At 33.9% G+C, this 58,191-nt stretch overlaps 1 protein-coding gene across 2 annotated transcripts; it reads right to left on the bottom strand.

Moving 5' to 3' along the window:
• Positions 1 to 8,008: 8,008 nt before the first annotated feature.
• Positions 8,009 to 53,360, bottom strand: slc24a4b (solute carrier family 24 member 4b). Of its 2 annotated transcripts, none has more exons than XM_051138521.1 (17): positions 52,631 to 53,360; positions 47,446 to 47,559; positions 27,752 to 27,828; positions 23,714 to 23,788; positions 23,429 to 23,513; positions 23,251 to 23,354; positions 20,777 to 20,851; positions 20,567 to 20,592; positions 20,418 to 20,471; positions 20,128 to 20,276; positions 18,501 to 18,670; positions 17,469 to 17,610; positions 16,759 to 16,925; positions 15,846 to 15,960; positions 14,729 to 14,841; positions 14,481 to 14,546; positions 8,009 to 12,929 (listed from the first exon to the last, which is right to left on the bottom strand). In XM_051138521.1, exons 1-17 carry the CDS (start codon positions 52,815 to 52,817, stop codon positions 12,780 to 12,782), a joined length of 1,869 nt encoding a protein of 622 aa, XP_050994478.1. In that variant the 5' UTR covers positions 52,818 to 53,360; the 3' UTR covers positions 8,009 to 12,779. The 2 variants fall into 2 exon arrangements, with proteins under 2 accessions (XP_050994478.1, XP_050994479.1); XM_051138522.1 differs by having other exon boundaries at positions 20,185 to 20,276; positions 52,631 to 53,353.
• Positions 53,361 to 58,191: the final 4,831 nt, after the last annotated feature.

The raw sequence follows: 58,191 nt of genomic DNA, 5'->3' as shown, positions 1-58,191 counted from the left end.
ATTCAATTGTTTTTGTTTTTATTTTTGTTTACATTTTTAAATTGTAGTTTTAGAGTAGTTTTTATTTTTTAAGTGTCATCTGAATTAAGTATAATAACCCTGATATGCATAAAACCATTTAAAAGCCATAAGTACAAAGGAAATTTCTTTAGTAAATGTACCTTTTTATATATAAATTGAATAAACAGAAAAAAAAAAATCACAGAAATTCATTTTAATTTTATTATATTTTTGTTAACATTTTGAATTTTTTATTTTTATTTTTTTGTTTGGTTAAAAGTTTTAGTAATTGTGTTGTTTTGTAATTTCTTGTATTTTTTTAATGACTGAATAGTTCATATTTTTATTTTAATTTGTAGTTTTAATTATAATAACGCTGATATGCATAAAATTGATTTAAAATGACAATTAAAAAAGCTTATTTATATAAAAGCTGATTGCAAATTATTTTATTTTTAATCCTGTAATCCAGACTAACCAAGTAATCATAAATGACATTTTTAAAATTGTGATTTCCAAGCCATATTAAATAATGTGAATAATGATTAAAAAGGACATTTCTATAGCTATTACATCTTTTTATATAATAAAAGTTAAAATCGCTTGCAAAATATAATTTTTAATCAAAAAAAAAAAAAAAAAAACATCCAGTAATCATGAATGACTGGAAAAGTCACAGAAATTCATTTGTTAAAAGGTGCGGGAACGCTTGAGTGTTCAGGCTTCCTGTCAGGTTACTGACAACATTTCTCGGTTTTCTGTACGTTATGGATTTCAATAAAATTATGCAGCACAATATCAAAAAACCAATTTGCATTAATAACACTCAGGCAAATTTATAATGAAGGTTCAGCCTCTTGCAATCACACACTCACCCATAAATGTGTGACTTGGGCGTCCTCCAACACTAATGCTCATGAACTCCATCATATGAAACATCTTCAGGCTTCCATTAGAGCGCTCAAGAAAGCGCAGGATCTGCCATAATGATTTGTTAACTTCAACAGTCAGAGGTTAAACAATTTTGTGGTAAGGAATTCTGCCATTTTTAGTATTTCAAGGCAACTTATGGAACTAATCCAGAATTGCAAATGGTTCATTTGGGAAGTCTACCATGACAGGTATGTTTAAACACTAACTGAATTGAAATGTGTCTTGTGTACTGGCAGGTTTTGTTTAGGAAGCACAACTGAGCGTCACTTTTTCCTGCTTTTATTTTAATTAGATTGTGCTAACGAAGACAAATAGTCTATAAGCATTATTATTTTTTGTCATTTTTGTTTGAATGATTATTTTCAACATAAGGTTACGTTTGAGGACCTAAATTTGACTCATCAAGTGTGACCTGCAGTACTTGTAATTATTAGGCTTTACAAACATAAAAATGCTTTTATGGATGATTCTATAATTGGAGATACATTTGGCATTTCAGAAAATTAACATAATTTTTTTTTTCTAGTATCTTATTGAAAAATATTTCATTTTAACAATTCAGTGCTTGCCAAACAAGTTACTTCCTTTTTTTTACTTTTAATGAGAATATAGATGTTTTTATAGTATTGTTCGTCAACTCTGTTACAGACAGTGGAACTAACAGGAAAAATCCTTCTTGTTGCAACAGTCCTCATTCCAACACTTGAAACTGAGATAATATTTCACTTATGCATACCTTAAAAATTAAATAAATACCTGTCTTCACAGAACCGTCCACTTGGAGCAAATGTTTTTCATCTGAAAATGTATTATATACAATATCTAATAAAAAAAAAAAAAAGTATAAAATATAAGAATGCAAAAATAAATCAATAATGTTTATAAGATTTTAAACAACAATTTTATAGTTTTTTAAAATATAGTTCATAAACAGAGTTGACATTTTGAGTAACAGAATTGTAAAAACAGAATTGACAGAATTGTCCGGTGGACTGTCAGTTCTGCGCATTGTCAGCACTGTTACTCTACCTTCATAACAGAGTTTGCCGGTAACAGAATTGACAATTTTATTTATTTTTTGCCAAAAACTCAACTAGCTAACATAACTGCTAAGAGCACATGGCACTAATGAAATCATGATTAAAAGACCTTTAAATAACACAAAGTTTGATCAATGAAAAATTATGTTTTCCTTTTAATATTGTGGTAACAGGTTTGACACTTAATAACTTAATAACACATAACTCTTGGTGTAAGATTTTTTTTTAATTAAAATATTTTCTCAGAGAGAGCACTTTTCAGTGCTTCAAATCTTATCAGTGAGGAAAACTTCCTCATTTCCTGTATCTTGCATAGCTGTGGGTGATAATTTCACTAATTTAAAGGCAAAGTTTGGTACGATAACAGTTGATGCAAGATTACAGACACACATTTTATAAGAAAAAAGTTGTTTAAAAAAAAAAAAAAAAACTAGTGTTGTGGAATTAGGTCAATGATTCTTCAGGGATTCTATAAATTAAATGTTACCAAAACAAAAGTACAATCAAATATTTTGATTACACAATGATGGAAAAAATGCACTGACTAACTTGGACAACAAGAAATCATGATCTTTAGCTATTTAAAACACTTTTTGCAGAAATCATTATATTGTTATGGACTGTAATATATTGTAATTCATAACAATGAGTAGCACATTATTAAAATAATTAAAAATATAACAATTTGAAAAAAGAAAAAAGGATGAGTTTGGACACCAAATGTATCTGCAATTATAGAATCACCCATATATGAATGAACGATTCGGAATATATCCACCTTATTTTCCAACGCGGAAGTAAGCTTATTTTCTGTGAATGTGAGATATGTCAGATTCTTCGCCACTATGGATAAATAACTAAAGGATAGGTTAAAAAAAGTAAACGGTTAAAAAAGCGCAACATACCAGTGTGGTTAAGATTATTAGGAATAGGCGCTTGCGAAACATGCTTCGCGAAGCTTCGAAACTTTGCAATCCTTTTGTTTTGAATAAGTGATTCGTACCGTTAAAGTCATGCGATGTCAGTAAACGAATCTTCGTTGCATCATAACTGTGAACCTCCTGATCTCGTAACAGTTTTATTTGTAGACATTTATAATGACTTGTTTGTATAATTAAAAAGGAAGAGTTGTAGTTAATAGCCCTTATTGGCCCGATTAAGCTCTCTACAAATCAAACAAAACAAGCACTACAATTTAATAATAATAATAAAAAAAACATTATGCACACACTTCAGAATTAATGGTAATGGAAGATTTGTTAATTACATTTAATCTATGTACGAGTTGAATTTTTGGTTGTATTTCCACCGTTCTGACCAGTAAGCGTCACCAGCGGCGTTTCGAAGCACTGAATCGTTTTGGGAAGCAATTGATTCAGTTGATTCAAAGTTTCGAAAAGCATTGTTTCGACTGTCTGTATTTATTATGGTATTTGAGTAAAATAATATAAACACATTTAGTAATATCAAGCAGCATAATGGAGTGACACCAGAATCACTATGTTGTAAATGGCCTCTTCTGCTTTTTCATTAAAAATAAGGTTGCTACCTATGCTGAGATTTCTTTTTTTAACAAACCCTTGACAAATAGAAGGAATAATTGAGAAAGGCGTTTAGGTGACTAGCTAACCACAGACAAACATGAAAAGCACATGCTTCGTCCGGCTTGTTATACGGTACAAGGGCTCATTAGTGAGAAAGAGACCAAGAGATTGGTTAATTATCGCCAAACCCATATTGTGAGTCTAATTACTCAGAATCAAGTGGAAGAGTTTGACTTGAGCTTAGAGCATGTACAAGTCTGCTTGAATGTGATCTTTGTATAAAAAAAAAAAAAAATCAATTAATGTGTGATATTTATGCATAAATAAGTATATAAAAACAAGTTTGCTTGAATGTTATCTTTATGTAAATAAATAAATAAATAAAAACAAGTCTGCTTGAATGTGCTTTTTAAGAATCCAAATAAATAAAGTGGCCATAGATAAAAAATTATATGCAGTTATGAAAATTACAGTTATTCAGCCGGAGGCAGTATAATGCTGAAAAAGGCCTGACAGAGTTAGTAACCTAGCAGGCTGTTATATCCGCTTGACTGGTAGAGCAGAATCGCAGCATTACCAGTCAAACTGGTGTAATTATGGAGCAAATGCTCCAACACTGACAGCTGCTGAATTGCCCCCTTAATAAGAGGTTTTACCTGAAAAATGAGGGAGTTTAGCTGTTGCAGATGGTTTATATCTCTCACACACAAATACTCCATTAAATCAAACATCATTCAGTTTTAAAAGCACAGATGATGATGATGCTGATATGGCTCACTCGGGAGATTTCCAAAAAGGTTTATTGTCAAAGGCTTTTACTGCTCACTAAACTAAGGTTTGATTCCAATGCTTTTATTCTTTGTCACACATTTAATTAATGCACATCAAGTGACCCAAAAAACATAATTGCACACTTAAAGTCACCGTTTGAAATGGTAGATGTTGTTACAACTGATATTAAATGATCTAAGCAAGTTTCATCGGTGCTCAAATGCGGCAGCGGGTTGTTTTTGTGCTTGCAGACAGTGCTTGAGATCATTCTTTAAAGTAAATGCCACTTCTCTTGCTTTTTACGTATCTAACGTAGCACTGAGGCATTTAAGTGTGACTTAAGAATGCAAATATTGTCTAGTGCTGAATCTCCAGTGATTTGATACTGGGAATATCTGTAAATCAAAGAGTGGTGTTAGTCTGCCACCTGCTGGTCAATTAATTCAATCTTTAGAAATATTAGGGGGGAAATACATTTGTTCTTTTAGTTAACGCTTTCGGGTTTCTGTCGTATTAGCTTATTAACTTGGGTATGCCTACTAATTTCAATGGCTTATGGTAAGTCGTAGAAACAAGGACAATCAAGAGACACGTGTGGAATACAAGTAAGCTACAGAGAGAACATAACTTGCTTTTTTGTGACACAGCAAGTTTTGATGCTGAGCACTGTAATGTAAGCCTAATGATGCAATAAAATTGAACTTGCCGTTAAGTTGATCCATCAGTTCGGATTCGGTGAGTTGGTTCAGTGAAGGATTTGTCAGGTTAATTCAAAACAGTTATGCTGCCGTCAGGCCATGTCGTAATTACGTAATTCCGAGATGGCAACACGTGACGTTTTACTTGCAGCCTTTCGTGTTGTCGGACTCTGAGGTAGCGCCTAAAAGTACCGCCAAAATGACCTGGCGGCGGTCACGTGGTACAGCTGTCACTGGTCCAAGTCATAACTCTCAGAACATTCCAAGTTTACAAGTTGTAATTACTAGTTCAGGAGCACGTGAGGGCTTTGGCGTTGATAGTGTTGCCACAGAAACACAATTCAGATGTTCACGTGTTGTCATCTGGGAATTAGGACATGGCGTGAATTTACGCCTCTTTTTTTGAAAGATTCATTTAAAAGAACCGACTCATCGCCTGAGTCATTCGCAATTTCAATTCAAACGCAAATAACATTCATACACACAATCTTATTTAACTACAAACTAGGGGTTGTAAAAGATTCAGAAACCTGCCTCCACTAACTATTCTAGACCATAACAATTAACAGATTATTCCGTTAAACGTCGCTGACAGAACCGGAAGTTGTTCTTGTTTTTAACGGAAAACTTTTTAAAACTAGTTTATAAAACAAAAATGCATTATTAAGTTGGCTTGGGAAAGCCAACTTACTGATCTACTATTTAAGAATATTATTATTCTTCTTCTTCAGAGCCAAATTTCGGTATCTATCTCCTCCTAGAGCTTTCAAGCTAGAACCACCAAACTCGGCCCAGACCTTCAGACTGGTCTGACTCTGTGTGCTGTATCTTTTCAGACCGATCCGGCTTACGGTTTTCATAAACCAGACTATCAAAACCACCAAAAATCCCATAGACTTACATTGACGGAATGTTCAAATGAGCAACACTATTCAAACTCCAACTGACAAAATTCGAATCTAAACTCCCAGAATCCCTTGAGGCTCAATCAAGCTTCCCTTCTATGTACTATTTCTAATTAATTTAGACTCATTTAAGCTTCCACTCTAATATTTCTAATATTTCTAATCTATCTAATCTATCTAGCTATCTAAATCATGCTAGCAACATGCTAGTAACATGCTAATCATGTTAGAAACATGCTAACAACATGCTAATCATGTTAGCAACATGCTAACCATGTTAGAAACATGTTAACAAAATGCTAGTAACATGGTAAACGTGTTAGAAAACATGCTATCAACATGGTAATCATGTTAGAAACATGCTAACAACATGCTAATCATGCTAGCAACATGCTAATAACTTGCTAATCATGCTAGCAACATGTTAGTAACTTGCTAATCATGCTAGCAACATGCTAGTTACATGCTAATCATGATAGAAAAATGCTAACAACGTGCTAGTAACACGCTAATCATGCTAACAACATGCTTGTAACTTGGTAATCATGCTAGCAACGTGTTAGTTATATGCTAATCATACTAGAAACATGCTAACAACATGCTAGTAACATTTTAATCATGCTAGCAAAATGCTAGTAACTTGCTAATCATGCTAGCAGCATGCTAATCATGTTAAAAACATGTTAACAACATGCTAGTAACATGCTAAGCGTGCTAGCAACATGCCAGTAACATGCTAATCATGTTAGAAACATGCTAGCAACATGCTAGTAACTTGCTAATCATGCTAGCAACATGCCAATCATGTTAACAACATGCTAGTAATATGCTAATCATGCTAGAAACATGTTAACAACAAGCTAGTAACATGTTAGCCATGTTAGAAACATGCTAGTAACATGCTAATCATGCGCGAAACATACTATCAACATGCTAATCAGGCTAGAAACATGCTAGCAACATTCTAGTAATTTGCAAATTATGCTAACAACATGCTAATCATGCTAAAAACATTGTAATTGTAACATTGTAAGCTGCTTTCATACTTTTACAACTGCTTCAAACTTTCAGGCTAGGCTTTCTCAAGCCAACTTAAAGTTTGTTCTCAAACTTTACTCATCTACACTGTAAAAAATAAAAAACACAGTTTGTTGAGTCAGCTTAAAATAATTTGTTACCCTGCTGCCTTAAAATTTTAAGTTCAGTCAACTAAAATAAGTTTAGTCTACTTGAAATGTTAAGTTGTACTAAGTTACAACTTAGATATTTGTGTTTGCTAAACTTAACAGATGGGTAAGTAACCCAGCTGCCTTAAAATTTTAAGTTGATTCAAATCAAATATCTAAGTTGTCACTTAGTATAATTTAACATTTCAAGTTGAATAAACTTTTTTTGAGTTGACTGAACTTAAAATTTTAAGGCAGTCAGGTTACAAATTATTTTAAGTTGACTCAACAAATAGTTTTTTACAGTGTAGTTATTCATTGTTAAACGAATAGTTCCCTCTATGGGAACAGGTTTAGATAAATATAACATCACTTGCTCACTAATGGATCCTCTACAGTGAAAGGGGGCCAGGTAATGTCTTGTGAAGCAAAAATCTATGTGTTTGTAAGAAAGAAATCCATCATTAAGACATTTTTAACTTAAAGCCGTTGCTTCTGGACAAACTGTATGCCTTCATAATCCATAATAATAACAAGGCTTCCTCCGGTGAAAAAGTGGTCTGGTCTGAATCAAGAGAGAAATAGCTAAGCACAGATTATGTTCCATTTACAAGCCAAAACAGCTCTAAACAAATATGTGGGTGGATTTTGATGGATTTAGAGACAACAGGAGATGGACTTTATCACTGGAGGAAGTGTTATTATGGATTATGGACTCATATTTTGTCCAGAAGCAATGGTTTGAATTTAAAACATCTTACTGATGGATCTGTTACTAACAAACACATCTTTTGGCTTCTCCAGACGTTAATCGATGGATGGAGTGTTGTTGATTATTGTGGGGGTTTTATTAGCTGTTTGGACTCTCATTCTGACGGCACCCATTCACTGCAAAGGATCCATCGGCTCATTTAAAACACGGCACAGGCCACAAAAACTATGAAACAGGTATAAATGGCATTGTTTAATTTGTGATTTTAAACATTCCTTTCTCAAAGATTCATATGACAAATGTACAGTAATCATTCTTTCACATATATATTTATGCATCTTTTTTTTCTCATGTTATTGCTTTACAGTAAAATGCATTGGTTGGATATGTCCATTAAGCATGACAATACATTCATATACGTGTTACAGATGTATTCAGTTATGGGTCATAGTAACTAACTTTACATGAAATATAGATATATTTATATTTTGATCATCATACATTTATTATTCTTCTTGTTGACATGAATCCCACATCACGTTGAGCTCACAGTGCATGGGGTCGCAGTTCATACACGTATTGAATGTGTTTGTGTGTGTGCACTTATTTTGTAAGTTCCCATACAATCCACAATATGTACATGTAGAGGTACAACAATTATGCCATCTGAATTATACTTAATAAAAAAGTGACTTCATAACCAGATATGTGATCATTGTGTCGTTAGACAGAGAGAAAGTGTGCGTTAATATACAACAAAAAACCTCAAATCAAGTGTTAAATGAAGAGCCCACCAGCTCAACTGATGGTAAATCAGTCATGATTAAAGCATCTCAAACGTATGTACAAATAATCTTTATCTAAAGAACAAATGACTTCCAACAGCTGTAAAAGTCTGCATTATCAACATGTGCATTTGCAGGGTAAATCTTCAAAAGCTGTCTAGAAAATGTCCAGGTCAAAATTCACCCCAAAATTAAATAAAGTAAATAAAGATGTTAGATTTTGCATAAAGAAAATGAAGTCTGTTATTTAGAACCAGAACATCACCGAAACATCATTTTCATGACAGTTAAACACATTTCCTATAAATGCAAAATACATTTTATTTTTAAGGGAATTACCATTGAAGTTTGTTTCCACTACAGGTTTATATCACAATTACAACTTTTTCTCACTTATTCTGAGTTTAAATCTAACAATTCTGACTTTTTTTCAAACAGTTCTTAAAAAAACAAAAACAAATAAATGAGAATTGCCAGATTTAAACTCGGAATGGCGGGAAAGAAATTTAAACTCAGAATTCTGAGGAAACAAGTCAAAATTGTAAGATTTAAAATCCCTGGCGGGAAAATGTTAGAATTGCTTTTTTTTTTTTTTTAAACATCCAAACATTCATTAAGGGGAAAATGTGCTCAATTTTCATGAAATCAGTGTCCCAATGAACAGACTTCATGTGCAAAATATAACGTCAGCTTTTGATTTGGGGTGAAACATACCATGGACATGTTTTTGTAAGATTTACCCCCATTTTTAATTACAAAATGGCACTAGAGAATATTCATCTATGCTTGGTTTTGTATTCTAAATGTTCCTGTATCAGACAGAAATGCATATACATGAAGCGTCTGTACGAAAAGTCCAGAGGAACTATCTTTAAAAGAAGTTGAGATCGGAAGATGCGCAAGACGTGCTGAAAACCAAAAATAAACACCTTCATAGTCTCCATCGCTTCTCACTGAAGCTCATCTTCCACTCAGAAGTTCAAGGCGGCTCGTAAGTCTGTGTTTGAGTCTGGAAGCGCCCTGTGAGGAGGAAGTTAATGCCCTGTTAGTGCCCTGGAGAGCACAGCCACGGCCTCCCTGCATAGTGTCCACTACTACACATCCTATTGCTATTTCACCTCCAACATTCATAAAAAATGACGTCCAGATGTTTTGCACAGAAACAGCAGTGCTCATATTGCATAAACCCCATTCTTCCGGCACAAAAACAGTTGATTTCCACAATGTTTGAGTCACGTTTCGATCCACGTGATGGGAAAACGTCTCCGCCGTGGTTTGGTTCTGTAGCTGCCGGGTCGGAAACGGGCAAGGGCCAGGGTTGCCATGGAGACGACTGTCCGGAGATCACCTCGGCGGAACGTCCCATAATGCACTGCAGTCGCAGGCGTGTGCTGATGGTGGCTGTGCTCACATTGCAAAAGAATAATGAGCTTCCTCTGTGTTTTTGTCCTGTTGTAAAAATACATCATTAAATCAAGATATATTTACTTTAGAGACTTGTTTTTAAGTATTGTTTTCTGAAAAATGTTTCAAAATAAACTGAGGTTTTGCTTAAAACAAGGAAATGTCTGCCAATGGCATCATAAATCCTGTTTTCTTAATATCTTAAGTCATTTTGCATCTTAAATCTTGTTTTCTGAAAAACTGTTTTATTTAGAGAATCAAAATGACGAGATATTACAGCTTGTTTTGTGAATTTTTTTTAGCAAAAGTCAGTTTAAGCTTGAAACAAGAAAATATATAGATACTAATTTCAAACAAGACAATATCTTAAGTCATTTTGATTCTCAAGTCTTGTTTTCACTTGGTTTCAACTTTTCAGACTTGAGAATTAAAATCACACGATACAATGACTTGTTTTGTGAAAAAAGGTGAGTTTAAGTTTAAAATAAGAAAAAAAATGTTAATATTGATTTTTTTTTTTTTTTTTTTTTTTTCAGAAAAGACCTAATATTTTTTTTTAAATCTTCAAAAATTATTAAAATGATTTTTATTTTTGCTTAAAACAAGAAAAGAAAAATCTGCCGGTTGGGTCAGAATAATAATAATTTCTCCTCGTGAATTAAATTAATTTTCTAAATAAAAACTTCATTTTGACCTTTTTCCCCCCAGAAAACATTCATTTGGCTTCCCAAGCCTCCCAAAATGTAGTGAGATTTACTGTACATAAAAGAACAAAATATCTGCCAACGGGGTCAGAAAAATAATTTGTTTTTTTTTTGTTTTTTGTTTTTTTTGTATTAAGGGTTTTTTCTAAACCAAATGAAAGATATCTGATAACTTTTTTCAAAAAACAAGCCTTAATATCATGACTTATTCAGCTTCTCAAAAATGGTCTGTACTGAAAAACAAGACAAAATACAGAGGAAAAACATTATTTTTTGCAGTGCATGGATTGGTTAGATGAGGGCCTGTCTGCAGATCTTCCCCTGATACGCACAAATACACGCACAAAAACATCTACACACAAACACACACGTCTGACAGAGGGAAGCACTTCTGAATTAGACCGAACCGCTCGCTTGCTTTAAAGTGCTAATTTCTACATTTTACTTCGTGTGCCTCTCAAGAGCATAAGACCAGTCCAAAACCACCAGAAACCACATTGCAGATGCTCATCTAGAAATAAATATGATTATTAAATCTCTTCATAGGCAAGTTTATATTCACAGAGCCCTCAAAGAGGCTACGGCAAAACCTCCTAAAATCATAAAACAAGAACATTGCTTTTTGTGAATAAAACATATACAAATTCACAATTTGTCAGCAAAATAAAATTATTCATTATCAGTATTTTTGTCTGTTTTTCTAAATATCTAAATATCATTAAAACAAAATTTGAATTAAGTTGACTTTTCTTACAGTGATTTAAAAGATTTCTTATCATCTTTCTTTTTATCTTTTTACAGTACATGCAATTATTTTATAACTCTTAACATCCTCACGTATTTTAATTCATTTTAAACTTACTTTATTGGCAAAAATTCATTGTTGTTGTTTTTTTTTTTTTTTTGTAACAATGCAATAATAATAATAGATGATGTGCAATACTTTAATTTCTCTTGTATTTTTTTTCCTCCTTTTTTCAGCGTAAACTGAGTCAGGTTTACGCTTAAAATAATTTACCAATGATGTAAGAAAATAAGAAAAATCAACTTAATTAAAGATTCAGACTTTGAAAACTTCTAATAACTCAAAGTTTTAATATCTTAAACTTTCTGAATTTGAATTTCATTGGCAAAATTGATTTTTTTTTTAAACTCTTAAGAATAAAATGGATAGCATGCAAGACTTTCGCTCTTCTTGCATTTCTGCATATTCTTTAGAATTTTTTAAGCATAAATACAACAAAATACTTAAAGATATAATCTTTGCAAACTCTAAATATCTCAGTGCTTTAATATTTTGAAGTAAATGTATCTTGTTTAAGGAATATTTAGATATTCCTACTAATAAAACAAGACCAAAAATACTGATTAAGAAATCATTTTACCATGCATCTGTCCTAATCAGGCACGACATGCTTTAAATAACAAGTAATTAGTCCGTCTGCAATGAAAAAGTCAATTCTGCGAAAAAAATCACAGCCAGCTGCAACACTGATGTTGTTTAATATGCAGATTTTTTAGACCAATGAGATTTGCACGGATTTGCATGAACGATCGTAGCTGATTAGGACACAATAATAACAGAAAATGTTCATTTCTCTTGCATTTCTGAGTATTTAGCTTCTTTCTAAGCTAAAAAAGCAATGTGCTGTAAAAGAATTCACAGTTGTGCGAACGATAAAGACTTCATGAAGAGATTGAGCGGTTAGAAAAAGACATCTTTCAACAAAGAAAACAAACAGATCAGTGTAGAAAAGAAAAACAGGCATGTAGAAAAGGACGAATGCTTATCCAGGCGTCCTTACGCTCCGTATTTGCCTTGCATTTTGAGATATTAAAGATCTCAACTGGAAGAGAAGAGCTGCCAAGGAGAAGTTCCTCTTTCTGGGTTAAAATTTGGAATCGGAGGTCTGGAAAATGAGCTCAAGTGGAAGATCGTATGCGTTTGTCCATCCATCCACAGTGAGATGAGTCGAACGAGAGGAGCGTTAGATAGCGTTAGTCCACATGAAGACTAACATTTGTCCAGTTTGAGGTGATGATGGTTCTGGAGTGCAAGAACGGAGGTTGTGACATCAGGATGGTGCATTCTGGGATACAGAGTGGCCCGTGTGATTCTAGTCTTCCTGACACATGGGCAGGTTGACAAAAGTGAAGACGTTGTATTCGATCATGATGGAGAAGCAGAGGAAGACGGCGTACAGCACCAGCACATAGACGCCCAGCTTAAAGTCCAGCTTCCACCTGTTCAGATGAATCCCAAGAATCTGCAGGTGAAAATATGGAAAAATACTTTAACCACTTACAGACGTGAGTCAATTTGTGCAATACAATACTCATCCAAGAAACTGAAACATTAATTGAATCAGGCTACCAATGTCTAGACAGAGATACATATATAAAATAATTTGATTATTAAAACATTCTGGTAATAAAAACATTCAGTATAAACAATTGTCAGTCACTTTACAACAACATTAGAAATAACTTTAATTTTACTGCCATTTCTATATTATCAAGATCCAAACGGAATAGTTTAATTTCATTCCTTATTAATTGATTTTTAATTCGACTTCATCAAAATCAAAACGTTTTGAGCAAATAAAAAGTAAAAATGGCAATCACTTCATAACAATGTTAAAAATAACTTCTATATTATCAAGTGCAAAACGTAATATTACTGCTTCAATTTGTTTTTTTTTTTTTTTTTCAAAAAAGAATACATTTGATTATGAAAATATTCAGCAATATATAATCTATATATATATATATATAAAATCAATGAATTGATTATCAAAACATTCATAAACTAAAAACCACTGGCAATTACTTCATAACATTGAAAATTAACTTTTTTAATTAACTTTTAAATTAAATTTTATTAGCACTACCATATTATCAAGTACTAAACTAAATTTTATAATTTAAATTTGTTTTATTACATTATTTTTTATTACTAGATTTATTTAAAAAAAAATCTAAATATAATCAGCAAATAAAAAAAAAAAATGAAAATACAAAAACTTATTTTATAATAGTTATAATATTATAGTTTCAACTGATCTTTTATGTAATTTATACTAAAATAATCAATAATTTGATTATCAAAATATATTCAGCAACAAAAGAAAAGAAAATACAATATTCTGTTTAATCAATTGCAATCAGTGCGTGACATTAGATATATATTTTTTTTATTATTTATTGTCATTTCTATATTTTAAGATGCTAAACTGAATATTACAGCTTCAATTTAGATTTTAATAATTTGATTGTTTCATTAATTTATTAAAAATCAACAATTTGATTATGGCAGTATATTCAGGAAATTACTGAAATACAATCACTTTGTAATAAACATTAGAAATAACTTATTTTATAACATTTATAATATATAATAATATAGGTTCAATTTATCTGTTTTTATCACTTGATTTTTGTATTATTATTCTTTGATTTAATTGTCCAGATGTTTGTCATTTTTTAACGATCGTAACTGTAATACCAGAATTAACAGGGAAATTATTTAAATTGTGCTATTTCGAATATTTCCTTTCATGCAGTGTGTAAAGTAGCTGTATGTGAATGCAAATGATCTGCAAAGTTGTAAAGTTTGAAAGCGCACAATAAAGTTTAACTATGAACAGACACAAATGACACCTGCGCTTGTAGATTTCCTTCAAATTAGCAAACCTGTCACTCAAAAGTTAACAGTTTTTTTTTATCTTTTCTGCAGAATTGACTGAAAAAGTTTACAGCTTGCATCTGAGCCTGATTGAGTCATAAATCGTCTCAGGAGGATCTGCTGATTTACTCACGGTGAGCGCGACAGAGCCCAGCAGCAGCACCACGGAGTAAACAAGTCCCCGACTGTTTATCATCACCTGTACGGAGAAAGGAAACAGCCTCATCAGCTCCCACAATGCCACTGTGCCATTAAACCATTACACTAAACAGAGACGCCGTGTTTCAGACTAGGGCACAACAGAAGCTCCTGCTTTGAAAGGAGCAAAGAAGAGCACACTTGATCTCTGTTCAAACAGAACAAGCTTCTGGATGCGCTTACAACTGATCCATAACTGACTGCCATGGTCTGCAGCGCCCAGGGAACGCCGAGCCCCACCAGAATGTCAAAGACGTTACTGCCGATGGTGTTGGACACGGCCATGTCTCCCAGACCTGCAGAAACGAGAGACGCTCTCAGACTGAACAAGCAATGCAGACTCATTCATGCACATTCAGAGCTTACGTTTCTCCTGAAACGATGCAGTTATGCGTGATGTGGCTTGACATGATAATGTAAACTGGTTGCACCTTAATTTGCATAAGAGTAAAATAAAAAAAATAATAACTTAATGGAAAAACTAACTTTTTAAATACATTAATAAGTGGTGAAAAAAGCAAAAAAGTAATATGCAACATACAGAAAGCAAAACAATAAGGAAAGTGGTGAAAACATGTTGATAAAAGAAACAAAAAACCCTATATTTTTGCTAAATTATTGCAAAATAAATGTAGCAAAATTTGGTGCGAAATTATCAATTAAGCAGCAGAAAAAGTAGCCACAAAAAATATTCTATCAAAATAAAATAAAAAATGTATATATTTTAACCTATAAAATAATTATTAAAATTAATAAGTAATATTATATTAATAATAATAACAACAATTAGGAAATTAAAAAATAATAATAACAACAAAACATTATTTTATCAAAGAAATAAAATAAAATAAAAAGATTTATATTAAAATAATTATTAAAATTAATAAATGCAATAAATAATAATAATTATTATTATTTATAAAATAATATTTAGAAAAATAATCACCATTATTATTGTTTCAATTTATAAAATTACAAAATATTTAGTAAAAAAAACAACAACATAATAATAAAATAAAATAAAATAAAATAAAATAAAAATTTTCTGCTAGAAAATCCCTGGATCAAAAACAAGATAGAGTCAAATAAATAAATAAATATACAAATAACAAAAAAAAAGATCAGAATTGAGATTCAGTCCATGTCTGAGGTAAAGTGATTGATTTTGACACAGGAACAGGAAATCACATTATCTGAGTTGCAGCGCTTTGATCAGATACGTGAGGGTAAAACAGTCTGTATTTCATGTTAAATTCAACCCGCCGCAGTTTTATTGATCAGAACGACACGATCAATCTACCTTGACGAGCCACGATCAGGCTGGCGATACAGTCCGGAACGCTCGTGCCCGCGGCCAGAAACGTGATGCCCATGATGACATCGGGAATGCCGAGCGTGTACCCGATAATCGTCACCTACAAGACAACAGGAGCAGGAGGTTAATACAAACAAGACAGAAAAAAACAGGAAGGACGAGACTGACAGAACAAGCAATGCCGAGCTCACATAAACCGATGCAAAATTTTGGAAAAAATGCAAAAAAGTAATAAGCAACATAAGGAATGCAAAACAAAAAGCGAAAAAAAAAAAAAAAAAAAAAAAAAAACACTACATTTTTTAATAGTGATGCAAAACTATACATGAAACAGTGGGAAAAGCAGCCACAAAAAGTACATTTCACCAAAATAAAGTAAAAAAAAAAAGATATATATATATATTTACATTACTAAAATAATTATTAAAATTAATACATAAAATTATGAATATTAATAATAATTATCATCATTGTTGTTGTTGTTTTAATTTAGAAAATACTTAGTCAAATAAAAATAAAAGTACAACAATAACAAAACAACATTATTTGTTTTATTCATGAATCATTGGTTTTTAAGAATGCGCAAGCAATAGTAAGTGATTCAAGCCATGTTTTATTTTCTACATATCATTTACTGCCATCAGGGAAGCCTTAGAGTTACATTATGTAGAAGTAATCGCTATATGAATTCATTTATACCTGTATCTATTGGGATTATAAATAGTAACTTTAAAATCAAAAATTTTAAAGTAGTAATTGCGATGGTATTTTAACTAACAAAAGTGTTGCTATTGTTGTTTTGTGTGGTTGTTGCAGTTGAGTCCGAGACAAATTTCCTGTAAAGCACAATAAAGTATAACATTAACTCTAACTCTAAATCTAGACGAGTTGCACGTACCATCCACACCATAAAGTAGGAAAAGACGGCGATCCAGACGGTGGAGAGGATGAATGACAGCATGAAGTATTTCTCCCAGCGAGACTTGGCACAGTTTGGGATGGTGAAGTACAGGATCAACAACAACGGCCAAGAGATCAGCCATTTGGTTTTGTTCATACAGCCGTCTGAAACACACAACATACGATTTTAAAGGAACACTGCAGTGCTGTAACCTCATGTTTTGTTCCAGTCATTTTGACCCGGAAAGGATTTAGTTTTTCATACTTCGGTTAAAATTTCTCAGTGGTGGTGTAAAACAACACCCTTTTTACCTTGTGAACAGAATCAACAACAGCTCTGTTCACAGTGACCCGTTTTGGTGCAGGTCCCTTTAAATGTTAATGAGCTACTGCTCACCCCGCCCCTCTCTTTCATTCTTGCGTTGAAGTCACCATTTTTATTCATGCAGCTATAACTGCTCAAAAACAATTTAAAGGGTGGTTTCAGTTTAACATTTCAGTTTAAACAACATGTAAAAGTGAGTTTTGCATTCGACGACACCTTTAACTGGAAACACCAAACTATGCACAAAGGGTTAAAAAGCTCATATCTGCTCCTTTAAATGCTCTTTCTGAGGTGTTTTTTTTTCCATTTCCATCACGTCTGTTTCTTTTCTGAATGTATGTGGTGCAAGTATTGTCTTTTGAAAGTAACTGTCTTTTACTCACCTGGTAGTCTGAACGGTGAGGTGAGTTCACTCTCTTTCTCCTCAGTGGTTTTGTCTTCTGGCACGTTTCCATTCTCAATGTCAGGTTTACCGTCCACCACGGCCGTCTCAACGCCATTGGCCGACTGGACCAACCTTTGACGCTACAAACAACGAAAACCACTTTTGTAGAAATGCTCCAATATTAAAAGTCTGGCTAATACAGATATGTTGATGATAAATGGCTGATATTACCATTTTTGTACTATTTTGTGAAAAATAAAACAACAACAATAAAAAAAAAAAAAAATTGTAATAATTTAGGCATCACAACATTATAATGTAAAGAATGAAAAATTAATTTTCATTTTGATTTTTCATCAAAACTATATATTTAACAGTCTAATTAAATTATTTACATAAATTTAAACAATCGTTCAAAAGTTCAGGGTTATTAAGATTTAAAAAAAAATAATTAATATTTTTACTCAGTAAGGACACACTGAGTCAATCAAAAGTGACAGTAGAGACATTTAAAATGTTACAAAAATTATTTTTCAAATAAATAGAATAAATAAATGCTGAAATGTATCACGGGTTCCAGAAAAATAAAATAATTTAGAAAAATATTTCAAGCAGTTTTCAATAATCAGAAATGTATCTTGAGCAGCAAATCAGCATATTAGAATGATTTCTGAAGGACCATATGACACTGAAGACTGGAGTAATGATGCTGAAAATACAGCTTGAAATCACAGGAATAAATTACATTTTAAAATATATTCAAACACAAAATATCTCTTTTAAATTGTAATCATATTTCACAATTTTACTGTTTTTTACTGTATGTTTTATCAGAGTCTTGGTGAGAAAAATGTCTCTTTTCAAAGACATAAATACTGACCCAAATTTTTTTCTTTCTTATATATATATATATATATATATATATATATAGTAGTCAACATTTGAAGTGGATCAAAAAAAAAAAAAAAAAAAACTATTTATTTTTTTTATTTATTTTTTGCTGTTCTGTCTACTTAGGTGTCTGCCATACCTCTGTTATAATGAGACGGCTGGCCATGCGCAGACGAGTTTTGGGTCCGAAGTGGTTTGTGACCATGACACGGAGACCAGCTTCAGGGAAACGGTAATTTGGAGGACTGGCGTTGATGATTTCATCAACCATTACCACTGAACCTCGACTGTAAATCTTACTGGGCTTGACTTAAGAAAAACAAAACAAATATCCATAAAATACACACCAAACACACAGAGGACTTATTTCTTTCTTGATATTCCAAATTAATGTTTTAGCACTTGTATGAAACATTTACTCCTCTACCTCAAATTATTAGCTGCATTTTCAGAGAGGCATCAGAAAAAGAGTGTGCAGTAAACGCAGAAAGGTTTAGTAAGACTAAACAGGCAGGCAGAGTTAAACGTGAAGATACCGAGGCCAGAAACAGGCAGATGAGGAATGAGGAAAGAGACAAATTCTGGTGAAAAGAGAGCAGGGAGGAAAGAGACAGAAGTGATGGATGAGGCAATGACGTTACCTCTCAATCACAGACGCACAGAAGCAGGAAGAAGCAAAAGTGCTGAGATCTCAAGAGCTTCGCACATACTGGATCTGCTTTAATACAGAACCAGGAGGACGTTTCTCTCACAAAGACAAAATATAATTGGACAAAAGACCAGTCATGCTGTTTAGAGAATGTACAATAAATAAGAAGACCAAGATGTCCAACATATCTATTTTTAAAACAAACACACTAAACTTTTAGAAATGCCTTCTTTGTTTTTATGTTGCCTTCATAAGTTAAAATTTTATTGAGGTCTTAATATTTAATAGCCTGAACTAACCTTGTGAAAAAAATCTCAAATGAAAAATGATTGATATTTTTAAGAATAAAAATCTTACTGGTAAAAATGGCTATGAAATAAACTGACAATATAAGATTACGCTGAATAAAAAAAAAAAAAAAAAATCTGCTTATTCATTATACTGTATACTATAATATAGCATTTTATGTATGCATATGTGTGTATATATATATATATATAAATTCATTAACTGAACACATTATTCAAGTCACTGTATGTATGCATTTTATGTTTTTCATGTTTTTAACAACTTAAAGATTAAATACAGGATTTTAACAATTAAAAACTATATTAGAATATTTTAAAATACTGTAATTTAGTAACTGAAAAAAATATTATATTAAAAAATTATTATATTAAAGTCACAGTATCTATGACTTGATTTTTAAATGTATTTTTTTAATAACTTAAAGATTATGTAAAGATATTTTGCCAAATTAAAAATAATAATAATAATAATTTCTGCTTTCTACTAAGACATTTGTTTCGTCATTGTGAGCTTCTTAAAATATATAATAATAATAATAATAATAATTTCATGTAATACATTTAAACAATGTAATTCAGTAACTGAATACCCCATTCAAGTCACAGTATGTATGAATAGAAAGATTATAACTTTTATTTTCAGATATTTGGAGCATAACTGACTGCATTTAACAATTGTAAACACACTTTTTAAACATGCTGCATTTCAAGGTGACTTCACACTTATATTGAGGGTGACACAGACATGAAATTATGAACTATGACTTGTATTAAATCTGTATTTTTAAAGCCTGTCTGTTTAGTCTTACCTGTACCCAATAGCGGTACTGACAGATCATCCCAGTTACAGTCTAAACTGTCTTTACCGTCCTCCAGTTCGTTGCCGGCCGCCGCGTTTCCATTGGCAACGTTCTTGTCGCTCCGTCTTGTGAAAAACTTCTGCATGCTTGCATTAAATCTAACACAGATGAAGAGTCGAAACAAAAAAAAATCCATTAGTCCAGTGTCACACGATCCTTCCGAAACCATTCCAATATGCTCATTTATTATCATCAGTGATGAAACTGTTGTGCTGCTTCATGTTTTTGTGTAAACTCACTTCATGATGAGGATATATACAGCATACATAACCACCAGCACCAGACTCTCCCACCTGACACACACAAGTGAGATTCACACCATCAAAACCAGACATCAGATGGAGGTTTTCAAAAATCAGACAAGAGAAGAAAATCAAAAGAGACTCACCACACAATCTTTTCATCATAGATAAACTGACGTCAGGTGACAAGAACAAACATAAAAATAATCAGTTACAGTCTAGTTCCAACAGAACTTCAATGGAGAAAAAGTTCAACTAAATAAAACATTCAGATGCTTTAGAGCAGAGATTCCAAAAACTTATTTGGATGTAAAATATTTGAAATACCCCTGAGATGTGTTTCATTTGATACTCACCACAATTAGAGCAATTACAGACAATATGTAGAAGAAAGAGTCACGGAAAACAGCCCACCAGGTCAGTAAGACCACCTACAGACATCAACACAGACTACTGTTAAATACACAAACACATGAAGATACACTGTACACTGAATATTGACTACGTTTTACAGAACACAAAAAATCTGAAACAGTATGAAGCAATAAAAACTTCAAATCTCATTATGTGCATCAATAATTCAGGCAGTGGCCTCTAGTTATCATCTCAGAAATAAAAATGAAAGCATTTTTAATTGTATTCTGTGTAAAAAAACTTGTTTCATCAAAACATAAACAAGAAAATGATTATAAAGCGCAAAATATCCAAAACCAAAATCACATTGGAAATGGAAGGTCAAGAAAAGCATTGCATTTTGGGATACATTATTCAATGTAGCACATACTTTCTTAAATATTTAGTCTTAAAAATCTAGATTCTTTAATACATCTTTAAAGCACTTTCAGAAACATGTTCTCAAAAACCATTTACTCTCTTAAAAATGAAGATTTCAAAAGTGTTCTTTTGTTGTTGTTGGGGAACCTTTTTTTGGTTCCCCAAAGAACCTTTCAGTAAACTGTTCTTACAATATATATATATATATATATATTTTTGTGCACATGCAATTTACATTTACTTTTAATCATTAAGCAAACACTTTTATCCAAATTAACGTGGATTAGGAAAATCACAAGCAATTTATTATGCAAGAGCCAAAACCACAATACACCACAATTCTTAGTTTCAGATAGTTTAAGCTAAATAAAATAAAACACACACACACAGATACGTTGAATGTTAAACTGTAAAATAAAATATAATAAATAAATAAATACAATAAAAATGAGAAATGTGCTTTGGTAACTAACTGAAATAAAATAAGTTTAAGAACTAAAATGACTTGAAAAAAAAAGATAAATAAAAAATATTAAAAGAACTAATAAAAATTACAATAAAACATAAAATTCCTGAAAACCATTTACTCTCTAAAAAATGAAGATTCCAAATATGTTTATTTATTTATTTATTGTTTGTTTGTTTGTTATTGCAATGATGGTGTAAAAGAACCTTTTTTGGTTCCCCAAAGAACCTTTCAGTAAACTTTTCTTAAAATAATTTTTTTACACATGCAATTTACATGAACTTCTATCCAAATTAACGAGCTAAAACCACAATACACCACAATGCTTAGTTTAAGATAGTTTAAGCTAAATAAAACAAAAGACAAACACACACACAGAGATGTGTTGAATGTTAAACTGTTAAATAAAATAAATAAATAAATAAATACAACTAAAATTAGAAACGTGCCTTGGTAACTAACTGTAATAAAATACGTTTAAGAACTAAAATGACTTTAAATAAATAGAAGATAAATAAAAATATTAAAATAACTAATAAAAATCACAATAAGGCATAAAATTGCTGAAAACCATTTACTCTCTTTAAAATGAAGATTCCAAAAGTGTTTATTTATTTATTTATTTATTTACTGTTATGGCAATAATTTTTTTGGTTCCCTAAAGAACCTTTCAGTACACTGTTCTTAAAACATTTTTTTTTTTCTCAGCGTCAAGAACATTTTTTTCTTTTATGGACTGTAAAGATTCCATGGATATTAAAGATTCTTTACGGAACCATCGATGCCAATAAATAACCTTCTATTTTTTTAAGGATTTTTGAGGTTCTTTGGACTTTAAGTTCTTGATGTCTCATTACAGATTCTTCATATCAGTGTTTTGGTCATGGCTTCTTTAATGCACTATTATATATACGGTTTTCTACAGATGCTTCAATAAAATATTGCAGACTTTAAATGGCAAAGTACAACTGTTTACCACAAACAGGTTCTTTTGGACAGTTTATTTCAATGAACTTGTTCAAATGACTGACTCGCCAATCTATGTAATCATGCAATGACGTAAAGTATAGGCAATAAGTGGCATTTTGGCTCAGTTTTGAGTCGAGTGACTGTCAGGCATGTCCAAATGTGAGTTTTAATTGAGTAACTTCTAGATCTGTCCTGCTTGAGCTGAAAACTGTTTCAGATGATTCAGTCCGAAAAAGAATCAGTTCAAAAGAATGATTTGTTTGTAAACCGGACATCACTTGTACACCAGAGGTTTTGAATTACAAATCATAATGTTGTAAATAACATTCAGTTTCTCGCTTCATAAGACCTCAATATATCTTCAGGAGCCACAGGTATTCATTTTATGCTGCCTGTATATGTTTTTTTTTTTACTTTTAAAGTGACGGTAGCCATTGACTTGAATGTTACGAATCAACAAGAAGCACAGTTTCAGCTCAAAATCTTCTTTGCTGTTCTAATAAAGAAAAAAAAGTCACCTACAGTACATATGTGGCTGAGGGTGAGTAAATTAACAGCAAATTTTAATTTTTGGGTGAACTGTCCCTTTAAGGACATGTTGGAGAAGATGCACAAACACACCTGTCCGGCAAAGATCCCACAAACTCCGATGATGCAGAGGATATTAAAGACGGCAGAACCGACGATCGTTCCGACTCCAACATCACCGTGGGTGATAAAGACGCCTGAAAACAGACACAATGAGCAAAAGCGCTGCACAGGAGGAGCTGGAACAACAGGAACAATTGTGTGTCTTTACCTATAACAGAAGCGAAGAGTTCGGGCGCTGAGCTCCCCGCCGCCATGAACGTTGCGCCAGCCACATCCTCGCTCAGATTCAGCTTCTGCAAAACACAATAACAGCAGACAATTCACATCCAACAAAGCCTTTGGCACAAACAGCACCCAAATCTGGAGCAGTATGTTTTATGAGCTTCTTAAAGCCTCAAAGTGGGTCAGAGAAAGAACAGCGCCGATTCTGCTGCTCTCATTGTACCGCGGTATTACTCAGATCAACTGAGAATTTGCTTGTGAATAATCCTACCTCACAGATTTTCTCAAGAGACGTCACGAAGTAGTCGTCGCACACGATTGCCAGGGCCAGGAACATGTAGAGAGCCTGCAAGAAGACCACAGAAAAAGGTAGAAACTTAAAAAAACATCTTACTTATTACTCCTAGATACCAATAAGATAAATTCTTCCTCTAGAGTTTCAGAAGAGATCTCAACAGTGTCTCAGATTTGCAAAATTCACAAATATCTGCAATCAAAAGTCAGAGAATTCAATATTAACTTATTTTCAAATCAAACATATCTTATCAAAATCTCTTCGACTAAATATCAAACCAAATCAAACAGCAATAATAGCAAAAACAGTCATTTTTAGGCTGAAAACACAAATTAAAAAATTACAGGCAATTAATAATGCAAGAGTCTAAAACAATGCAAAGTTTAAGCCAGTTTAAGCTACTTTACCTATAACAGAAGCGATATATATATATATATATATATATATAATGTACATGTAAAACTTCAATAATACAAAAACTATATAAATTAACTAAAACATATAGTTATTTATATACTATTATAGTATTTATTAATGTAGTAAATAAATTTACTAAATATCAGTGTTATTTTTCCACTGATATACTTTTCGTTAATATTTTGAATTACCTTTTATTTGACATTTTCAATTTTGTTTCCAAAGTTTTATTAATTTTTTTTAATTATTATTTTTTTAAAATATTGTGTCATCCTTTTGTCACTTTTATTAGATTTTTCTTTAATATGTCTGCCTGTCTATCTATCTATCTATCTATATTATATCTATTTATCTATATTATAACTAATTTTTAGTTTTTAGTTTATTGAGTTCTAGTTTTTTAAGTGTTTAAGTGTTTAGTGTTAAGTAAGTTTTTTTTTTTTTTTTTTTTAGATTTTATTTTATTTCAATTAATGTGTATTTTATTTTAAATAATGATTTTTCTTGATGGTTTTAGTTGCAGTTCACAATAAAAACCCTGCTGTATTCAGCTACCTGAAAAATAACACACCTGGAGAAAACTCTATCGCCCTCTACAGTTCTGAGTTTTGTTGCCACCACAAAAATGTGCAATGCATGAACCAAACATTCTCAGTATGTTTCTGACCTTACTGTATGTCAACTATTGACCCAATATGTCTCTATTCACGTCTCCTCTCAGGAGAAACACATGTGAAAAAACTCAAAAACCCCTGAGAAATGAAAGCTTCCTGAAGCCCGCTGGCCGCGTTCACCTGCCGTTTATCACGGCTGTCAGCTCCAGAACGCCGTCTCTCCTCCACTCAACCTGTTTCCTCCTCTGCATGCACAATGTGTCCTTGCTCCAGTCTCCAGGCCTGACTGCTCCAAACCTCTGGATTCACATCTGCATTCACCGCAAGCCTTTCCTCAGCTTAATGAGCTGCCAACTCAATACAAGCTCCTGTTTATAGACCGTTTGAAAGCAAAGCAAATGCATGCAAACACTATGATGACCTTGAGCGATGAGGATGATGACGGCATCATAACATGGGTCACACTTGTTTACTAAAACAGCAGACCTTAAAGATATGTTTACTGTATGTAATGACCTTTAATATGACTGACAATAGAATAATATAAATAAAACAGATATATTATTTAAATGTATGTATTTTTACTAAATCTTACATATAATATGAATGACATTTATTTATATAGGTGAATAGGGTTAAAATTATTTGCTAACAGATAGATCACAATAGTTTCCCTACCTGATTAACCCTTTAGGTGCCAGTTTTTTTTTTTTTTTTGGAAATATGCTGGATTTTGACATCAAGATTTCAAACGCTTGTGGCTTGAAAGGGCTTAAAGATAGATATCTACTGAAAATTAGAAAAATGTTGGGCAGTTTACGTGAGGTGTGAATATGCTCATCTAATTTGCATATTATGACGTCATCACGGGCGGCTATCTTGAATTTCACAATATTCAGGAAGTAGTAGATATTGAATTGATGTTTGAACTTATTTGCAGGGGTTTTTTTTTTGTTTTTTTGTGTCTCATTCCAAATGATCATAAATGAGGAAATCAACAATAAAACAGGAGAAAGTACAAAATTATTACTATATTACTATACTATAATGTAGTAAAACGCATGTGAACACTAGCCTATTTTTTGATCAGTTCATCAGTAATATTCAGGAAATAATAGATATTGAATGGATGTTTGAACTGATTTGCATGTTTTTTTTTCCTGTCTTTTTATCCTCATTCCAAATGATCAGAAAAGAGGAAACCAACAATAAAACAGGAGAAAGTATTAAATTATTACTATATTACTATAATATATAGGAGTAAAACGCATGATCCAGATCGCCCCTGCTGCCTCTACCACGTCTCCCGGATCTTCCACGCACAGTGCAGCCACTCCCACCTCTTTGGGGCGCTGGATCTAGAGCCGCTGGATCCAGAGAGCTAGTGCTACTTCTAGCCCCACGTTCACCCCTGCCACCCCCATCTTTACAAAGTAAACAATGGTCTAAAAAACACTAAGCCTCTTCGCTAATTAGCACACAAAATGCCATTGGTATACCACGTCCGCTGCCTTACTGAAAGTCATACCCACGTTCTTTTTTTACAGTAGCACCCCCTGGAAACTTGTGGATAGGAACGTGACGTAATTTTGGCCTAGAATCAAAGTACTACATGTCTGCCATCTAGTGGTAGGGAATACAAATGAGATATTACACCATATTAGGAACTACAGTCTATTTTGTTAAGTATGATGTATTGCAATTTTGCGACTTTGGCGTTTAAAGGGTTAATCAAAGTAATTTAAGAAATTGTTTTGTATTACAAGTTGAAATATTAAGTTTAAATATGCAAAGTTCATGACCTAATTAAATATGCACTTATTTGCATACATTTCCAGAACAGAAATCTGAATATTGGATAAAGTCAGGGTCAAAATTATACCCTGACTTTATCCAATATTCAGATTTCTGTTCTGGAAATGTATGCAATTGAGTAATTACTGTATTCACATCTACGTACCTCTAAACTTTTTTTATTCCTATCTATACTCAAGATTTGTTTATATATTATTTGTCTGATTTATGAGCAAAAAAAAAAAAAAAATGATATATATAAATATATAAAAATATATATATATATATATAAAACATAAATCAGACAAATAGTATATAAACAAATCTTGAGTATAGATAGGAATAAAACATAAGTTTGGTGCATTTAATGCTGCTAAAGTAAAGATTTCTGATTCGTTTTGAGAAAACAGCCTTTAAAATATGCAGTTTTAATTTAAATCTACAGATACAAATAAACCTAAATGTGTATTTTGGATTATTCCCACTAGTCTGAGGACATATTATAGAGGCAAAATACACAAAAAGCTCCCAAAAATGACCACCATCTAAAAAAAGCCACAATAATTAACATATAAACAGCAAATGTGCCAATAAAAATGACTAACGTCCATCAGCTGATTCGTAGGTTTTGCACAGCCATTTTATGAGCCATTTAATCATAAAAAGCACCAATTCCCTTCTTGAGTAATGACTTTACTGTGACAAACAGCATCAATTATAGTTTATCATTTCAGATGGATATTTCCACGATCATTTGCAGCCACAGGGGGCACCAAAGGGCAGAAACCCCACACAAGGCACGTCAGGATTGTTTGTGTGAAAGCATAATTCAGACCTGAGCTGTACGTGATGCAAACATTAGAGCATTAGAGCATTAGAGCGGCAGCGTTACATAACCATGGGCAGATTTTAATTGTGCTGCTCATGGCTGATAGAGTTAAATCTAGTCATATTAGCAGTGGATTAACCCACTCTGAAAACAGCAAAGAGACGCACGCTATTAAATCACCACGGCCAGCAGGAGTGAGTGTGCATCATTGCTGTGACCAATTTCACTTCTTTATATCTTTACAGAAGTTCTGTGGAAAAATAACTCAGATAAAATTTCCCACAAACTTGCCATGATGCAATTTTCTAAATGTATTTTGCTAATCCGAGGAAAGAGAGAGAGATAAATGGACTTTCTCACCGCTATAATATGCAGCAGTACAGCACCGCTCTTCCGCTCAGCATTGGTGAACATATCATCTGGAAATTCATGGATGGCTGTAAAAAACAAACACACAGTAACAGTCATGCATTTTATAAGCAACTTGCAATGGATTCTGTAACAAAGTTCCTTTTTTTTGTCCCCTTAGAAATATGTATGAATTCCTAAATCAAGATATATTTACTTGAGAAGCAAAATGACTTAAAGGAGTAGATAAGTTCTAGAACAAAAATGTACAGATAATTTACTCATGCCCTTGTCATCCAAAATGTTCATGTCTTCTTTTAAAAAAAGAAAACTAAACAAAAATATCTATAATTGGGGTCAGATTCAATTCAGCTCTCTGAATTAAATGGATAGTTCACAAAACGGAAATCCTGCCATATCCTCACCCTCAAGGTTTTACAAACCTGTATCTGTACCTGAGTTTCTTTCTTGTGTGGAACATAAAATAAATTTTTGAAGAATATTAGTAACCAAACAGTTGACGGTAGCCATTGACTTCCACAGTAGGGGAAAAAATACTATGCAATTCAATGGCTACCAGCACCTGTTTGGTTACCAACATCTTCGTGTGTGTGTGTGTGTGTGTGTGTGTGTTTTTGTGACATGTCAGGACACAAATTTGTATAATGACATAGGTATGACATAGATATTACAAGGAGAAGGGGGATTTTGAGGACATTCTGAGCATCCCCATAATGCAAAAGGCTTATAAATCATACAGAATGATTTTTTTTTTTTTTTTTTTTTTTTTTGAGAAAGTAAAAATGTGCACAGTTTCCTGTAAGGGGCTGGGTTTAGGTATAGGGTTGGTGTAGGGCAATAGAAAATACGGTTTGTACAGTATGAAAACAATAGAAGTCTATGGAAAGTCCCCACAATTCACAAAAACAAACCTGTGTTTGTGTGTTCAGTGAAAGAAAAAAAAATTCATACAGGTTTGGAACAAGCTAAGGGTGACTAAATAATGACAGAATTTTCATTTTTGGGTGGACTATGCCTTTAAGTTTATTTTTTTGACCCAACGGACAGATAGTCTTTATTGTTTTAAGCATTTTTCAGAAAACAAGACTTACCATCTTCTGTCATTTTGTTTCTTAAGTAAATGTATCTTGGTGTAATAATGTTTAGATATTTGCAATGGAAACAAGACAAAAACGCAGAATAATAAAATAGGTTTTTGAATTGAAACAACATTCTGAAGTTCCCTATGAAACGAACCCATGAGTTGGTGGGAAAGGTGTTGCCAGGTGGTTGCTAAGATGTTCTAAATCTTTTTAGAATGTTGCTTTGTGGTTGCTAGGATGTAGCTATGCAGTTGTTAAATGTTTCATAGAGTTTTTAAGAATGTTGCTCTGCATTTGTGCTGCTGTATGGTTGCTACAATGTTTTAAATTGTTTTTAGAATGTTGCAGTAGAAGTATTTTTACTCTGCTTTAAAAGTATTTATTTTTTATTTAGAGTGTTTTTCTTTGGAAAACTTCACTTCACAACATTCCAAAGCATAATATTGTACTTTTTACAGCACTACATTTCATATTAAATATCCTTTAATACTTAATTACATTCGAATTCTAACACTTTCTTATTTTTACTCGCGTAAAAAGTAATTTAAAGATTTACTTGAGTACCAGAAAGTACTACACTATTAATGGTCGTAAGAATTAAAGGGAAAAAACAACTTTTATGGTAACAGTTCATTTTGATAGTCCACTTTAGACATTCTACTAACAGTAAGTAACTTTGCAACTAAACTAAACCTAAACTTAACCTAACAGTCTGCTCTGAGAGTTAGTAGACAGTTAGTAGCAGTGAATGGCTGTTGAGATTTTGAAACCCAAAAAAGTCCATTCATCCATCATAAAAGTACTCCACACAGTTCCAGGGGGTTAATAAAGGGCTGAAACGAATCAATGCTTTTGCATAAGAAAAAATATCCATATTATAAACCATAATCTCTATCTTCTGCTAACTATTGTATATGTGCATGGTCAAGAGAGAGTGGCGTTCCAGCGGATGATGTAGGATGTAGGCATAGCGCAAGCTCCAGTGAGAATATGCTAGTCTCTCAAGAACCAAGCTTTGTTTACAGCAAAGAAAAACCAGTCTCCTCTTGGCTTAGATCAAAATCCTGCAACATTTTTCTTTACAAATCCTCATTTTGTATTTCTAATTCATTACCAGTGTTTTGTTCTGCTCTTTCCTCTGCACTTATGATAGTCAGTGGAAGCTAGAGATTACAGTTTATAAAGTTTTAAATATGGATATTTTTCTTACACATATGAATCGATTCACTTCAGGAGGCCTTTATTAACTACCTGGAGCAGTGTGGAGTACTTTTTATGATGGATGGATGCACTCTATTTTGCTTCAAAATCTCAACACCCATTCACTTCCATTATAAAGCCTGGAAGAGCCAGGACATTTTGAATATAACTCCAGTTGTCTGAAAGAAGAAAGTGATATACATCTAGGATGGCTTGAGGATGAGTAAATCATGTTGTAATTTTGATTTTTGGGTGAACTATCCCTTTAATCGTTTCTTTGAACTTTATCTTGGAGAGAAGAGGTGACGTGTTTTCTGACCGATTACAGTCTAAGACCAACACAATGTCCTTAAAAGCATAAAATACTTAAAACCACAAGCAGAACTGTTTAACATAAATCCAGTCTGAAAACATTTCCACATGTCTGCTCATACTAGGAGGTCACATCAAATTTGAGTCCTTATGTGATCTGAATACATGATGGGAACTTAAAACAGCCAAATTACACATTCTGATTGTAGAGTCTTCATAACCATCACGATCATCCAAAACAGAAAGCAAGAGTGTTAAGCAGCACATAACAGCTTGAGGAATGAAAAGTGATACGCGAGGAACAAACCAGAAACAAATGGCACGTGAAACTACAACAGACTGACGGATAAACTGAGCAAACAGAACAAATCACACAAACTGATCTGCTTCTGGTGCCTCAGTGTCAATATAATGTAACATCAATATTAGATTTTGTATTTTTAATATGTATTCTTAGTTCTTGCACTTTTTGCAACAGACAGCTAGAAACCAAATATCTGTTCAAAGCCACTGTCTAAAAAACTAATTGTGAGATATAAACACAGAATTGTGATATAAATGTGCAATTCTGAGAAAAAAGTCAGAATTGAAGATGTTAACTCACAATAGAGGAACAAGTCTCACAATGAGCTAAAAAGTGTCACAATAACCATTTTTTTTATTTAAAAAAACAAAACAAAAAAAACACAGGTAATTGCAAATTCCAAAAAAGTAAGTCAGAATTCTGAGTTCATGTCCTGCAATTTTCCATGCTAAACAGAGATAATTAGACCAAAAGCGAGAAAAATACTTCAACATATATTCTCTGAAAAGTCCAAATTTCTTTATTTTTACTGGAAACGTAAGGAAAAACATGCAGTGAACTTGGAGGTTTAATAGAACGCGTGTTGTACTATAGCGTCAGCATCCATTTAATCAGAAAACAGTTTTATAAAGAGACTTTCACATGCTCCACAGTTCAAAACAACATATCTGGTCCACGTCTTTTATCTAACAAACCCCAGAAGTGGTGGAATTAATAAGTTATTCATGAATAAGTTGCTGATGCATAAACAGAGGAAAGATTTCTAGCTCACAACTAGAAGGACTGGAGATGGGTAAATACCACTGAATATGACTAAACTCAAGCTGAGATAGAAAAATGGGCTGGAAAGTTTGGCATTCAGGATGTTTAGAGCGTTTGGAAATGCCACTTTTGACGGCACGTCTGCTCGAGTTGTCCATCTGCTGCATGTTCACTTGACGTCCTTTGTTCTCAGATGTCTTTCACGCAGATCATCGATATCTGAAAAACATCTGAACTTACAGAAACGGGGCGTTCAGTCTGAGCTGTCAGCGCAAAAGTGGGAGACAGAAAATCTGTTCATGTTTGAGTAAACTAAGGCAGAGAGCAACACAACTGCACAGCATATACCGTACACTACCGTTAAACAACGCAACAACCTCACTATGCTGTGTCACATTTTATGTAACATGTCGAAACACAAATAGTGTAAAGTTTTCCCAACATGTTTTGCTGTCTTAAATGTTTATAGTTGCAAACTGTACGGTTGTTATTGCATTGCTATTCTGCACAATATGCAGTACACTTATTCGATGCTGAACATTTAAATCCACATTTACATCCACATTTATGCATTTTGGCAAAGCTATCTGCATTGCATTCAAAGTATTTTAATCAGTTAATGCATTCACAGGGAATCAAACCCATGACCTTGACACAGAATTAACACCACTGAGATGTGCATTTTAAATAATATTATATTACGTATAATAAAATTGTACTGTAGCTACAAGAGGTATAATGCATTAGAACGAAAAATGATCATATATATTATTAATTTAATAATAAATTAAAATTGAATACATTTCATAATAAAATAAAAAATAATAGCAATGTAAATAACAAAACATATATATAAAAGTGAATAAAGAAATATATAAAAACAAATTAAAATATGCATTTAAAAAATTAAATAAATAAATAAGATACAAATATAAATATAAATAAACAAATACAAGTGTGTGTGTCACGTTGTTGCTGCAGGATGGAAGACAGGATACAACGTACGGAACAAATCTAATTTTAATTACTTTCACGAGGAACAGACAGGAACACAGAGCGATATCCACACACGTAGAAACACACTAATCAACAATATGCAACAATAAAGACCGACCGGGAACTAAACACAAGGAGGAACTTAAATACACAAACTAATCAGAACATACACAGGTGAGGACAATGAAACACTCAGGAAGAAACAAGGAGGGCGTGACTAGGGTGACGAGAGGGCTGAGTCCAGGGAGCACATGGTGAAATCACAACAAAAACACACGATGACAAAAAGGATACGTGACATTACCCCCCCTCTCACAAGGCGCGACTCGCGCCGTAACACATACACTGGGGTGGGGGGGTGGGCGCCCTGGAGGTCCGTGCTGGACAGACACCGGGTACTTAGGGGCGTACCTCCAGGGCGGATCAGGGAGTTCAGGAGGCCATGGTGGATCAGGGAGTTCAGGAGGCCATGGCCGGACAGACAGTTCAGGTGGCCATGGCGGGTCTGGGGGCTCAGGAGGCCATGGCCGGGTAAACAGTTCAGGTGGCCATGGCGGGTCTGGGGGCTCAGGAGGCCATGGCCGGGTAAACAGTTCAGGTGGCCATGGCGGATCAGGGAGTTCAGGAGGCCATGGCTGGACAGACAGTTCAGGAGGCCATGGCCGGACAGACAGTTCAGGAGGCCATGGCCGGACAGACAGTTCAGGAGGCCATGGCCGGACAGACAGTTCAGGAGGCCATGGCGGGTAGCCCCCCCCCAAAATTTTCTTGGGGGAATTTACAATACTGCCAGCCCTAGGGAGCACTGGATGAGGTGCTGGCTCAGGAGGGCGCGCTGAAGGAGGAGCCGGCTCAGGAGGGCGCGCTGAAGGAGGAGCCGGCTCAGGAGGGCGCGCTGAAGGAGGAGCCGGCTCAGGAGGGCGCGCTGAAGGAGGAGCCGGCTCAGGAGGGCGCGCTGAAGGAGGAGCCGGCTCAGGAGGGCGCGCTGAAGGAGGAGCCGGCTCAGGAGGGGCGCTGAAGGAGGAGCCGGCTCAGGAGGGCGAGCTGAAGGAGGAGCCGGCTCAGGAGGGCGCGCTGAAGGAGGAGCCGGCTCAGGAGGGCGCGGCTCTGGAGGGGAGCTGGGCAGCCGGCTCTGGAGGGCGCGCTGGGCAGAGCTCCGGCTCTGGAGGGCGAGCTGGGCAGAGCTCCGGCTCTGGAGGGCGAGCTGGGCAGAGCTCCGGCTCTGGAGGGCGAGCTGGGCAGAGCTCCGGCTCTGGAGGGCGAGCTGGACTTTGTCTTGGCTTATGAGAAGCACCAGGAACTTGATTTGACTCAGGAGATGTAGCCGTGACGTGACTTGACTCAGCCGTGACGTGACTTGACTCAGGAACCACAGCCGTGGCTTGACTTGGCTCAGTAGCTGCAGCTGCAACTTGACGTGACTCAGGAACTTGACTTGCCTCGGGAAACGCAGCTGCAATTTGACTTGATTCAGTAGCTGCAACTTGACTTGACTCGGGAAAACAGCTACAACTTGACTTGACTCAGGAAGGCTGGGCGGAACCAGCGGAGGGTTAAGAAGGCTGGGCGGAACCAGCGGAGGATCAGGAAGGCTGGACGGAACCAGCGGAGGCTCAGGAAGGCTGGACGGAACCAGCGGATGCTCAGGAAGGCTGGACGGAACCAGCGGAGGCTCAGGAAGGCTGGGCGGAACCAGCGGAGGCTCAGGAAGGCTGGACGGAACCAGCGGAGGCTCAGGAAGGCTGGACGGAACCAGCGGAGGCTCAGGAAGGCTGGACGGAACCAGCGGAGGCTCAGGAAGGCTGGACGGAACCAGCGGAGGCTTAGGAGAATTAGGGAGATAATAGGAGCAGTGAACTCCAGTGGGATTGCCCTGTCCATAATGTTCATTTCAGCAATCATGACTGGGGACTTCAGGCTCAGGGGGGCCATCTTGGCTTGGGGCTCAGGAACGGAGGCCATCTTGGCCGGGGGCTCAGGAACGGAGGCCATCTTACGTGCAGATTCTGGCGTGGCGGCCATCTTGCGAGCAGGCTCTGGTGTGGCGGCCATCTTGCGAGCATCATCTTGCGAGCAGACGCTGGCGTGGCGGCCATCTTGCGAGCAGCAGACGCTGGCGTGGCGGCCATCTTGCGAGCAGACGCTGGCGTGGCGGCCATCTTGCGAGCAGACGCTGGCGTGGCGGCCATCTTGCGAGCAGGCGAGCGTGGCGGCCATCTGGCGCGTGGCGGCCATCTTGCGAGCAGACGCTGGCGTGGCGGCCATCTTGCGAGCAGACGCTGGCGTGGCGGCCCGAGGGACAGGGCTCTGGGCGGTGGCCGGCGGATTAGAGCGCGGGGATGAGGCCGGCCGCATCGGGCTGAGGACAGCGGTGGAGCTCTGGAGGATGACTGGGGATTTGGGACTGGGCTGACGGTTCGAGCCGTTGACACGGTATGTGGAGGTTCTCGGCTCAGGGCAGGCGGGCGCGTTGCGCTGTGTCTGGGAGGAGACTGGAGGATGAGACCTAATCGGACTCTGAACTTCTTCTACTTCAAAATCAGATCCGTTTAAATAGAGAATCAGATTGATTAGCTCGATCAAGGGGAAACTACAAGTGGGAAGCTCGCAGCGTATTGTCTCATCATCCAGCCCCAAAACAAACACAGCGCCAAGAGAAGTTTCGTGCCAGCCTACCTGGTGGGAGAGTTCGATGAATTCCTCCACATACCGTTCCAACTCACGACCGTCCTGCCGCAGTCTCCACAAAGCGTCCTCAGCCCAACTCATCTTCTCTTTATAAGGTCGGTCTTTCTGTCACGTTGTTGCTGCAGGATGGAAGACAGGATACAACGTACGGAACAAATCTAATTTTAATTACTTTCACGAGGAACAGACAGGAACACAGAGCGATATCCACACACGTAGAAACACACTAATCAACAATATGCAACAATAAAGACCGACCGGGAACTAAACACAAGGAGGAACTTAAATACACAAACTAATCAGAACATACACAGGTGAGGACAATGAAACACTCAGGAAGAAACAAGGAGGGCGTGACTAGGGTGACGAGAGGGCTGAGTCCAGGGAGCACATGGTGAAATCACAACAAAAACACACGATGACAAAAAGGATACGTGACAGTGTGTATATATATATATAAAATATAATTATTATTTTAATAATAATAGCAATAATAGTAATATAAATAACCAAACATATATAATGAATAAATACATTTATAAAAACTAATTAAAATATACATTAAAAAAAATTAAAATATAAAATAAAATAAATATAATATAATATAAATAAACAAATACAAGTGAAAAATGTATGTATATATAGATATTATTAATTTAGTAATTATTAATTTAATTATTATTAATAATAATAATAATAATAATAAAATTAAAAACTTAATAGCAACATAAATAACAAAACACACACACGCATATATATATATATATTTATATATTTACAAATAAAAATTAACATTTAAAAACATAAAAATAATAAATACAATATAATAAAAAATATACAAAAAAATACAAGTGAACAAAAATATATTTTATTAATTTCATTATATTCATTTAATTATTATTCATTAAATTATTAATTGAATCATTATATTATTCATTTAATAATAAAATTAAATTAAATTAGGATAATAATAAAATGTAATAAAAAACTTGATAGCAATATAAATAACCAAACACATAAAAAATAATAAATAAATATATAAAAACAAAGTAAAGTACACATTTAAAAAATACAAATATATAATAAAATACATACATAAAATATAACAAAAATATAATATAAATAAACAAATACAAGTGAATATATATATAGCTGATATTGTTTCAAGGTCAAGGTGACAAGGTGAGTTTTTTTTTTTTTTTTACAGTTCGCTCTGATTGTGTTGTGCATATTCTAGCAAATGTTGTCATTCAGACAGAACTTTCACATACTGTGTGTGCACACCACACATATTGCAAAAACTACCATTATAACATGCCAACTACAGCTGACTTCCACAAGGCCTCTCAGATAATCCTCGCGCAGCAGGACGTCATTATAGATGCCAGAACATGCAAAAGCAGCCCGTCCCTCACCATGAGTCAACACTGTCTCTCCTCAGCCAGCTCTAAGAATAGCAGCATATAGATTAAACTCCTGGACAGGTGAAGGTGACTTTTATGCTCCATTTCAGGCAATGGATTCATTAAGCAGCCGCTCATCATGTGTGCTCTTAGTTTTGCAGGGAACACATCAATATTCCCCATCTGAAAACACGAGCACGGACGGCGAAGGGATGCAATGATTAGAACTTCATCTTAAAAGATCAATAAATCATCTGTCTGTCTGTTTTCACACTGACGACTTACATGCAGCTTTATAATGTGATTAAAGCAGTGCTGTTAAACCAGGGCTTGTGTAAACTGAATACTGTGATTATGTTAATGTGATTAAGCTTGTAATTAGAGTAACGACAATCACAGTGAAATCCAGACAGATGAAAACATGAAGGAACAGAAACAGAACAGCTTTACATAATAAGGCATTGTGTTTTTCATAGGTGCATTTCCAATAAGACAAAACACACCAAGTCCAGTGAACATTTCCGTTTAAAACAAGCAAATAAAAACAGGAGCTTAAATGTGTGTTTGGTTGGGGTACAAAAGAAAAATGGCAGTAAACAAGCATCTAAACGGGGTTGAATGGGTGTTCAAAATAGCATACTACCATATTATTCTTACTCTTTATGCAGTATGTAGTGTATATAAACTACCATTCAAAAGATTTTAATGTTTAACATTTTTTAATGTTTTTGAAAGAAGTCTCTTCTGCTCACCAAGGCTGCAAATATTTGATCAAAAATCCAGTAAAATCAGCAAAATTCTGAAATATTATTACGATTTCCAATAGCCACTGTCTATTTGAAGATATTGTAAAATGTAATTTATTTCTGTGATCAAAGCTGAATTTTCAGCATCATTACTCCAGTCTTCAGTGTCACATGATCCTTCAGAAATCATTCTAATATGCTGATTTGCTGCTCAAGAAATGTTTCTGATTATTGTCAATGTTAAAAATAGTTGTGCTGCTTTATATTTTTGTGGAAATGGTGATACACTTTCTTTTTCATGATTATTTGATGAATAGACAGTTCGTAAGAACAGCATTTATTTGAAACAGAAATATTTTTGTAAAATAAATGTCTTCAGTGTCACTTTTGATCAAAGTAATGCATCCTTGCTGGAAAAAAAGTATTAATTTATTTATATATTTTCTGTATGTTTTGTATACATCTACTGTATGTTCTTAATTTTTTATGGGACAAAAAATGTAAATTTTTTCCCTATACGATATGTACTATTAGTAAACACTGCACAATATACACAATTTCTTAAAAAATAATAAGTGCATGAGTAGAAATTATACCGGATTTTATTCAGTGAGTCCAGTTACCTGTGAAATAATCACAGTATTATCTAATTTAATGTAAAAACATTATTTTGTATATGATGAAATAGTTATGATGCATTAAAAAAAAATTATGATTGCAAGAATAAAGTCATAATATTTTGAGAATAAAGTCAAAATTACAAGAATAGAGTCATAGTATTGTAAGATTAATTTAGTAATATTGAGAATAAAGTCAAAATTACCAGAGCAACACAAGAATAAAGTCATAGAAATACAAGTTTAAAGTTGTAATATTTTAAGAATAAAGAAAAATAATTACAAAATTTTCTTAAAAAAAGAAAAATGAAATCTAATTTAGTATTTAATCTAAAGCTACAACTTTCTCATAATTTTGACATTATTTCTAAAATATTTTTACTTTATTTTCAAAATCCAATGTTTTTATTCACATAATTATAACTAAAACACATCAGATACAAAGTACACTGCATGCATTATTATTAATAGGAATAAATACAAAATTAATAATAGATACTGTACTAAGATTGATGTGGTTTGCAATTGGTAAAATGAGCTTGGGAAAAAAAAATATATGACCAGAAAATCAACATGCTTAATAATTATGCATGCACTGTCACTCAAGAAAAATATGTTTGAAATACCATCACTTCTGGTTCATTCTTAACACTGGACATGGAAGAGTGTAGACAAATTAAAGTAAACAACTTGCATTGTGGGACGCAGCAGCATGCAATGCAGGAATTGCTACACTACGCACAGCTTATAAACAAGAACAGTAAACACATGCAGTTTCCCATCATCAGTGAAGTACGTATTTTGTGTAGAATAGTTGCAGTATGTGAACTGAAAGAGAACTGATCGAGTTTTCTGGGTTGTAAACACTGAACATGAGAATGTCAGTCATGTGTGTGAGCGAACACGTCATGTTCTCCGGAGACACAAACTCATCTGTGAGTTTTATCACAATAGGTCAGTGTGGAAACTCACTGCTCCATTGTGTCGTGGTTAACGTTCCTCACTCGTTCACGGCCGTCTGGGTTCAGTGTTTTGCCTCATCGCATTTCTCCAGCTACCGATCATCGCAGGCAATTAGCTAAGCATGAATGTCCCGTCCGAGTATGCCGGGAAGATCACTTCAGACTCCAGTAATGTGAAGATGAGTGTCCTACATTGTAATACACGGTACGCTGAACGAGAGCCAGAGATGTCAGGATTATCAGTAAAGTGGAACATGCACCTAAGCAAATTATTAGATGTGAACGAACGGATGATCAATAGCATGACCTTGAAGGTTTCCTCCAGTGATTAGAGGTTAGGGACATTTCAGTGTCTGTAACCAGTGTGTAACCGTAATTCATCCCACAGCCTTTGCATTATTTGTTTAAAACTGCAAAAAAAAAAAAAAAAAACATGTAAATCAATGGGTTTGTAGGTGAAAGTCTGATTCCTATGGAAGCCTGTTTCCCTCATGAGATAAGAACAAAAAAAGCCAATTCCAAGTTACTTTTTGCAATTCAGACATTGAGTTTACATATCGCAATTCTGTTTATTTCTTGCCGTTCTGTGTTTCTCTATCGCAATTCTGCATTTTTTCTATCAATTCTGAGTTTGTTTCTCACAATTCTTCATTATTTCTCACAATTTTAAGTTTATATCTCGCGATTCTGTTTATTTCTTCTCATATTTTGCAATTCTGAGCTTACATAAAGCAAATTCTGCATTTATATGTTGCGGTTCTATTTATTTCTTGCAATTGTCCATTTATATATCACAATTCTTTATTCTTTCTCACAAGTTTATGTCTCACAGTTCTGTTTATTTCTTGCAATTATGCATTTATTTTATCACAATTCTAATATGTTGTAACTCAGAGTTTATATCTCAATTCTTACTTTATTTCTTAAAATTCTGCATCACAATTCTGTGTTATTTCTCACAATTCTGAGTTTGTCTCCCACAATTCTGCCTTTATATATTGCAAGTTTTTATTTTTCAATTCTTAGTTTACATATTGCAAATTTTGTCACACTTCTAAGTTTATACATCGCAATTCTGCATTTACATGTCACAATTCTGAGTTTCTATCTCACAATTCTTACTTTATTTCTTGAAATTCTGCATTTATATATCAGAATTCTGCATTATTCCTTGCAATTCTGCAATTCTATCTCAAGATCCCACATTATTTCTCACTGTTCTGAGTTTGTCACGAAATTCTGAGTTTGTATCTCCCAATTCTGCATTTATATATTGCAATTCTAAGTTTTTATTTTGCAATACTTTCCATATCGCAAATTTTATGTCACAATTCTGAGTTTATACATGGTAATTCTGCATTTAAATGTCACAATTCTGAGTGTCTATTTTGCTGTTCTGTTTATTTATTTATTGCAAATCTGGATTTTTATATCAATTTTACATTATCTTTCACAATTCTGAGTTTCTATATTGCAATTTCTGTTAATATGTTGCAATTCTGCATTTATATGTAGCGATTATGAGTTTGTATCTCACAATTCTCTCTATTTCTTGCCATTCTACATTTATATATCACAATTCTGCACTTATATGTCGCATTGTGCATTTATATATCATATTTCTAGGTTTTTATTTTGCAATTCTGAGTTTAAATATTACAATTTTATGTCTATATCCCACAATTCTGTTTATTTCTTGCATTTCTGCATTTATATATATCACAATTCTGCATTATTTCTAGCAATTCTGAGTTTATTTCTCACAACTTTGCATTCATGTCAAAATTGAAGTTTTTGTTTTGCAATTCTGAGCTTATATAATGCAAATTCTGCATTTATGCATAGCAGTTCCTCACAATTCTAAGTTTATATCTCACAATTGCAGTTCTGTTTATTTCTCACAATTCTGAGTTTATATAATTGCGATTTTGGTTAATATGTCACAATTCTCAGTTTATCTTAATTCTGAGATAATATCTCACAATTGTGTGTTTATATGTTGCACATCTGAGTTTATATAAGACAGTTCTGTGCTATTTCTCACAACTCTGACTTATTTTCTCTGAGTTTATAGCTTAATTTTGTGCTTCTGTCACGGAATAAGAAATTTAAAAAAAGGTAACTGCGACATTTTATCTCACCATACTGACTTTTTTTCTCACAATCACAAGTTTATAAAACAAATGTCCTACATATTGTATACGGACTGCTGAATGAGAGCCAATTCAGACTTTTTTGTAATCGTGAGTTTATCTCACAATTCTGACTTTATACAGAAAAAATAAATTGAATTGTGAGATAAAATTGTGAGATAAAAAGTTGCAATTATCTTTTTTTATTTTTTATCCCGTAGTGGAAACAAGTTTCAATAGATTGCTTAGAAAATCAACATCAAACATCTTTTCAAAGGCAGGCTGATTTGAAGCATCACAGATGAGCTGAAGTTTAACCACTGAAGTTTAACCACTGAAGTTGAGTTGGATGAATATTGCTTATCGTCATGTTACAATATAATGCAATTAACCTCTAATCCTGTAATCTTTCAAATGTATTTGCGTGTTGCGTAAGAGAGATCAGTAGATCATGGGACATCTGTTACAGACACACGTGTGGACAGACACAAGCTCTTTGCAAAATCAAAAGGCTTACGGGGACAACAGCACTACATCTGGACAGATAATAGACTGATTTCACAGTGCTGGATGCTTAACAAACGCACTTACAAAACAACTGGGGCACAACAACAACACACTTTTTGACTATGTGAAGATAAATGTTTTGTGTCTATACTCGTGATGACAGAAGGAGCAGAAGTCAAATGTTTTTCTTTCTAATACGCAAAAACATTAATAAAAATGAACTAATGTCTTTTTAGATGACCTAAAAAGAAGCAGCAGGTTTTTACATACCTATAATTCATGTTTTATTCATATGTTTTATAAATAACTATGAAGAACAAAGCTCAGGTTTATTACAAAAATGTTGGCAGAGCAGAATGTGATGATACTGTGTGTGTGTCCAGTGAACTTTGAGTGTCATCAGCAGAAGAGGCCAGTGCAGAAAAATCAAACAGCTCAAGTGTGTAATGAACTGAATAATGAAGTAATGGAGCAGATGAGACAGAGAGGAAGACTTGACATCATACGAGAATGAGAATGAGAATAATTTACAAATAATCTAGAAATGATGCACATAATACAGGAACTACAGCCAAAAGTCAGAATGAGACAACTCTAAAGCTAAAAAATCCTTTTACATTATGTTTAATAATAGGCTCAGCCTTTTGACCCTGGGTTAAGCCATGTTTCACTTGTTATTTTGAAAGGTGCTTAGCACTGCTTTTAATCAGTGATGAAGAGTTATGACGCTCAGCTCCACATCTACTGTATGAAACAATGCACTGCTAGAATGTAACCAATCATAAATTAAACAACACTGCCTCATTAAATATTCATGAGCTTAGTACAGTCACAGAAACTCACATGTTCTTTAGTTTCATTGTCTGAGAGAAACAGTGGAAACTGTTAACTCTCAAGCGATAAAGACACATTATCATTATTAGATGATACTTTTGATATGAAACAAAGGTTCAGCTTTCAAATTTTGTCATCTTCTGTTAAGGAATTTAAACAATATACACCTTTCGGTGGCTCTTTCATGTGTCGTGACAGATCGCTGTAGCGCATCAATTCAAGCAGAACGGAAACCAATGATCTCGTCCTCTTTACTACTAGTTACTGCACCAAATAAACATGAATAACATCAACAGGTGTGTTGTTTTAGCCGCCTGACGTTAATCAACTTGTGTTTGGTTTGTCAGTCAGACAAAATGGCATTGTGATTGGTCAGATCGCCCGTCAATCAAACTCTCGGCGAATGGCGAGTCGGCGAATCACAGTTATTAACCTTGTCAATGTGTAAATACGATGTTATTTCAGGGTTTTTAAATGTACAGATCTTCAAATATGGCATTATTAGGTAACTAATAATGAGAAAGTAAGAAACATGGATCATGAAAATTTAAATCCTGGTAACACTTTACATATATACATACACACACACACATATATATATATATATATATATACACACATATACATATATATTAAAAATAGTACTTTTAATGTTTAAATGCATCATTGTATGATCTCATTAATAGTTGTAACCACAGTTATAATACATTAGAAACTTGTCTATTAATTATTACCTTTTTAAGAAATGTAATACATTAAAGTACAGCAAACAACCAATTTCATATGTAAGTGAATGTGAATCTGCAAATATTAGAATTAATTTGAACTTTGGTTGTATTTAAAGTTGTATTTAAAATATAATTTAAAACCTAATAAAATGTGCAAAATAATTAACATAATATTTTAAATAAATAGTAATATATACAATATATAAACAATATTTAAAAATATGCATCATAATATTCACAATATTTAAAACATGATATTTAAAAAATAATATAAATTATATTTTTAAATATACAGTAAGTGATTATATACATTTAAACACTGCCTCTGCACACTTGAAAGTGTAAGTAAACATAAGTATAAAATATAAATAAGCATAGATTAGAGATATTTTCAACATTAACACTGTCAGCACACTAAAAGCCTCTTTCAAGAAGTTTCGTCTTTAAATGAATCCCCAAATTTATCAGCTAAACTCACTAATGGACTCTTCCAGACCCATCCCTAGTAGAAATAAGACATAAATGGACATAATCTGCGCACAGACTGAAATGACCATGGCAGGATGTCCGATCGGTGGGGGTTAAAGGACATACGGCTGGTGAACGCTGAGCTCAGACTGATGACTGGAGATTTTATGCGCTGACTCACGGCATCTCACATGAACACTCAAAACAGAAACACACGGCCCGTCTCTGTCCCGCTTCAGTGCTGCCACATGTCCTGGATCTGAACACAACTAACCTGCGCTAACAACAATCCTCAATGTCACGACAAACATTCTGCTTTCCAGAGCCAAAACACGTTTTTCTTTTTCTGTGATAACAACTTTTTTAGCCAAAAAGCAGCTTGTTAAATGTGCCGAGTATCCTGAGCGCACACTTACATAACCCAGAGCAAACATCCCCCACAGAGAAATTACATCATTTCATAACACCAAATATACACAGACTTTCTGCATACAGAACGAATAAAGACTTATTACGCGACTCATATGGTGTATCACTTCACACACACTTTCTTCTTACGTAATAAATTTTCATTATATTCATTTCCCCCTTTTAAAATGTTGCAACAGTACCAATTCTACAATCAGTTTGCCATGTGTATCATTGCAAAACTAATGTGTATATATATATATATATATACATACATACACATACACATACACATATGTATATGCCAAAAATCATTAGGATATTTAATAAAGATCATGTTCAATGAAGATATTTTGTAAATTTCCTGCCATAAATACATCAGAACTTAATTTTTGATTAGTAATATGCATTGCTAAGAACTTCATTTGTTAATTTTTCATTATTAATTTTTTTTGCATCCTCAGATTTCACATTGTATACCTTGGCCAAATATTGTCCTATCATAACAAACCATACAATCAATGGAAAGCTTATTTAGCTTTCAGCTTTCAGATGATGTATAAATTGCAGTTGTTGTTTTTTTTGTTGTTGTTGTTGTTGTTGTTTTAAACAAGACCTTTATGACTGGTTTTGTGGTCCAGGGTCACAAATAATATAATAGATAAATAATATTTAAAAATATACTGTGAAAAGCATAATATAATATAATATAATATAATATAATATAATATAATATAATATAATATAATATAATATAATATAATATAATATAATATAATATAATTTTTATAATTTTATATTTTTATAGACAACATAAAACAAGAAAAATTGGCCATGCTGAAGGTGAGGAAGGGAGAGACAGGAAGTCATCAGTGTTTGCACAACACGATGAAGAAGAAGGGAAGGAAAGAGTAAAGTGTAATCTTCTGAGATTACAAGATTCCCAGTGTGTAATCTTGTCGACTGGCACACCACAACTCAGATTGAAAAGTTAGCGGTAAAAGATGAGGTGAGAAAGACAAACTGAGAGCTGCAGATGGAGGTGTGCCGTTACTGGAGTTTCACAGATAAGAGTTTTTACATTAACAATCATGTTGACTGAAAGGAAAATCCTGAGTGTGTGGGATTTACTTGAAGCCAGCTTCTCCTGTTTCCCTTCGCTGGATGATCAAACACCCTGAAAAGTCTTAAAAATGCAAAAACTGAAATAATAAAAAGAGCTGACCTGGAGCTCACATACATGAACCGTAAGTCTTCAAGAAAATGTGACTTTTGCTCTAATCCAAAATTTAGAGAGCTGCGTTTTTATGATTATTAATGCATCATGTTGCTATCTCACATAAAACATTCACTGTCTGATATATGTTCACACAGCTAACAAGAAATGTTCTCAAAATGATCAGGCAAGGTTCTCTCAAAGTTATGAACAAATATATTTCCAGTCATTTTAATAGAATGTTTGGAGTCTGGAATTTATTAAAGTTCTCAAAACATATTAGTATATTGTTCATGAAATATTTTATTTCTATATTGTTATCTAAAGCGTTTTTAAACATTACTACTTCATTCAAATTATTGAGAGAACATTGAAAAATAACATTTTAATAATGTTTGCATGTCAACTTTACTTTCGTATGACAAAGTTAAGTTTTTTTTTATTTAAAAAACTGACATTTTAAAAATGTTTATGAAAACATTACGAAATAACATTTTCAGAATGTAATGAAACGTCAGCAAAATGTTGTTCAAACATAAAGGGTACAACGCGGCTAAAGGTGCCCTTGATATTATTTTCTTTTAAACCACTAGATGTAGAAAAAAGTAGCATAGCACTTTCCAAAACATCCGCTTTCAAAATACGGTTCTGTGCTTACTTGATCGTGCTAATGTATTTAATTATTTACATACTTAAGCCCCGTTCACACTACAAGCGACAGGCAGCAACAAAGCGACACGATTTTGCTGAACGAGACTCAAAGGTCCGAGTCGGTAAAATGATCTGAACTTCCCATCACTGGTCACCAGCCCCTGGCGACATGCAGCAACAGAAGTCGTTTATTGCCCGAAACCAGCTCCAGCATAAGGCTAAAAGCTGCCTAACATTATCAAAGAACATCATCACTGATCAGTCTAGCCTATTCTAGTGCAAGTTTATGCATTTAAAAAAAAACACTCGCGTTATAAGTGAAACTATCTACACTGTATGATAAATAAATGTTTTACCACACACTGCACAAGTCTGCGGCGCGTTACGGCTCCGACGTGGCAACCGGAGTAGATCGCGGCTTCAGCATGTGTTTCAACCCCCTGTACTGCACACGTCTGTGGCACGTTACAGCTCTGAAGCGCCCACTCTAGTCAATGCTTGTGTTTATATCCGCCGCGCTGCGGCTCATTGAAGCAGTTCTCCGCACTGCATCGCTAAAGTTAGGCTAATCCCCCACCTCGTCCCTACCCTCCCTCCAACAATTCGAATTTCCGAGGACGGGATTTAATTTAATGATATTCTGATGGACCACCTTGTGACATCATTGCATATGGAAAACAAACGCTGTAGTCCAAAGGAGCCGTTCATTGTAGTTCTTGAAAAGGGATTTAAAAAAAAAACACTTTGAGACTTTGATGTGGACTTTGTAGAACTTTGTTTATGCCCAAAGATACACACCACACACTGACTAAAGTTCAAAAAGTGAAAAAGCATAACAGCACCGCTTTAATAACTTTGGTTGGCAAAACGCTCCTAGAACATACTTTTGCCAGCTGGGTATTGTTTATGCTAATTTAAATGTTTGAATCTGAAAGAATATGTCACATTTAAATTACTAACACAGGTGAAATGTCTTCAAACATCCTTTGAACGCTTCAAAATCATTTTCAGTTTTACAGTCATAAAAACGAGCGACATCAAACACCTCAGTTCAGATTTTCTCTCTTAAATTATATCTGACTGAGACTTGAAATATAAAAAAAGCTGAATAAACAGAACATCCACGGCTAAAATTAGACTTTTAATTTGAGTTCGAGAGAATTTAATGAGAACAACCGCAGTCAGAATAACAGCCGTAAGTCCGGGACAGAGCGCGCTAGGAAGAACACGAGTGTCAGCTAAACGCGGGCCTTTCTCTCCGGACCAAAGCTGATTAAAACTTCCACAAGTGAACAGCAAAGTCACATTAAACCTTCGCTTAAATCTCACTGGAGCCTGACATGGAGTTAAAATCTCCTCAAAGCTCTTAGAACACACTTTAATGCACTTCTGTGCTGATTAACCAAAAACACATGATAATTCCTGGTGGGTCATTAGTGGCGTCTCAAAGAACCTAAATATAATCCTCAAACACTCAATCCAACAGCACTGGCACATCAGATCGTGAATACACAAACCATAGAAACGCACATGTGTGATGTTCACAAGGTACTTTAATTGTGCTTTTTAGGGCCAAACCTTCACGGCCGGTTCATTTGTCTGCTGCGGATGTTTTTGCAAGAGATTGTGATCTGCTCTGTCAAAGCATTTGTCGAGATGCTCATCTCACCTGGCTCAGTGCAGTTCTTCTCCTCCGTCGAATTATCAGGTGTGGAGGACATCAGCCGTCGACCCCAGTGATCATCTGATTCCAAATAAGACTCCTCCACTATCATACCATGACCTGCAAAAACAAAACACTGGTCAAATCACCCGATAATAAAGAAAGGAAGTCAAACAGGTTTGACGATGAGTAAATGATAGCAGAATTATTAGTAATCAAAAGGGTGAATCATCCCTTTAAATAGCTCATTTTAGACTGTAATTCTTAAAAATAAGTTTTTATAAACTTCACAATTATTTAAAAATGCAATGATTACTTTTATCATATTTTGGAGTTACACATAAACAATAAGCAACAATGTTTATTTATGATATTAAAAACTAGTCTAGGAACTAATTTTTGGGGGATTCTTTGAGGATTTTTGTGGCAATAAATACTGTAAATTAATATTTACAATGAATTTTATATGTATTAAAATGAAATAATCATGTTAATTTAAATATTAACCATATATATTGTTAAATTATATTATTGCAAATAAATGATTCAATCAATATCCTTAATGACTGCTTTTACATGTATTAATATTAAATATTATTCATATTGTTTTAAAAATTAACCATACGTATTGGTAAATTATATTATTGCATAATATCAGTTATATTAAATTAATATCCCAAATGAATTAAATATTATTACTATTAAAAATTTAAATTTAAAATAAATATGAATATATTTATAAATATATATAAATGTTATTAATTTAAATTATTGCAACTAAATTATTAAATTAGTAATATTTCAAAATGTTTAACTTACGTATATAAACAATACATATTATTATACTGGCCTTCACTTCCCCTCACATTAAATGCTAACCATATTAAATACAAATATTTCATTTTGTTAAATTAATTATTACAATTAAATTATTAAATTAATATCTTAAATAAGTACATGTATTAACATGAAACAGAATTCAGAATATTTAGAATAATTTTATATGAATAAAAATGAAATAATCATATTAATTTAAATATTAACAATACATATAGTTACATTATTATGTTGCAAATAAATTATTAAATTAATATTCTTAATTTATATTATTATATATATTAATATTCAATATGTATTATATTGTTTTAAAAATTAAACATACATATTGTTAAATTATATTATTGCCAAAAAAAAGATTAAATTACTATCCTAAATTAATTTTAAATATTATATAAATAAATGTACAAATAAATATAAATATTATTAATTTAAATTATTGCAACTAAATTATTACATTAATATTTTAAAATGAATACTATTAATATTATTATATTTGGCCTTCACTTCACCTCACATTAAATATTAACTGTATTAAATACAAATATTACATTTTGTTAAAAATAAATTCAATTATTAAAAAGCAGGACAGAGACATTTCTCTAAGAGCTTCAGAACAATCATGTGAATAAAAGGACAAGAAATTCACTTTCGCTCAATTATTTCCTGAGTGTTTGGGAAATGATCTGAGATCAAACTGAAAAGACTTTCTAGTCAAGTCTAAGGCTATAATTAAGAAAAACTGGGGAAAATAATATAATTAACATATAAAACAGGGAGAGAGTGACAGTCTTGCATTTCTGTCCTCCTGAAGCTACAGATGAAGAGGAGGAAAACAGGATTTGCCTGATTAGAAAGGGAGGGTTGAGTATATTCCCCCCCGTCTTTGATCTTTCTTTCCTCAACCATTATACGAAAACATTCCCAATCCTACAAACACATGCTTTCGAGTTACTGTCATGAGCAGCCGTTTCTGACGGTGAGATAACAGATTTGCTATTGTCTGGATGCTATCAGTGCACAATAATCTTTTAAGCTCCTTGTTTTTATTGTAATTAATGTCTTTGTGTTTGATTCTGAAGGCTTGCATTTAATTTGAGTATTACATTTGGGTTTGAGATACGGACGTGAATGACACCTCAAATCGAGACGCTTGTTTTCGCTCTTCTACAAGATCAAACTTTTCACTTGGTAGATGACAGACGTGCAGAACAAATCCCACAGACTCGCTTTACTCGCATATCCACTGGCTGGAGAGATTCGAGGAGTTTTGCGTGCACGTTTGGACAATTTCTATGAATTTTTAACCAGATTTGGAAAGCTGCTATAAAAGACTCAGATGAATAAATCTTGCATGAAATCTGAACACTTGTGCATCTGTGAACAAACAACAGAACATGCTGTATGATGCTGTGTTAGTTTAGTATATGACTGTAAAAATATTATCAGTAAGTCATGGCAACTTTTTACATTACTTTAACTCATCAAAATAAGTTGAGCAATTTCAACTTTAAGTCACTTGACTTTTTAAGTCAGTTTAATGTCATTTAAGTTGAAATGACTTGTACAACCAAGTTGATTATACTTAAAAATTTAATGAAGCAACTGAATTTAAGTTAAGTTGAAATAACTGATTTTTTATATGTACGTTTTATAAAATACTTAGCTTTTATTTTTATATTTTCATATTAATTTTAGAAAAAAAAAACAGTAATTTTGTGTATATATTTATTTATATTTAAAAATATATATTATATATTTATATATTTTACATATTTTTATATATAGTTTTTGTCCATTTTTATTTAGGTTTTAGTTCTAGTTATTTAAGTTAAACTGAATTAATTATTGAAAAATATAACCCTGGTACCTGATTTCTTACCAAGCAGTCAAACTATTTATAATTTATAAACAGAAATTGATCGTTTTGTTATTAAAATTGTTACTCTTATATCATGATGTTAAAATCCATAAATGAATGACACATTTTGATCTCTCTTTGCTATTCTGACATAGATATGGACTGTAAAATAAATAAATAAATACATAAATACATAAATAAATAAATAAATTATTGAGGTACATTTTGCAAAAAAAAAATACAATTTCATTCTTTCATCTTCAGAACTTCGATTCACTGTGTTACTTGCTGCATCATTGTAATTATTGTTCATTTTACAACCATTTTCTGAGTAAAAATTGTTTTCAGTTACTTTGGATTGCATTTATATATTGGATTCCATTTTTATTTTATTTACAATTTTAGTAATTTTAGTTGTGTTTTTGTAATTAAAAAAAAAATGTTTTTAAAGTATATTTTATTATTGTTTATTTTAGTTTTAGTTTATTTTAGTGCATCAAGTTAAACTAAATTAAAATCAGAAATGTAGCGGAAATGAAAAGTTTTAACATTTAACATTTATTTTACGTGATGATTTTTTTAAAATATAGAATTGTGTTGATAGTTAAATTTAAAATGAATATTAAAAAGAGAATTTATTTTATTTTATTTTTTTACAAATATAAACTGCTAAGTACTAAACTAGTAACTGTTTCCTCTTTGTTCTAAAAAATAAAAATTGGACGCATAATACCTGAAGAAATTTAAAAAAAAATAAAAAGTATTAAAGCAATAAAAGCTATTAAGCTAATAAAATAAAGCTATTATAACCATTACAATCATATAGGGGAAATATTCTGTATTCTACTCTATCCTGTGTGTGTGTGTGTGTGTGTGCGCGCATGTAAGATGCATGACATGACAGTTAAAGAACCCATAAAGCATCATGAGCTTTTGATAGGTTGAGTGATATGCATGTGCTGTTCAGCTCATATGGTGAAACCAGAGGAATGTGACTTTCATTTGCCCCAGAGGAATCAGAAGCCACACTTCACACACATCCTTGACCATCAAAGACAAATCACTAGAGAATAGTGCACTAAAATCTGACCATGTGTGCATAACGGACCCAACATACAGTCTCCGTCTCACACTGCGGCATACGAGGCAAAGCATCGCCACCAACACACACACATACGCACACACAACCTCGTGAGCTGACTACCTACACATTTGATGTGCACACATGCAGTCTAGATGGGCAGCTCACTAGATTTGAAGACACAGACTTGTATCTATACGCATCTCAGAAGAACAGGTGCGTCTGCATCGTTTATAGCTCATAGCACACAAGCGCTGAAACACATCCAAGAACGTGAAGGGCAAACATTTATAACTATGATTCATATAAACCACAAAGAGGATGATGCCACTAATGAATATTATAGAATTGATTTGTGTGAAGATGCACATTTCTATATTTTATACTTGCATTTAAGGACAGCTGTCCATTTCTGTCATTAATGTCATGCCAAAAATGCATTAAAGTGTCTGTGCGAGATTGAAAATATGATTTGCAACATAATTTGGGAGTAATGGAATCAAGTCATTTTTAGAAAATTTCGGTAAAAACTGAAATGCATTAATATTTCTAAATAAAGTAAGCTATATAAAAAATATTGATATGTTACTTATAAATAATAATATTTATAATCAATATATTAAAACATTAATATTTTAGATTAAGTAATAATAAATAATCTGTGAACAACCCTGTTTTTTATAAACTCATTCTTAGAGGTTACAGCACTAATTTATGACAGAAATTCAATTAGTAATGCAATAAAGGATGTGTGTGAGAGGGACAAACAAGACAAAAAATAGAAATATGTTTATTGACTAAAAATCTCAAGATAACTATAGAATTGCAGCAATAGTTAAATTTAAAATTAATACTAAAATGTGAATTTAAGAATCCTAGTGCTCCCAGAAATTCAGTTGGTAATACTGAAAAATATGTACGATGGACAAATAAAATAAAAATGAAAAAAAAAAAAAAATGTTTGTAGAGTAACATTCTTGAGATAAACATATAATTGCATTGATAGTTTGATTTAAAATAAATATTAAAAAGAGAATTTAAAATTCCATTATAGCTCTAATTTAGAATTTTAGATTCTTAAGGGTTTTTTTTTTTCCTCAGCTGTCAATCAAAAGCTATTTCTGACACTGAACACTTCTAATTTACCAATATTCCCATTTATGAATCTCACTGAACCGAAAAGGGTGAATTGTTGATCCGTATCCATATAGGCGCATTTGATTTCTGTTTCTCTTATTTGCACGAACTGTTGGACAGCTGTCCATTTCTGGTCGCTTCTAACGTCTATGTCAACTGCTGTGTCAAAGTCAAATTCCCTCCTCCACCTGCCCATCGTGATAGTGATCGCCGCTCTGTCTGGGACATCTGAGGGCTCTGATTGACACCCAGAAGCGGGTTGTGCTCGAACTCACCTGTCCTGGTCAGGATGGTCGACATGCCCCACGCCACGAGCAGAACACTGCAGACCAAACACACCTGCGCCAGCAGCATCTCCCTCCTCTTGCGCACTTTGAACATCTTGGCGATGATGGATTTCTTGGAGACCGTCGTCATGGTGCGGTCCTGATGCTGCTGCTGCTCCTGATCCGCGGTGGTCATCGTCGCGGCTTCAATGAGCGCGAAACGCGCGATGCGCAACCGGAGAGAAAGCGAGAGCACGATCAGAGGTCTGGATCCAGAGAGAGCAGCGCAGAATCCCAGCCTTCACCGTCCCAGATCCCTGCTCTCATCAGATTCCTCCCCGCCGCATTGCAACAACGCTGGAAACGTTAAATTCCTGCATGCACGCATCCTGCGGCGCCGCATGCGTCGGATCGCAGTGTGAATAACATCTCTCTCAGGTGATGTCCTTCGGTCCCTCTGCTTGCCAAAGCATTCCCGCTCTTCCCATCTGGAACGTCGGGAACTTTGCGCTCCTCTGGTGTCCACCGGAGACACGTGACGCGCTGCGATCCGGTGCGTTCACGGCGATCCGGCTCAAGCGACGCGTCACCGGCACCTACCGAGAGAGTGACAGCATTTCATACGAGCGCTGACATGTTATCATGTGCATGTATACTTTCATTAATGCTGATATTCCAAAACTGGACGTCTTCATGCATATGCATAGAGTAAATGATATGCAAATTATTATGTAAATCTGATCTGAAAAAGTTTCAAATATGTTTATAATGCTAATTCAAAGTTGTTCATTTCCAACATGTGTTTATATAGTTACAAAAATAAAGTATAATTCACAAAAGCACATTTTAAATTATTCAAAAGTGACAGTAAAGACATTTACAATGTTCCAAAAGATTTCTATTTCAAACAAATGCTGTTATTTTAAACTTTTTAATCATCAAAAAGCCTTAAAAAAATAAAATGTATTACAGTTTTCACAAACATCTGAGGAAGCACAACTGTTTTTAATATTAATAATATTAAAACCTTTCTTGAGCAGAAAATCATCATATTAGACTGATTTCTGATGGATCATGTGACACTGAAGACTGAAGTAATGATGCTGAAAATCCAGCTTTGATCACAGGAATAAATTACGTTTTACCATATATTCACACAGAAAACAGCTATTTTAAATTGTAATAATATTTCACATTTTTACCATTTTTACTGCATTTTTAATCAAATAAATGCAGCCTTGGTGAGCAGAAGAGACTTGTTTTAAAAAATTTAAAAAAAAATCTTTGGTTAAATGCCCACAAAGTGTCACATCAAGGGTGTGAATGTGTGATAAGGTCAAATATAAAAATGTGTGACTTTGAGATTTTTATTTTAGTTACATAATGACCTTGAAGGTCAAACGATTGTTTGAGACATGCATGGTGCTTCATCTAGACATATACAATCTGCACTGCTAAGTGTCACACTTCATACTGTCAGCTCATATCTCATCTATAAGCTATTTATGAGCCTATAAATAAAACAGCGGTGTCATTTTGTGCAACACACATTTACATAGATATCTGAATTGCTACAGATGAAGTCCTAATAGAAAATAATTGTATTTTTAAAATTATTAGAGAAAAAATAGGAGGAAAAAATACCACATTAAACATTTCATAAACCACACACACTTATCTATTTATATATCTCAGTGTCCTTGTCCCAGGTCTGTTGTCCTTTACTGTCACAGTCCTGTTCAGCAGACAGAATCCACTCCTATTAAGCAGCTTTAATAATGCCAGCGTTTGCCTTAATTAGCCCGATTCATTGTTGAACTATAATTGCTCACCGTGTTCAATTAAATGCTGGTCAAGTTCATGATAATGGAAACTTTTCATTCTCCCTTGCAATACAATTACAAAGAATATATACACACAGAGGAACATGAGATGTGACCTCTAGTGATCGAGGACATTCACAGCCTCACCGTCTCACCATCATGATGAAATACTAGGCTAGAAAAACACCTGGATACATCAGCCTCATACAGCAGAGAATCAAAATACATATATATACATCATCCACTAACAAACAAACACACGTTCAACATTACATCTGTAGCTTTGGATTATGCAGTACACTTCCTTTTTGTGAAATATTTTGCTTAAAGTTTGCTTGTGCCACCATTCTTTAATAAACAAATTTTCTATTCAAATGTTTGAGAGTTGGTAAGGGTTGATTTGTAAAAATGTGGCTCACCAATGCTGCATTTATTTGATTAAAAATACAGTAAAAACAGTAATATTGTGAAATATTATTAAAAATTAAAACGAGTGTTTTCTACGTGAATACATGTTAAAATATAATTTATTCTTCAGGTCAAAGCTGAATTTTCAGCATCATTACTCCAGCCTTCAGTGTCACATAATCCTTCAGAAATGATTCTAAAATGCTGATTTGCTGCTCAAGAAACATTTCTGATTATCATCAATTAACAACAATTATACCACTTCATATTTTTGAAAAAAAAAAAAAAAAAACAGTGATACAATTCATTTTTTTAGGATTCTCTGATGGATATAAAAGTTCAAAAGAACAGCATTTATTTGAAATAGAAACTTCTGAACTATTATAAATATTTTACTGACCTCAAACTTTTCAACACTAGTGTGTTAAAGACATTATAAACAAGACATTATAAACAAGACATTATAAACAAGACTTTAAAAATAGTACAGTGTGCTCTATGTTTACAAGCTCATACATTTGATTATTTTGTTTGCAGGGGACAAAATTTGCGTGTCCTCGTCATATGGAAATATAATGCAAATGATGTGAGAAAGTGAAGCCTCATGAGTAAAATTAAAAACAAGCTCTAAAATACATCTAAAAAATTTTTTGTATTTGCTATTATTGCAGAAACATGTCAAACTTTAGCATTAAACCACTGTATAAGCGTAAAGGTTCTAAATTGGCATCGATGGTTCCATAAAGAATCTTTAACATCCTGGAACCTTTATTTTGGGGGGGATGGTTCTTTCAGATTATTAAAATAAATTTCACTTTAAGAAAATAATGGTTCTTCAAAGGTGCTGTATGTGTTAAAGTATAAAGTACTATAATATGTTTGTAGATATTTAGAAAACACGCTAAGTTCACATTATCACGTCTCCAAAAAACAATCCAACATCCAGTTATTCTTACTTTGAAATTTGTGTTCTGTTTTGGAAAGTCTGTTCTTGTTTTGATCTCTGTGACCCCACCCCCTGCCAGTTTACCCAATAGAATTCCACCAGCCCAGGTTGCCAGTTGGTGGAAAACACAGCGTACTGCAGACATGGAGCCAGTAAACAAACTCAGAGATCACAGATTCTACCCGACCTAAAAAGCCTCGGCATCCATCTAAAAAGCTCTTTAACCGGAGGAATATTAAAGCATGGGTAATTCAACTCAACAACTTCCATTGTCAGTTGCACTTGTTCCTTTTTGGCAGGGGTGTCCAAACTCGGTCCTTGAGGGCCACAATCCTGCAGAGTTTAGCTACAATCCTAATTAAACACACCTGCCTGGAAGTTTCTAGACATTGATTAGCTGGTTCAGGTGTGTTTAATTGGATTTCAGCTAAATTCTGCAGGACGGTGGCCCTCCAGGATCAGGATTGGACAATCCTGCTTTTGCATGTCCTCAATCTGGCAACCCTCATTACCATTGAGTCTGACAAGGATGGGTGGGAGAAACCAACAAAAACAACACTCTCCAATATTTTGAATTTGGACTGAAGTACCCATTTCAACCACTAGCCTCAATATTACATACCTTTAAGAAATGTTTAATGTGGAAAGTGTTCTTCGAGGAACATTTCAGTATGTCCTTCTTCTATGGCTTCACTATAAAAACGCACTTTTATAACCTTTTTTGTTAGGAGTACACAACATTAGCATAAAACAATGACAACAGAGATACTTTACTATGGCTTAATCAACAAATCAAAATGGAAGTAAATAGCATCAGTATTAATTTAATATTGAGTCGGGGTCATTTGATTTGCTCTTCTGTGTCTTACTGTATGTCTTCGGTCTGTGTCTCAGGACATCATGAGATGTCGACAGCACTGGCACAGGCACCAACGGTTCTCTGATCTTGTGCCACGAGTTTCCAGCAGCGGATAAATCCGTTTAGAAGACGTCTGGCGGACCTGCGTGAGACCGGCTGACAGAGAGCAGTCGAATGCTGTCGCTGGACAGCAGCGATGAATTTCACACCAAAGTCAAGGTCTTCTGGATAATGAAAAACATAAGTAACCTTTTGCATGCAAAAGCCTTTTTGTGACCCTGGACCACAAAACCAGTCTTAAGTAGCACGGGTATATTGTAGCAATAGCCAAAAATACACTGTGCGGGTCAAACCTTATCTTTCAGATAAGGTTTTTAAATAGTTGTATATTGGCCAAATATTGTCTTATGTTAACAAACAATACATCAATGAAAAGCTTATTTAGCTTTCAGATGTATAAATCTCAATTTCAAAAAATTGACCCTTATGACTAGTTTTGTGGTCCAGGGTCACATTTTAGAAAAAATTATGAATTTTCTTACAATTTCAATCACAGTTACGATGCGTTGTGACTGTATTGTGTCATTAGTTTCACAATAATTAAGCCTGTAAAGCTTGGCTATTGAAATATTGAAATATTTTGCATTCTACCTATGATAAAACTGTGCTACATGTAAGTTTTGTAGAGGACGGCCACTAATAGGAAAGCCTTTGAGCTGTGTTTATGATCAATGTGCATAATAGTGACTGTTAAATATGTATTTTAGGTATAGAAATATAAAATCTAAATACAACGCTTTGATATTTGGGATATGGTCATTGCGTTACCTATAGGGCTGGCTTTATGGCACAGAACAGACGCTTTCAGTTCAGTGCTTTCCAACCGAATTAAATGATTTTTATTTCTATTCACCTTATTCTTTAATGCGGAAGTAAGCCTATGGGCGAGACTTCCAGTTCATTAGCCACTCCAGGGAAATAACCAGAAGAAAAACAAGGTGCAGTAAACAGTAAAACTATTTGCACTACAAACCAGTGTGTGTTCATAATTGAGATAATACTTAAATACTAATTAAAATAATATGTGACCCTGGACCACAAAACCAGTCATAAGGCACAGGTATATTTGTAGCAATAGCCAAAAATCATTAGGATATTAGGTAAACATCACGTTTCATCACAGCAAAATCCCCAGTGTTAATTTAACACTCTGAGTGTGGACACATATAAACACTGAAGCAGTGTTGAAGGTAATGAGATAATTAGGTGATTAACAAAGTGATGATTGATCATTATTAAAGACACCTGATGTTAATAAGCAGAATCACCAAAGGAGAAAACCAAAATTTTTAAGCAACCATTATAGTGGTCAGTGTTTGCATTAGTTAGGCTCTTGACCCTTAAATCATCAATATTAGATCTTGTTTGGCTGCAATCACTGAGTTATAACAGCCAGACAAGCAAAGAGCAAAAGTCAATAAAATGGCATTGAGTGTGCTTGACTTAATCATCATATAGTGACTTGAGTATTTGA

Source organism: Labeo rohita, chromosome 20, assembly GCF_022985175.1.
Source record: "Labeo rohita strain BAU-BD-2019 chromosome 20, IGBB_LRoh.1.0, whole genome shotgun sequence".
Classification (NCBI taxonomy): domain Eukaryota; kingdom Metazoa; phylum Chordata; class Actinopteri; order Cypriniformes; family Cyprinidae; genus Labeo; species Labeo rohita.
This window is presented reverse-complemented; position numbering and strand designations above follow the sequence as displayed.

Bases quoted from the DNA above. Each gene is read 5' to 3' on its own strand.
- slc24a4b (XM_051138521.1), bottom strand. From the start codon at position 52,817: ATGACCACCGCGGATCAGGAGCAGCAGCAGCATCAGGACCGCACCATG. The intron at 47,560-52,630 runs GTGAGTTCGAGC...TTGTTTTTGCAG, and splicing joins GACCATCCTGACCAGGACAG to GTCATGGTATGATAGTGGAG. The intron at 23,514-23,713 runs GTAGGATTATTC...TGTGTTTTGCAG, and splicing joins CTCTTGAGAAAATCTGTGAG to AAGCTGAATCTGAGCGAGGA.